We start from the raw sequence: 62867 nt of genomic DNA on the forward strand, positions 1-62867 counted from the left end.
GTGTGTGTTTATATATATATATATATATATATATATATATATATATATAGAGAGAGAGAGAGAGAGAGAGAGAGAGGTGTGTGTGTGTGTGTGTGTGTGTGTTTGGACATGTATGTGTGTGTGCCAGCCAAGTGCATCTCTGCAAATGCACATATTTGCTGAGGTCTGCAGTTGACATTGGGTGTCTTCCTCTATTGCTCTCTGCAATCGGATTTTTTTTTTTTTGGACAATGTCTCTTACAGAATCAGGACCTCACTGCTTTGACATACTAGCTGACTAGTGAGCCTTAGTGCCTTCTTGTCTCTCACCCCACCCCAACCTTGGGATTACAGGCACACACTGCCATGCCCAGCTTTTCACTGCAGATCCAAATGGACATCCCCATGCTTGAAAAACAAACACTTCACTGAATAAGGCATCTCCTTTGGCCCTGAATTTGAATTTTTATGAGTCCACAAGGTGTCATAGATGCACAGGGGGCTTGCTCTCTCTAGTGAGCTGCTTTGGAGAGGGATTGGCAAGGGCATTAACTGTTATTCCCATACTGAGCTGTGTTTGTTTCTGATACATACTGGAAACTCCCTTCTCCTCCCAGCTCTCACATACTCAGAGAACACCAACCTTAGAAGCCAGCAGGGCTTTCTAAACTACAAAGCAAACAGAAACCTCAAAATAAGTTGAGTCTACACAGTTAAGGAGATTTCCACAAGGTTGTCAGATGGAAGGCTTGGATGTCACTGCCAGGCTTTCACAGAAGTAGTTGCAGAAAGAGAAAATTTAACTATTCTTTTTAATTGTTTTAGGCATAGTTTATCTTATCTCTTTTGAAATAGGATGATATATTCTTTAGTTTGGAAGCAGATACTGATGTTTTTTTTTGTTTTTTGTTTTTTGTTTTTTTATAAAGCCAAGGATATGTTTTATAGAGTGAGGTATGATGTGGTGGGAGGAGGTACCTCAGCAGGCCAGTGATGAGGCATCCATCCTTGTTGTGATTATAAAAAGATAAAGAGGTATAGAACTTTGTTCTATGGGGATTTGGTGAGCTGTGTGGTAAGGGGATTTCTCAGGGGGCCCATGCTAAGGCATCCCTTCCCCCTGAGTGATCATCCCCTGGACAGTATAATAGAGTTGATTCTGGTCATGGGAAGGTGGTTAAGAGGGTAGTAGAGGTAGAGAAAGGCAGAGAGAAGGGGAGAGTAGAGAAATAGAGGCTGGTCAAGACTATGTGGGGCGGGGGCAGAAGAGTTGAAGAACACAAGAGAGAAATAAGCAGGAAACAGGAGAAAGAGAGTTAAGAGAGAGAGAAGAGGGGGCAAACAGCCCCTCTTATCGTGGGCCAGGCATACCAGGCTGTTACCAGGTAACTGTGGGAAGGAGCATACCAAGAGGATTGAGAGTGGGTCATGCTTTCTGGTTGTGGACCAAGAAAGCAGGCAAGACCAACAGTGGAAGTCTATAAGCTCCTAATGGGGGAGGGATTTCTTCAGAGAGAGAGAGAATGAGCATGCCTAGCGCCTCACATCAGGACAGCAGGCTGAGGATTTGGACTGGTACCCAAGAAAAGAAAAAACAAGGAAAACAAGAGTTCCACTTTCTAACTAAGGGTCAGTTAGCAACTACACTGATTGTGCCCTTTGTAATTGTGTTTAAGTATAACATGTGTTTCAAGTTACAACTTTTTGAGGGGTATTTTCCTGTCCAGGTGACTTGACAGGCTCATTTGGATGAACTCTTAAGGACAGGAACAATATAGTGTTTCTTTGCAATATTACACTCTTTGGAAACCTTTACAATGTCATATCTGCCCCAAGGGTTAATATTACCCAAGGTCTAATTGTTTTAAGCATAACTCATGTGACAGAGTAGATGACAATAATTTTAAAATCTATTAAAAAAATGAGTCTTCCCAGAAGGGAAGAAATAACCTTCCCTACTCTGTCTCATCAAAACTTTTCTATCTACATAGTTGCTATCTCCACACCTGCCACCTCCACACCTGCCAGCTCCACACCTGCCACCTCCACAACTGCCATTTCCACACCTGCCTTCTCCATACATGCCACCTCCACACCTGCTACCTCCACACCTGTCTCCTTCATACATGCCTCCTTCATACCTGCTTCCTCTATACCTGCCACTTCCACACCTACATCCTCCAGACTTGCCATTTCCACACCTGCCTTCTCCACACCTGCCATTTCCACACCTGCCTTCTCCACACCTGCCATTTCCACACCTGCCTTCTCCACACCTGCCATTTCCACACCTGCCTTCTCCACACCTGCCTTCTCCACACCTGCCTCCTCCACACTTGCCACCTCCACACCTGCCTCCTTCATACCTGCCACTTCCACACCTGCAACTTCCACACCTGCCTTCTCCATACCTGCTTCCTCCACACCTGCCTCTTCCACACCTGCTACCTCCACACCTGCCTCCTCCACACCTGCCACCTCCACACCTGCCTTCTCCATACCTGCTTCCTCCACACCTGCCTCCTTCATACCTGCCACTTCCACACCTGCATCCTCCAAACCTGCCTTCACCACACCTGCTACCTCCACACCTGCTCCCTCCAAACCTGCCTCCTTCATACCTGCCACTTCCACACCTGCATCCTCCAAACCTGCCTTCACCACACCTGCTTCCTCCACACCTGCCACTTCCACACCTGCATCCTCCAAACCTGCCTTCACCACACCTGCTTCCTCCACACCTGCCACCTCCACACCTGTCTTCTCCATACCTGCTTCTTCCACACCTGCCACTTCCACACGTCCCTTCCACATGCCTCCCTTTCCTAAGATAATTTCATCATATGTAAGGTTAATCATGCTGCTCCTTCCCTCCCTGCCCTGGGGTTTGAAGTTCTTATGGGGGAAAAACTGTGATACTTTCCCTTAGTTCTCATGGTATTTCAAATTCTAAACAGACAGGAGGTAATCACACCCTTCCTTAATATTAGAGATAGGAGGTCCAAAGCTGGTTATAGGAGAGTCCAATCTCAGTGCCCCTAAACCTGCTTGTGTTTGAGTAGCTCTCTAACTGTACATTCAGTAAGTAAAAACTTTACACAGGTTTCTATTCGTTCTGGGCCAGGTGGTGTGTGTAGGTGTGCTATGCAGTTCAGAGTAGAATTACAATTCATGCAGAATTTACCTCTTTCTTCCCATCATAAGTCCCAAACAGGTCATATTATCAGACAAAACATAGATAGTTTTTAACACAGAGGGAGAGCTTTTTGGCAGTTCAGACACAATGAAAGGTGCAATGTTACTGGAGTTCTCTCTGAGAACCAGGGCATCTTAAGGGAGAACTTATTTTGACTCAAGATTCTAAGAATCCAGTCCTTCTTGAAAGAAAAGCATGGTGGCAGGAACACAGGAGGCCGGGCAGGGAGGAAGACATTGGCTTCCTTGTTTATGCCCAGCTCACAGTTGCCTTTCTGTGTAGTCCTGGATCCCAGCTGTGACAGTAGAATAGGAACAAGAGGTAGAGCCTTCAAGATCAGCAAATGAGGGAAGCCAACTTCCAAATGAAGACCGACACTGGTGAGACAGGACCTTGGAATACTAGTGGGAGAGGCAGCTGTTCCATGAAGGCTATACAAAGAGCTTCATAGCTCATGACCAAGGAGTCCAGTTCTTTCCTGGCTCACTGCTCACTCCCTCTCCTGGGAGTGCTTCTGTACTCTTTATAAACTGTTCCATGTCTGTTTCTAACCATATGTCTCCAGTGCACCACATTGTCTTCAGAACAAGAGCCTTGAGCAAGTTCCCTCTGAACCCAGATCCTCGATGAGGCAATAAACTCTTTTCCCTCTCCTCCTTCTCCTTCTTCTCCTCCTCTTCCTCCTCCTCCCCCCTCCCTCTCTCTTTCCCCTTTGTATATGCCTGTTTCTCTGTATGTTTTTGTCTCTCTCTTTCTCTCTCTGTCTCTGTTTTTGTGTCTCTGTCTCTCTGTGTTTCTCTGTCTCTGTCTCTGTCTCTCTCTCTCTCTCTCTCTCTCTCTCTCTCTCTGTGTCTCTGTCTCTCTGTGTGTTTTTTTCTGTGTTTCTCTGTCTTTCTCTGTGTGTGTGTGTGTCTGTCTCTCTGTGTGTTTTTTTCTGTGTGTCTCTCTGTGTCTCCCTCTGTGTCTCTGTCTTTGTTTATCTCTCCCCTCCTCTCTCTCTGTGCCTCTGTATCTGTCACTGTCACTCTGTCTATCTCTGTATCTGTCTCTTTCTGTGTGTCTCCCTGTGTGTGTCTCTCTGTATGTATCCCTCTCTGTCTCTTTCTCTCTCTACCCCTTAAGCTCCCATTATTTTACTTTTCTATACTTTTAATTGAATCACTTCCCTTTCTATGGCTACATGACTGACATAACAGAGCACAAACCATCATCCTTCTCACGGATGAGAAGGAGGAAGGAGCACATTCAGCATTCAGCACACCACTAGGCTTTTTCTGTATCCCTGTTGAGTTGATTATATCAACCATGATTACAATACTGTGGGTTGTGCACTTAGGAGTCACCATTCACTTTCCATTGGATTTAAGGCCTACTCCATGAGATGGAGCCTTCACATGGCATTACTAAAGAGACACAGAACATGAATTGTTATGCCAAAGTCCTAGAGTGATACCACAGTCCCATTAGAGAATGTTTTCACGATTAACAAGAGTGGGAGAATAAGGTAAAGAAGAGGGTACAGCAAATTGTAAGGGGTTGAGAGCCTGTGAGTTCCCTCAATTGTGACAGTCAGAGTCTTTAGAAAAAATGGCATTCTAGATCTTCAGTGAGATCCTCACACTCATCTTTGAATTTTGGGGTCTCCAATTTGGAAGTGAATTTCTCACAAAGTAATGAACCCAGTTCTGTGTCAGGTGACACCACTGTTCCCAAGTCCAGGCCTGTTCCCAAGTCCAGTGACTCCTTCTGACATACCACTTTGTGCATGGAGTAAAGTACCTATGGGGTACCCTTGACCTCTTTTAGTCCACATCAGAGATGCTTCCTCTTGCAGTATAAATAAATCAACATAGAGACCTACAACTGGTCAATGTGCAGACAAGGAGAGAATTTGGAACTCTCAGTTTAACTGGGACATCTTCATCACACCTCTCTTCTCAGGGCTCAGGGAACTACAAGGAAGAGGAGTCAGAAAGATTGTGAGAACCAGAGGTGATGGAAGACAACAGGAAACAAATGTCTTTCAGATACAAGACTGACACACATATAAACTCACAGAGACGGTTGAGCATGCACAGGACCTCACAGGTGTAAGTCAGAGGGGATCCCAGTGCTGAGATGGGTCCTGAACACAGTCTCTATGCCTAACCAAGAAGGTATCTCCAACTGACAACTGCTTGCAAAGGAAACATCTGTTTTCTCCAAAGGAGTCAGTGGGTAATAAACCACAAGTATGGGTAGAAGCCATGCCCAGCATATGATGGCTAACACAAAAGGAGGTCAGTGGTATTTGTGTAGACATTTTCTGTCATGTTGCTTTGTTTTTTGTTTGGTTTCTTTTTCATGGTGTGTGGGGGTAGGCACATTTTCTTTTCTTATATTGTATTTATTTATTTTTTTATTCTATTTTGTTTCCAAGGAATCTGTGAGAACACAAGGAGACTAGCAAAGCACTTTTTCCCACAACAGGTATTTTCACCCCACATATACAGCCAATTACAAGCTGTGATGGGCTTGCCCTCCCCTTCCTGAGATGTTGCTCTCAGAGCTACACTAACACATTTGTTTCTCATGGACTCATTCATCTATTGAGTCCACGTCAGTTCTAACTTGAACATGCAGTCTCAAAGTCCATGCCCACCAAAAGCAAAGGCAAATCAAAGGCTCCTCCATTTTCCTGTGGTGCCTGAGTGAGCTCAAAGGCTGACTCAGAAGCTGCTGGGTCCAGATCTGAAGCCTGCTGCAGCAGACAAAATGCTGTGCTCAGGAGTGTGGCCTGGACTTGGGAACAGTGGTGTCACCTGACACAGAACTGGGTTCATTACTTTGTGAGAAATTCACTTCCAAATTGGAGACCCCAAAATTCAAAGATGAGTGTGAGGATCTCACTGAAGATCTAGAATGCCATTTTTTCTAAAGACTCTGACTGTCACAATTGAGGGAACTCACAGGCTCTCAACCCCTTACAATTGGCTGTACCCTCTTCTTTACCTTATTCTCCCACTCTTGTTAATCGTGAAAACATTCTCTAATGGGACTGTGGTATCACTCTTTAGTTGTTCAGTTCTCTTCTGGTGTTCATATTCTCATTTATGGCCCTGCCCTGCTCTAAAGGTATGTTGAGAGATTCTATAAATCTCTTTTTGAAACCCTTTTATCAAGAATTTTCATTGTGTATTAAAATAATAAACTTCTGCTTTTGCCTTTTTACTATGTTTTCTCAGTAGCTATTCTCTGACAGATGACAGGGAGACTGTGGAATAACACAGACAGCTGAAAATCACACAGCCACACTGACTTTGGAAGCCCTGTGGGAGGCTTTAACTGTGGAGGTCAGGAAGACAGCAGACACTGAAGAGTCACAATGACAGTTCTGAGACTTTAGTGAAGTTTTCAACCAAAACCACCACCCATGCCAGGAAGTCTTTCTAGATGTGACACATAGGTATGACAGTGGGAAATGCAGTGTCTTCAAGCACTCTGCAGAAGTACCTGGGTTGTAGACACATGACTTAGTTTGTAGATCCCTGGCCATTCACGCCTGAGGACCTGAGTTTAGATCCCCAAGTGAAGGCCATGTGCTGGAGTGTGCATATGCAACCTCAGTGCTAGTGTGGCAAGGCACGCAACAGAGGCAGAAAAATACTGGGAAACAAAAGAGGTGCCCTACCTCACACAGCATGGAGAGCAAGGACCTCCACCACAGTGTGGCACACATGAACATGCTCTCTCTCATACAAACATGTGTGCACACAGCATGCACATACACATAGAGAAAGCATCAGTAAGAAAGAAATTGAGAGACAGAACCGAGAAAGAGAAAAAGACTTTTAAAAAAATAAGAAAAATGCCACAGGAGTAAGTAGCTTAATTATCTTTGTACTTTAATTTTGTAGTTGGATATCTCACTTTCCTGTTTTGCTGACACAGAAAGCAATTAAGTTCCTAGAATGCCTTGGTTGCAGAAGAGCTCAGTTGCTTTCAGTTTTCATCAGAATCATATTCCAGGAAATGCCTTTCAGGAGTTGAGCTTTGTCAGGGTTGTCTCTCTGACTGCACAGCAACTCTGCTAAGCTGGAAGTGCATTCAGTTTGGAGGTTGAATCCTCACTGGCCAAAACCCAGACTCATGATTCAGGACAGTTTTATGTATGCACTCTTACAGTCTTTCTATACTTCAACTGCATGTAGACAGGCATACAAGCATGAACATGCACACACACACGTGCACACACATGCATGCACACACATGCATATACACACACAGGCACACACACACAAGCACATACATGCACACACAGTACAGTGCACTGATATGCACAGTCACACATGCACGTGCATATACATGTACACACATGCACATACATGATCTTTGGTTGTGTAATAGGCCATCATTCAGGTCTCTGAGTTTGGTTCCCAACACTGAAAAAAGGCTAAGGTGCCTTGTTTCCTCGGGATTTTCAAGTGCTGCAGTATGCCAACACAATCAGACACCTCCTCATGTTCACCTCATATCTTCAGTGCTACCTGCTTCAGCCTCACTCCTCTCCCATGCTCCCTGCTCTTCACCCTCACTCTTTCCCCATGGTCCCAGCTCTTTTTTTTTTTTTCTGGTTTTTTGAGACAAGGTTTCTGTGTATAGCCCTGACTGTCCGAGAACTCACTTTGTAGACCAGGCTGGCCTCGAACTCAGACATCCTTCTGCCTCTGCCTCCCAAGTGCTGGGATTAAAGGTGTGCACTACCACAGCCTGGCTTGGTCCCTGCTCTTTACCTTCACTCATTTCTTGAACAGCCTTCAATAGTCATGCTCAGTCTTCTCCCTCATAACCTCCAGACACTGAAAACTTAGGGGCTGAATTCTCTCTGTTAGAGACCCTGAAGTTGACCAGCTCTCCCTTGGTGATCACAGATGTCTCTTCATTCTTCTGTACAAATCACCTCCTTACCTGCTACTGATTCCTACAAGGAAAATGTACAGAGATGTGACCAAATGGAAAAAAAAAAAAAAAAAACAGAAAGGAACTTTCAAAGAACCCAGTAGAAAAGTCAGTTTGACTACCTCTCATGAGAAGCAGTTTCTGGTGTATTAAGATTTGGAATAAGTAAAAAATCAAAAATGTGACTTATTTACAACTGAAAAGACAACAATGACTTCCTTCTCACAGGCTGTGTGAGCATCAGAAGCTGCTAGAGAATGACTGAGGGAAGCCCCAGTCACTGGGCCTTCTACTCACTGCAGTGGTCAGCTGCCTTCTGCACAAATGCTGAGTTCTCATGAGGGACCAGAGTTACCCCTAGACAAGGCACTAAGTATAGTTTGTACAGCTTATACACTCTTGGGTTTATAACATTCACTGGATGGTGGCCATACAACCATGATTGCAGCACTAAAAAATAAAAACACGGCTCCCCCATCTCCCACCAGTAGTTATGACTCCTTAGCTAGAAGTGGAACTCTTTGTCCCCTTCCATCTGGCCTGGACTAACAGCAGTGATAGTATTTCTACCACTTCTGTGATAGAAATAACTTTTTTATTACAACTGCTAAACTGTTGATGGCATCCACAGAGGTTGTCACCTGAGTCCTCAAATCCTTTGTGAACTTTGTGAAAAGATAGGCAAATATCAAATCTCCAACTCAGTAAGATCCATGGCTCTGAGATTGAGTCTAAGATCACAAGTACTCACTGAAATGGAGTAAACGTTTGCCTTCCTCAAAAATTCAGTCCTTACACTCAACTCCACAGGATGTGGAGCATTTCATGAGATGTTTAAGTGGGAAGTGCAGAGGTCTTGTGGCTGGAATTGCTGTTCTTACAAAAGCTCCTAAGACAACTCATGGGCCTTCCCATTGTGTGAGGAGACACCATAATTCAGTGGTCGTTAACCTAAATGACAACTCCCCAGATACCAGCATGCTGGCACTCTGATTTTGAACTCCCAGGGTCTAAAGTTAAGAAACAATTTCCTGTTATTTTTACATTTATCCTGTTTGTTTGTGTTTTTTTTAATCATGGCACCAAAGGACACAAAAACATGCATGCCTATACTTATTCTGACTGTCAGAGCCTGCGTGTTCAGCTTTAAGCTTCAATGCACTCTTCTGTGGGGTCTATCATTAAACATAGGGTATCATCTCTGTTGGTCCAGGCCAGAAGGAAATCCAGAGTGGAGAGGAAACAGGGACACACAGTTTCACCCCTAGCTAAGGAGTCATAGTTACTGGGGAAAAGAGTCAGATTTTTATTCTTTAATGTTTCGGCCTCTGGTGGGATGACCACACTCTACAGAATTCTATACACCCTGGAATATATGAGCAGCACAAACTGTCCTTAATGGATTTGAGAGAAAAGATGTAAAGTTGGGTATATGGGGAAAGAGGCAATGTCAGAGGAAATAGGATGAAAATCAATTGTATGAAATTCTCAGAGAACTAATACAGTGAGAGAAAATAAATTATCTTCTCTCTAAAATCATCAAAATTGTCCACAAAAAAACACTTCCACATTAACATAAAATTTGAGGGGAAAAGACAGAGTTGGCAGGCTAAGCCACACTGTTATTTTAAAGTCATGAAGCATATGAATATTTTCAGAACCTTATAAGTTGGCACATATTTTGGCATGGTTAGAACTCCCAATGATCTTCTTAAGAAATAACTTCTCTATTAGAGGGACAGAGATGGTCAAAGGTTAAGAGCATTTGCTCTGGCAGAGGACATATGGGCTGTGTCCCCAGCACACACATGGAGGCTTACAACCATCTCTAATTCCAATTCCAGGACATCAGAAGCCCTCGCAATGCAGGAAAAGTCCCCATATACATAAAATAAAAAGCAAATCTAAATAATGTTTTAAAAAAGAAATCACTTGTGTGACTTCACTGAAGAAAAAATAGTGTTCTCATATTTTTAATGCTACTTATATTTTATCTCATATTTTAATGCTATAAAGATGGGGACCTTCATATGTGGAGATATATGATACGACCAACATTCTGAGAAGTATGAAGCATAAACACACATTTCAATACGGTATACCAATTGTGGTGATTTTATCCTTAGGCTAATGGATTTGAATGCTTGGTCCCCAGTTGATAGAACTGATTGGGAAGGATTAGGGGGTGTGTCCTTGATGGAGTTGGTATCACTGGGGTGGCTTTGAGGTTACAAAAGACTCACATTCACATATAGCTCTTTCTCTCTGCCTTGTGCTTCTGCATCAGAGGTAAGTAAGACCTCAGCTACTGCTCCTGGGCATGCCTGCTCATCTGTGTGCAGGTTCCCTGCCATCATGGTCATGGAATCACCCTCTGAAACAATGAGCATCAAATAAAGTCTGTCTTCTGTACATTGCCTTGGTCATGGTACCTTAGTACAGAACTAGAAAAGTTACTAAGACATGAATATTATCAAATACCTATTTCTGTATAGAAAGAAAGAAAAGTTCTCTGTGGACATGTTGAAGCTTTCAGCTCTGGGGTTGCCTCCTGAGGATGAGGGAAATGGAGTTACACTGAGCAGTCTTGCAGTGTCATAGGCTTCTATTTCTTCATTCCTAACCAGGTAAACACTGCCATTACCAGTATGATGGTTTGTATATGATAGGCCCAGAGAATGGTACTGTTAGGAGGTGTGGCCTTATTGAAGTAGGTGCCTCCCTGTGGGTGTGGACTTTAAGACCCTCATTCTAGCATTCTGGAAGTCAGTATTCTGCTAACAGCCTTCAGATGAAGATGTAGAACTATCAGCTCATCCTGTACCATGCTTGCCTAGATGCTGCCATGGTCCCACCTGGATGATAATGGACTAAACCTCTGAACATGTAAGTCAACCCCAAATATATGATGACTTTTATAGGACTTGTCTTGGTCATGGTGTCTGTTCACAGCAGTACGACCCTAAGACAGCCAGCAAGTATTTATTTGTGGTCCATGAGATACTGAAAGATGCCTGAGGGAGAATGTGATCCAAAAGCACCCACAGAAGTGATGTAGGGTCTAAATAATGTTTTAAAAATAATATCTAAATAATGTTTTAAAAAAGAAATCACTTGAGTGACTTCACTGAAGAAAAAAAAAGTGTTCTCATATTTTTAATGCTACTTATATTTTATCTCATATTTTAATGCTATAAAGATGGGGACCTTCATATGTGGAGATATATGATACGACCCTCATTCTAGCATTTCATGCTAGATGATTAAAAACCCTGATATGAAAGGGTTTTACAGTGTTCACTATGGACTTTGATTTTGTTTGGGCAGAACAAATATCAACTTAGAATTCAGCCTCTTGGTCAAATATCTCTAGACACTTCCACTTTCTGTCTGAGCTGGATTTTCATGGTCTTCCATTTCAGATACCTTCATATTTTCACATAGAAAGTCAGCAGAATACACTGAAGATAAAATGGAAAATCTAGAGTAACTATTCCAGAGAAAATGAATGTAGATTCAGACATTCAAGACCCTTAGCAGCTTACAAGTAAGGAAATAGGTCTGATGTGGCTGTATCTATGATAATGAAGGTGACTATGTGCACTCTGGGCATTAGTTGACATGGGTAGAATTAGATGCCATTGGAGTTTGGCTCGACCTCAGGAAGTGTTGAGCTGATAGTTTGGTACAATTATTATGAAGAAACTCAGTGTTGGAATTATTGCTGTATGTATATGTATTTAGGGCTGACCACTTATGACTGGATAATCTAACAGGGGACTCCTACTTGGAGAACACAGATTCTCCCTCTCAGCAGCATTGATTGCCTATAGACCTTCATCTAGGTGGAGTGCTTGGGAAATTCCCCTAATGTGGCAGCCTACCCTCTGAGGATTTCCTGCCATCGTGCTATGTACACTGCCATGGAAAAAAGCAGTCAGTAGTCCTACCCTGAGCTTTCTAACACCTTTCTGAGTTCTGGGAGGCAGGCTGGAGTTCCACAAACCAACCACAGACCATTGTGCAGTAGCAGCAGCCACATCAAAAGAAACAAAATCCCAGGCTGACCAAAATCCTGCACTACATAAGGAAGCAGCAGGCAGCAGGCTGCAAGGACTACAGCAGCACCCAGAACTCCTAGAAACCTGTGACAAGCATCTGCAGAGGGCTTAGGCTGGGACAGTTTTCCCTGCCTGGTCTTACTTTCTTTATATGTTCACATTCAGACAATCTGGACCCAAGTGATCCTTAAATCTGTCTTCTGACTGGAACAGCCTACACGGTGGCATGTGAATACACGTGCATGCACAAAAATGAACGAATACATAGTACTTTTTGCAGGGAAAAAAAAAGACTGACCAGGTACAGAGGAAACCTGAGAAAAAGTATTTAAATCTGAGAGAAAGGAGAGCCTCAGGCTTCTCCCACTAGCTAGAGCTCACTGGAGCTTCAGCACTTGTCCTACAGTTGCTGGCCCTGGGACAGGCTCCCACCTCAGTTTCTGCTGCTACTTCTGTTGTCAATAGACAAGAAGTCACTTAAAGATCCAGACCTCCTGCATTAGAGACAAGGATGCAATCACACTTCTCAGAGTGGCACTGGATCTTTGCTAACAGCCACGAGTCTCAAGAGTTCAAATCCACTCCCAATGAATTGTTGGATGCCTGTGGCAATCAGTTTTATTTCATTTGAAGTTGTTAAACCTGAATTAGTAAGCAAACACCTTTGTTAGACTACAAGTCTTGAGGTGGGGACACTATCATCCCCTGTAACATAACTCAGTTTAATATATACATATAGCTATGCTCTCCGTAATCACTGGCCAGGTAGGATATCCTCAGATGAGTTAAGTAGCACTTATGTCTTGAGGTGGCAACAGATGTTTAATTGGATTTAATGTCTATTGAATTCTAACAAAATAAAGTAAAATTCGCTTTCTATCTGCCTACCTCATTCTTAGAGAAGTCTGGGGAGACTCAGTTGGAGATATTCTCTGCTTACCATACCAGCAGGTCAGGTCAGGAATAGTGTGTGTGTGTGTGTGTGTGTGTGTGTGTGTGTGTGTGTGTGCCTGATTGACTGACTGACTATCTGACTTAGATGTGGAGAATATATGTTTAAGAGCTGGTGACATATGAGTGGATACACTGGGGTTCACAATGTGTCCACTTCCTGTGTTTTAAAGACTGTTAAGTTAGAAGTCAGGATAGATATTTCACAATTGCCTTCTCTGCATTTGGGAAAATACTCATCACCAGCACACCTCTTTCTTGTAGACTTGACCTCTATAGAAACTTCTGCATCCCTTGGTGGTTTTACTTTCTGAAAATTATCTAAAACCGACCCTGGAAATTCTACCTTCCTTCCATCTAAACACGTGGTTGGAGCTCCCATGTTCTGCTTTCTCAGCTCACATTCTTCTCCTTTCTCCCTTGAAGTGTCTCAATCATCGTAGATATTCATTCTTCTTCTTCATGTTATCCTCAGCAAAGCCACTGTTCTTCTGTTCCTCATTGGTGATTTACATTTGACTTGTCCCATTTTTCCTCTCATAACTATTATTGACATTTACAGTGGCTTCAATGTCCATGTATTGACCAACACAACACACTGTTTCAGCCCTTGTAGTTTCACTCTTCCAAAACCATTGTTAGGCACTAGACTAAAATCCCACATATCAACAAAGCCTGATGTTTAATTTTGCATTAGTGAGGACCACATCTCACATTATATTTGGTCAAAGTTTTGTTTTGTTTTGTTCTGTTTTTTCTTTTTCTGAATGTTCCTATGTTTGCAGCTCTTCTTCCCCATCAAGGGATCTACCTTTGACACGACATGTTTCTGGCCACCTCAACAAAGTCACTACCAAAATTAAAGGCTGTGCCTGTCCCTTTAACCCAAAGTCAAGCAGCCTCTGAATGGGGAGTGAGGATGATTCAAGGAAAGTCAGAAAGAAGACTCAGAAACAAAACTTAGAATTGTGAAGGCTGCAGGTGAATAGCACATCAGCCTTGAGTTTATTTTATTAGTCTTCTTATATTCCTCAGTACCATGGGAAACAAAGTCACAAGGAAGCAGAAACAATGGGTTATGTACACACAGGACATCTGTTCCTATCTAGAAACTTCCCTGTTCCTTACAACAAAATTCATATAATTTTCATCCCTTTGACTTGAAACTCAAGTGTATTTCCTCTTATTGTTCCATGAGTCAGCAGGCCTGGAAATCTGATAGCAGACCCTCACCTGCCTTGACTGTGCCTGGCAGGCAGAAGCAAACAAAATGGATCCCAATAAAACAGCACCAAGATCTCTCCTCTACACAGTTCATTCTTTTGAACCTCCTATCTTACAAGAGATGAAGAGAGAGGAATTAAGCTTCTCCAAGATTCCAGAAATCATAGGAATGTCTATACTTTAATTTTGAAGTAATAAATTTAAGTACTTTTAAAAACAGATCATATTGTTCTAAAATAATATTTTTTGGATATGACGGGGCTATGACAGTAGTTATGATTGTTGGCACAAGATACACATGATCAAGCCAGTCAACATCCAGTATGGAGAAGCATTGAGCTCTTGAGACCCCACTCCTAGCTGAGGAACTACTAGCAGTTGATATCTGGTCACTGGGAAAGGGAGAGTGTGTTTGATATGGGGGTGTGGGTCATAATAAATTGTCCATGGTCTGGTAGATGGTGTCTAATGCCAGGGACATGAGGCCAGCATTAATTTATTCAGCGTAAAAAGAAAGAGGAAGAGGTGCAAGATGAGAAGACATGAAGGTGGGAGGGGAACTTGAGGATGACTTAGAGTAGCTGGGGGTGTGTACACTCTACTTACATTATATACATAAGTGCACTAATAAGGGTCCTGTGTCTCTTTACTCATATGGCCCCTTATCAATGTTAACAGTATATTCCTTTAAATCTTCCCTGTAAGTATGTATATGTGTAACCTGGGGACATGTGATGGAAGTCCCAGGGGACCTTGAGTTTGAGAAAAGGAAATCACATCCCTTGGAATTAGATTTACAGGTAGTTGTTTCCTGCCCCTGGAACCGAGCTACCCTGGATGAGCATTCTGCATCCCTGACCCTGAGCTATCTCTGAACTGTGCACCTCCCATGTGCCCCATGGATTCTCTTATAAGCTATGCTATCATTTCTCTTTTAGTACAGTTTCCTTATTACTTTGCTAATAAATAAATGTGATATAAAAACTGCATGCATAAATTGTATTGCCTGCTTCTAGAAATAATATTGTGATATATTGGTTACATAAAATGCATTATTGCAATTATTTTTAAGATAGGAAAGCCACAAAGGAAAACAACTTCAGGCTACAAATGTTAGGCTTCCTGGTACTCAAGTCTCGGTCTTGGGTGGCTTCTCCTGGCTTCTCCCATTCCTAGAAGCTGAGATTTCATCGTGCAGTGGTGAGTTTTAACTTACTGTCACTATCTTAACTTTTAAATTCTCTTTTCTGGCACTCTTCATGAAACATGTAAGACTGAGAATGTCCTGGAATACACGCATACCTTCAGCTTTTGATTCCAACATATTCTCCCTAGATGAAGCCAGTAGATCAGGCTTTTTATTAATCTTCCAGAGGGCATTTCATTTGTGTTCTTGTATGTTTGCATGGGATAGTAGCATTTCTAATAATAATCGCACAGTTGTATGGTGTTTTGACTTTATTTTTAAGATATATTTTAGCTCAATTTAGATCATTATACAGATAGTTTGACTGACATTTGTTTCTTGACTATACAGTACTCCAAGATCAAATCATATTAAAATTTATTGCGAATCTAACACAGGGATGATTAAGTAGTTTCCAGGATTATCACCATTATGATATCAGTGACTTTTCCTCTTGCTGTGATGAAATACCCTCACAAAACCAACTTATTGAACAGTTTGTTGAGCTCCATGTATCATGATAATACATTTGGTCAAGGCTGGAGAATGCATTCTGAGAGAAATCAAGGCTGGCTTTGTATGGCATCCACAGTTGAAGCCACAAGTGGTAGGGAGACTCCTTTCATCTTTCTACTGTGTCCTCAGTCCACAGGAATAGTGCTGCCCACACTTAGGATGGGTTCCCTACCATATTAACCTGAGAGAATCCTGTACAACCTATCCTGGGCTACATGGTACTCATAGGAGTACAGAAAACCTTGTTTTTTTGCAGATTCTATATGCAGTTAAATTGGCCAGAGGTGATCGCATCTGATGACTAAATGCATAGCTTTCATAGGAATGCTTTCAAAATGTGGTCTCTAAAGGCAAGCATTGTCTGTGCAGACATGTAGGAGCGGTTCTGTCTTCTGTGTGGGGCACAGATGTGCTCTAATCAGCACTTTTTATGTTTAAACCTCTCTGCAGAGTGAAAATGGAAAACAGGCAGTGTCAAAGTAACACAAAGTATATATCACAGTCTATCATTTTTACTAAAAAAGGGACCTTATACCCTTTTCAATCATTGAAATGGGAGAAAAAAGAAATGAAGCAACTTCTCTTATAATAGTATCGAAAAAGGAACCACTGTTTTTTTTCATATCCTCGATGTTATGTTTCAGTTGCTGTATCTCTCCGCCCATTTCTTGAGCTTTCTTCTTAAATCCTTCCTCAAGCAAAGCCTTTTGCTCCTAAAACAGTGAACATGACAGAGAAGTAAGTATTGTCAAGTGCTAACATTGTAAGACCTACAGTTTCAAAACTTCATCAAGGAATCCTTAGTGTATTTCTAAAAGCTTTCCCTTACCATGAAGAAGATGAACCAAAGTTAGACCTACATGTTATAAGGAAGCAGGGTTGGAACTTCATTAATCTTGATTCACTATGATTGTTTCAGCTGTGATGCTAGCACAGCTGTGAAGATGTGAACATGCTCATGACCACAAAAATGTCACTGGCCTGATTGCAGAAAGCTCAATCCATGGAGACTGTATGACAACTATATCATGCAGACAGTGGCAACTCATTGGATGACGAAGAAGCTGATTACAATTTTACTTGCAGGAGGACAATGAGAACCACTCCAATGTCCTGTGCTTCTTCAAAGAGGCTGCCTTTCTTGGGGACAGTTACAGAACCTGCAGAAACTGCCAGTTCACTGTGCCTTTCAGACTGGATATTTCCTTCAGTTTAATATCATCATAGATCATCTTGGGGAGGTTGGGGTGGGGCCATCAGGGTTGTAGGGGCATTCAGGTGCCTGATGACCTGGACAACCCAGACAGACCAGCTTCTGGCATTACTACACTACCTGGTTGGGAAGTTTGTTTAGTGAATCCTAAATAGATCATTTTTAAATATCCCAAGTCTATAAGCCAAACCACTGTAGTCATTAAAACCATGAAAGAGCAACATAAAACCTGATGTCTCCAGAGTCTATATAACAAGCAAAATTCAAAGTCTACATGAAACATAATACATTTTGTTGAGAGACTCTAAGCAATAATATATTATGATCATAATCCTCCCATGCCCTGGCTGCCAACTTTCTTCCACTGCCTGAGATATGAGGACCACCAGGAGAATGAGGGGCCCCACCTTCAGTTTCTTTTCCACCATCATGTTATGGTCTTTGATGAGCTGCTCTCTCTCCTGCTCCAGCTTCCTTCTCAGTTGCTCTAGGTTTTCCTTGTTACTTTTCTCTTGAGCCTCCATATACTCCTGCTGCTCCTTCTGCTTCTGTCTTAGCAGCTCTTGCTCCTTCTCTGCTGCCTCCTTCTTGGCACGCTCCTCTGATCCAGGAAGATTCAGGAAAGTGATGGGTCAAGTAAAATGTCTACATTCCAGAACCCAGAGAGCAATTCAATAATCTATAAGGAAGCATAGGAAACCAGACTTCCCCCTTGGCCCACACCTGGAGAGCATATTTCTGAAGGTTCTGGAGAAGACCCTGCCCAAATGGCTGACACACACCCAGAACTGCCTGTGGCTTCCAAGTTTGACATTCACAGAAATACAGAAAGCTACTGATCTTGGCATAGATTTACTCTGGCTTCTATCAGAAAGCCAGGGTTAGGAGTCTGACCTCTCCTGAGAGCCAAGAGACATGTACCTGCAATGGCCTTCTGCCCAGCAGTGAGGGCTGTGTCTGCCTGCAGGATGGAACTCTCGATGATGGCCTGTGACTGAAGAAAGTTCTGGAAGACTTCCCTTGCCTGTAGGACCAAGAGGGAGCAAAGAACCCTGGTAAATCCTGAGAGATTGAGGACCCTTGAGACTCACCAGAGTCCTCACTGTGCCTCATTGTTAAATGCCACAGTGAAGCCTGCAGATGGCCCAAGCTCTTTAGTGGCCCTGAATACTTCCTGATCTGTGGCTGCCTCCAGTAACCTCTGCTAGAGACACCTGCATCCGCTCAAATGCAGCCTGTCTATATCATGTGCAGCTGTGCATGCTGCAACCTATGATGCCTTCAGATATTTTATTCCACTGCATGATAGCATATAAGCCACTTGCTCTTCTGCTCTTGCTTGGTGTATTCATAGGCAAATCACTTTAGCTGCCCAGGCCTTCTAGTAGAGATGTGTGACTGTGCACAGTAGTGTGGGGGGGGGCATTTCTTAGTGCATTTAAATAACTAAAGAAAGGTCTAGAAGAAGTACTTACAACTGTATCACTGGCAATAACAGAGTAATATTTTAGCTATGTTATTACACTCACTACTCCATAGGTAGTATGGAGACTTATAGAGTTATCACTCAGAATACTTTGTGAGAATATTTCTAAGAATTCATAGTTAAAGGAGCCATTTTGCGCCAAACATACTCCTGGTAAAGCACTTGCATTGCAAAGCAAAGCCCTGGCTTTGGTCACTAACACCCACATAGAGCTAAAGGTGTCAGGCTACATCCTCATGCTTTTTATTCCTCTTAAGCTGTGTTGTGTATTCATGTTTTATGACATGCCCTTCCCTGTGCGCTAAGCTTCTGTTTTCCCTGCTCCTCGTCTTCCTCATATTCACATATTCCCTGCTCATCTTCACCCCATTCCCAGCATGGGAATGTTCCCAGGTCCTCACCTTCACTTCATCTCTATACCCCCTGCTCCTAATCTTCATCCCATTCCTGTGCTATTTGTTTCTCACCTTCTCCACTTTCCTACGCTCCTTGCTTCTCACCTTCACCCCTTTCCTACACTCCTTGCTTCTCACCTTCACCCCTTTCCTATGCTCCTTGCTTCTCACCTTCACCCCTTTCCTATGCTACCTGCTCCTCACCTTCACCCCTTTCCTGGGAACCTGCCAGTAATCATGCTCAATCTTCTCCCTCATGTCCATGTAGAGCCTATGTCCCCCAGGAACAGAAAATGTTGAGATATTTTCCATAAAATCCTTCGAAAGTCGATCCAGTTCTTCCTGGCAGTATTCATCAGATGCCTCTTCATTCTTCAACAGGAAAAGCACTTTTGCCTCACCTATTAATTCCTACAAAGGAAGTGTACAGAGATCTGACATAATTGAAGGAAAAGAAGGAATAAAATTCCAAGAAACATCGTAAAAGGGCCAACCTATTCCTCATGAGAAAGCATTCCAGTGTAATAAGAACTCACGGGAATGTGAAGTGCTAAAACCTGAACGCAGATGCTGAAAAAGCTGTGGAAGACCACAATAAATGTTCTTGGTGTTCCAGATCTTCAAGACCTTCTGCAAAGAGATGGGGTACATCCAACCATCTCTGGCTCTTTGTAGGTGTCACATCCTGGAATTCTAGCTTCAAGGACACAATGATATAACAAGGGGCCATAGAAGAACACTGGGCTGTAGTGAGACTCCAGTGAGAAACAGTTTCTTAGGAACAGAAGAATATAGCAAGTTCAAGGATGCACTATAGATGCCCTGGGCAGGATCACAGTCCACAAACATTAACTGGGTAAAGGATTTAGGACACTATATACTCATTATTCCATCTGTTACACATTACTAGACTGAAAGCACCTGAAAATTTTGGAAGGAGACATGTAGTCGTTCATAACTGTGTTATTCATGATACTCTGAAACATGTATCTTTGAATAATAAATGCACCTATGGCCAATGAAGACTCATCAACACTACAGTCTTGAAGGGGTAGAGCCATGACAGTTAATGACATCAACAGATTACCACCAGCTTCTTCAGGAATTGCTGATTTTCATCCTTGAAGGAATGCTCCATGAAGACAGCCATGGCTTCCTTCTCACAGGCTTCATGCACATCCAGCAGCTCCTGGAGCGTGTCTGTGGGAAGCCTCAGTCGCTGGGCCATCTGCTCACTATAGTGGCTGGCTGCCTTCTGCACAGCTACTGAGTTCTCATGCTGGGCCAGAGTTGTCACAGCATCATCCACACAAGGCACTGCTCCACTGTTGATGGCATCTACATAGGTTGTCACTAGAATCCCCAGTCCTTTGTGAACCAGAAGTTTTAAGGGATAAATAATAGGTTATAAGTGAATGGGGTCCAAGATGTCAAAACAATATTTCCAAATCTCACAACACATGCACATTCAAACACACACATACATGCAGACACACACAGACATACATACACACACATACGCACACACACACACACACACACACCAACTCCTTCAGCAATCTATCAGATTCTTTTTTGTATTGTCACTTTATTTATTTGGTTTTAAGTTCAGAATGTTAAAAAAGTTAATATCCATCTTACCTAATAAATTCAACTATCTATGAAAAGATAATTTTGCATTTAATGCTTTGAAGGAAAACAAATGCATGAAATAACAAGTCTCTGAACAACTAAATCAAGCCGGGCGGTGGTGGCACATAACTTTAATGCCAGCACTTGGGAGGCAGAGGCAGGCGGATTTCTGAGTTCGAGGCCAGCCTGGTCTGCAAAGTCAGTTCCAGGACAGCCAGGGCTGTACAGAGAGGCCCTGTCTCAAAAAAACAAAACAAACAAACAAACAAAAAAGAAAAAGAAAAAGAAAAGAAAGAAAGAAATCAAAGAAGATCTCAGAAGATGGAACAACCTCCCATTCACATGGATTGGCAGGATCAATATAGTAAAATGGCTATCTTGCCAAAAGCAATCTACAGATTCAATGCAATCCCCATCAAAATGCCAACTCAATTCTTCAACTAATTAGAAAGGGTAATCTGCAAATTCATCTCTAATAATAAAAAACCTAGGATAGCAAAAACTCTTCTCAAGGATAAAAGAACCTCTGGAGGAATCACCATGCCTGACCTCAAGTTGTACTACAGAGCAATTGTGATAAAAACTGCATGGTAGTAGTACAACAACAAACAGGTAGATCTATGGAATAGAATCGAAGACCCAGAAATGAACTCACACACCTATGGTCACTTGATCTTTGACAAGAGAGCTAAAACCATCCAATGGAAAAAAAGACAGCATTTTCAACAAATGGTGCTGGCACAACTGGCGGTTATCATGTAGAAGAATGTGAATTGATTCATTCTTATCTCCTTGTACTAAGGTCAAATCTAAGTAGATCAAGGAACTCCACATAAAACTAGAGACACTGAAACTTATAGAGGAGAAAGTGGGGAAAAGTCACATAGATATGGGCACAGGGGAAATTTTTCTGAACAGAATAGCAATGGCTTGTGCTGTAAGATCGAGAATTGACAAATGGGAACTCATGAAATTTCAAAGCTTCAATAAGGCAAAAGACACTGTCAAGAAGACAAAAAGTTCACCAACAAATTGGGAAAGGATCTTTACCAATCCTGAATCAGATTGTGGACTAATATCCAATATATATATATAAAGAAATCAAGAAGATGGACTCCAGAAAATCATATAACCCTATTAAAAATGGGTTACAGAGCTAAACAAAGAATTCTCAAGTGAGGAATACCGAAGGGCTGAGAAGCACCTGAAAAGATGTTCAACATCCTTAATCATCAGGGAAATGCAGATCAAAACAACCCTGAGATTCCTCCTCACACCAGTAAGAATGGCTAAAATCAAAAATTCTGGTGACAGCAGATGTGGGCGAGGATGTGGAGAAAGAGGGACACCCCTCCATNGTTGGTGGGACTGCAAGCTGGTACAACCACTCTGGAAATCAGTCTGNCGGTTCCCCAGAAAACTGGACATAGTACTACTGGAAGATCCAGCAATTCGTCTCCTGGGCATATACCCGGCGCTGTGCCAACTTGTAATTAGGGCATATGCTCCACTATGTTCACAGCAGCCTTATTTATAATAACCAGAAGCTGGAAAGAACCCAGATGTCCCTAAACAGATGAATGAATACAGAATATGTGGTACATTTGCACAATGGAGTACTATCCACCTATTAAAAACAATGAATTCATGAAATTCTTAGGCAAATGGATGCATCTCCAGGATATCATCCTGAGTAAAGTAACCCAATCACAAAAGAACACACATGATATGCACTCACTGATAAGCAGATATTAGCCCAGNAACTTAGAATATCCAAGATACAATTTGCAAAACACATGAAACTCAAGAAGAAGGAAGACCAAAGTGTGGATACTTTCTTCCCCCTTTGAATGGGGAACAAAATACCCATGGAAGGGGTTACAGAGACAAAGTTCAGAGCTAAGATAGAAGGAAAGACCATCCAGAGACTGCCCCACCCGGGGATCCATCCCATATACAACTACCAAACCCAGATACTACTGCATATGCCAGAAAGATTTTGCAGACAGGACCCTGACATAGCTCTCTCTTGTGAGTCTATGCCAAGGCCTGACAAATAAAGAAGTGGATGCTCACAGTCATTTCTTGGATGGAACACAGGGCCCCTAATGAAGGAGCTAGAGAAAGTACCCAAAGAGCTAAAGGGGTCTGCAACCCTATAGGAGGAACAACGATATTAACTAACCAGTACCCCCTGAGTGGGAGGAGAGGCCTTTGGTATTGCGAAGATCATATGCACCAGTACAGGGGAATGCCAGGGCCAGGAAGCAGGAGTGGGTGGGTTGGGGAACAGGGCAGGGGGAGGGAGTGTATAGGGGGCTGTATGGATAGCTTTTGAAATATAAAGGAAGAAAATATATAATAAAAAAGAAATAAGAAGGAAAGGTGTATCACATTGTTTCTATGGCTAATTCTAAAAAGTATAGGTTTGTTTAAAAACTAGTATTTATATTAGAACTGTTTAAATATTCAAATTACATTTCACTTTTGTCATTCCAAAATGTAACATACAACACATCTGCTATAAAAGTAGGTGTCAGCTTTAGTGATTTAAACACAAATTCTATAATAGATTAAGTACCTTTTTACTGGTGATTTTGTTATCATTTGAGAATTTTATACAGGAATGGTGCATCTATAGATACCAATGATATGGTCTGCATTTTAAAGATTTCTAAACTACAGTTGTAAAATATATGCATTTTCGAGTTGGAATACATTCACACTACCATTGTATATATCATTAAAAACATACATGCTAATAAGTTCAACATATACTACTCTGTACAGAAGTGTGATTTAAAAATAAAAAACTCACCATTCCCAGTGACCTTAATTCCCTCTTTGAGGGTCTTAATCTTGGCATAAGTGAAGATATAAGAAACAAAAGCCTTTGTTCCTTCCCGAAACATAGGATCCAGTTGGTTTTCTGAGATAGTCTCAAGTTTTTGTAAGAGTTCTCTGTCATGCGTTGGCCGGTCAAAGACAAAACACTTCCGGTTAGGAAAGAAACGTCTGATGCATTCCCTGGCTGAATTGGATGCTTGCATTCTGGGATTGTTGCCTAGTGTTGGAGAAAACACAAAAGAACAGGAGTCATCTTAGCACAGAGAACAGATGAAGGAGGAGCTGGTCTATGTGAAATGTTTTGCACTTACAGACTCTTTAATATATCATGCAACATTTCTTTGCATGTCAAAGGTATAACAAGTTTGTCCTTGGTACAAGTCTGATGAAATATTTCAGGAGTTATTTGATTCAGTGGAGAAGCCTATGGCTGAAATCCACAGACCTGAACATGGTGTCAAGCATAGTGTAACTGTGGTGTCCTGTTCACTGAACAACAAGAGGCTAATGGTGATTTCTGGCCTAATCACTGCTTGTAGAACAAGAGTTGTGAGGGGGAAAAAACCCACAAATAAAGGGTAATCAAGTATTAAGAATAACAACATTGGCAAATCTAAGATCAATTCCATGATTATTAAAGGAGAACAACTTTAAGACTAAACAGAATTCATTTTTGTAAAAGTCAAATATACACTCATAGAAAGTAAAAGTGAGGAGGAGAGGAGGGACTGTGGACACATAGAGGATACATAAGTCTAGAGAGCTAATGAGTAACACAAATATAGAACTTCATGAAACTGTATATGTATGTGTTGTATATGTGTGTATTGTGTAAATATGCATATCTGCTTGTGTGGGGGTGCATGTGGAAAGAGTCATTCCCCACCTTATTGGCGAAGGGTCTCTCAGGTAAGTGGAACTCTCTAATACAGCCAGTCTGGCTACCCATCATGCTCCAGAGCTCTCCTGTGTCCTCATCCTGTGCACTGGATTGAAGGTAGACTATCATATCCACCCAGCACTGAAGTAATTCTGGAGATCTCACCTCCAGTCCTCACACTTGGCTGACAGTGCTTTAAGCATGGAGGCATCTCCCAGCCCATATATTTGGGATTATTTTTTCTGAATCAATTTTAGTTGTTAGCAGAAAGTTAGCAATGTGAGATGATAGATGTATCATTTGCTCTACTGAGCAACCATTGCCTTAGTATCTACATGTGTTCTATAGTATCCAGTTCAAAGCACAAGTTCAACACGGAAGTGTTTTCTGAAAATTGTATACAGTGCTGTTAACTTTTCATCAAAAAAATATGAGGATCTCTACAATTTTGAGGCTACCCTGTTCTACATAGTGTATTCCAAGTTAGCAAAGTCTATACTGTGAGATATTGCCTTCCAAAAATGAAAGAAAAAAAGAAAAAAAGAAGGAAGGAAGGAAGGAAGGAAGGAAGGAAGGAAGGAAGGAAGGAAGGAAGGAAGGAAAGCTAGTAGTTTGGCGGACACATCTTTAATCCTGATACATAGGAGGAAGAGGAAAGAGGTATGCTGTGAGCTCCAGGCCAGCCCATCTGGTCTACATAGAAATTAACAACAAGCTAGGGCTACACAGTGACATAGTGTTTAAAACTAAAGAATAGTTTAATTGTTGAATTGAAGATGATATGTAAATTGTAAGATTCTGCCTACTCCAAAAATGCTCCACAATGAATAATTGCTCTGATTTCACGGGCTGCTCTCTACCAACTACATGTCCAATGTTTAGAGAACGCAGACAGAAAATGAGAGCAACGAGCATTCCTGAATTGGTTTGACTCACAAGGCTCCATCAGCTTCATACTCAGGCTGACAATGCCCATGGAAATGGTTTACAGACCATGAATGTAACTGATTCTGATACTGTAGCATGAATTAAAATGGGTAGCTATGAAAGTCAGACTCAGGATAAACTATAATGCCTATGGAGAAGACATAGCCTGAGAAGACACATCTGTAGCAGCTGCTTTTGCAGACAACACAATCAAGGCAGCATCAAAAACCTATGTTCCCCCATAAGGAGAATGATATATATTTCTGTGAAATATTATTTAAGATGGGCTATTTACAATAAATTCATGAATAAGAATTAGGTAGCAAACAGTTTCTTAAAGGAAGGCAGACACAAAAACAGACAATACAAATGTCTGGACTTCAGCATGCATCCATTGACTCTACATGCTAAAGTATAAACTGGAAAGAACGTCATTTAGAATAATTTTGCTGTGCTATGGGCTCTATTCTTTCCAAATGAAATTAACAGCACTTCCCAAATGTTATCAACCAACTACCTATAAGCACTTCTGCAGACTTCCATCCCATTGTGAATAGGAAGGACTCCACTGAGCATGGGAGCCACTCTGCAGATGGCACCTCTCCCGAGCCCTCCGTCCCCAGCCTTCCCACCCCAGCCCTCCCTATACCTGGGATCAGCTTCAGGGCATTCTCCAAGTAGTCATCACTTGTGATGTCTTCCCCATTTAACTTCAGCTCTAGCATGAAATCCCGAACAATCCAGACAAAGTCTGGAAAGAAACTCACAAACTCTGTGGAATTCTTTATTCCATCAGGATTTGGGGAAGACTTTGCTCTGATCAGTTCAGTGAGTTCTGTGACATAACTGGCACTTGGCTAAGAAAAAAGGACGTCATGCACATGCTCTCTTGACTCTCTTATTAAATTAATCATTCTAAACACACGGCTTTGCCCCATCAAAAGACACACAGTGACAGAGCAGGACAGCAACTCCATATTCATTCCAGACACTCAAAGAAACATGATGGCTCAGATCCCAGAAGGATACTGTAGTTTCTCCAGGGAATCGTGGCTGATGGTGTTCATGCTGTTGTAGATAAAGGTGCTGCTCAGAAGCACACCAAGGGCAAAGATCCACAAGTCATTCTTAGGATCACCCTGGAAGATATGTGAAGGAATAGGGCTGAGCAGAGCACTCCTCAGAAGGGACTTGGGCTGGCCCTGTGGCCTTGTTACTCCAGGTACTCTGGGGGCCAGAGCAGGAGTAGCACAAGACCTTTACCTGGTTAAAGAAAGTATGTAAGGTCAGCCTGAGAAACTCAGTGGAATCTCTATCACTCTGTACAGAACAAAAACTTCAAGTGAAGCAAGGACCTCAACATATGATCAAGCACTCTGAATTTCATAAGCAAGAGGAGGGGAGAATAAACTGGAAGTCATTTGCACAGGAAGACTTTCTTAAATACTTCACAGATCACACAGACTCTAAGAACAACAATAAATAAATAGTGCTTTGTAAATAGGAAAAGGTCTTTAACAATTATAGGTCTGATAGATGGTTAGTATCCAGAATATATACACAACTTAAACAAAAAAAAAACAAAAAAACTTGATAGCATGCACTGCTACAGACCTTCTGGGTCACCCTCTAGGTCCCTTGTCTGAGTGGAACGAGTCTCTGGTGCAGGTGGGCAAGGAGTCAGCGGGAGTTGACAGACAGACTCAACACAAGGGACTGTGGATCGGAATGTAATTTGTCAAATCAAGCATCAAACTTTTTATACAAAAGAAAATAGGGAAGTTGGGTGATGCAGGCAAGGTAGAAAGAGGTTACTGGATTCTTACACAAAACAAAGGAAAACAAACATGGAAAAACTGGCAGGAACCAACTGGGGTAAAACTCAATGTTAACAACTGGGATCAAAAACAGCTCCACCTAAGGTCCACTTAATCTTAGAAGCCAGGGGGCAAGGGCTTCATGCCCTTGACATAGTTCCTACTCTAATCTATTGTATAGTCCATTCCCCCCCTAGGCCATTGTAAAAACTTGTTTGTGTATGGGTGTAACTCAGCTACCTATAGTTCTAAGTATCTACTCTGGTTCCTCATTAGGTCACAAACATCCTTCTTCCTAGATATTGGTAAATTTCTGTGTAGGGCAGTGACTTACCTATCCATGCCCAAGGTTGGATCAAAGACTGCCTAGAATCTAACTTACCTATATGTCAAAATAGCAATCCTTAGGAGCACTTGTGATAAAGCAATATTAAGGGAAAGGACACAGATCCATTTACCAACTAAAGCAAGGACATTGGAAAATTCTTTATACAGGATGCCAAGGTTCTAGAAGACTAAGTTTCCATGAACTTTTCACCTTGGCACAGCACCCAGGGTTTTGGGGCCTTTTGTGCTTATCACTACTGGAGTGGATTTAGCAATGCACTTCTTGGCATCCACAATAGTGTCTGCGTTGGGTGACTGTTCATTGGATGGATCCCTAGGTGGGGAAGTCTCTGGATGGCCTTTCTTTCAGTCTCTGCTCCACACATTTTCTCCTTATTTGCTCCTGTTCTTTTGTTGGTCTTTCTAAGCCTGATACAGCTGTCTCCTGAGAGTCAGTGCCAGAGGCTGAGAAATACAGAGGTAGAGATGCTCGTAGCCAACAATTGGACTGAGTATGGTGCCCACAATGGATAAGGTAGAGAAAGGACTGAAGGAGCTGAAGGGGTTAACAACTCCATAGGAAGGACTACATTATCAACTTATCAACCCCCCTAGAGCTCCCAGGGACTAAACCACCAACCAAAGAGACACATGGAGGAACCCATGGCTCTAGCCACATATGGAGCAGAGGATAGCTTTGTCAGTAATCAATGGAAGAAGAGGACCTCGGTCTGTAAAGGCTCAATGCCTCACTGTAGGGTAATGTGAGAGTTGGGAGGAAGGAGTGGATGGGTGGGTGGGGAGCACCTTCATAGAAGCAGTGGGGGGGGGAGAAATTTTGGGGGAGGAACTAGGAAAGTGGATAGCATTTGAAATGTATATAAAGAAAATATCTAATAAAAACTGAATATGAAGAAAATAAGCAAAAATAAATGTCCCAATTTAAAATTTGGATAGAACTAAACATAGGAGCATTCTCAAATGATGAGACACAAATGGCAAAGGAACACATAAAAGGTGAGCCACTCTGTTGTACACCTGGGACACAGTCGGCAGAGGTGAGCTGCTTGCTGTTCCCTGAGTTCCACTGTCAGGCTGAAGGCTCTGCATGCCTCCCTGCAGAGTCCTATCAGCAGCAGGAACATCCAACTAACTCCCAGCACAACCAGATGGCTAAAGGACAGCATAAGAACACAACCAGAAAGAGCCAGGGCAATATGGCACCACCAGGGCCCAGCTATCCCACCACAGCAAGCCCTGGATACCTTAACACAGCCAAAGCACAAAATGATGACTGTAAACCCAATCTTATAAAGATGACAGAGGCTTTTTTTTGTGGTGTCTATGTGTATTTATATGAAAATCAAAGACTAATTTCTCATTTTTACCACAATTAGAAGTCTCCAGTTTAAAGGAACATGAAAAGAAATCCACACCCCAAAATATGTAGAGCGTGGCTTGCTGTTTTTCAGTTTGTTTGGCCATTGCACAGCAGCCCTTGCGTTGGTCTGTTTTCCAGCCAAAGGTCCACTGAGGTTGTTTTGACTAGAATGAAGGAGGTTCTTCAGGGCCAGCCCACTACTTACAAGCATGGGACAGTTTTCAGTTAACACCTGTTCTGATGGAGGCACCCTCCCCTAGGGCCATGCAGTCTCTATCTTTTGAGTATGTGACAAAAGAATAAAGGCTGTGGGGAAACAGGCTTTACAGAAATCAATGCCCGTTTGCTCTCATGTTTCAGGGTCTTCTGGCTAAAATTGCAGTATCCTGTGAAGACAGCAGAGTGGTGAGCTGCATCAGGAAGGTACAGCAGGGCTCTGCACATTCTCCTGGCGATGACACTGAAGATGGCTAACCAGCAGGAAAGGCTGCTCTCCTTATCCCAGATCACACGGATGGAGTTATGGGGGTAAAAATCCATTTTTGTATTAAAATATTATAAGTTGAAATTTTTATCTCTTCCATTTGTCCACATAAGAAAAGCTGAGTAAGAAAAAAATTGCAATCCTGACATTTCTAAGTAATTTAGAAATATTTACAGCCAGTGCCATTCCAGCTCCAGGAATTCATCTGTTAGATTCCTTGGGCTCAAGCTGTTGCAGCATGTGTTATAAAAATTCGCCTCTCAACTCAAGGCTTTTCATACTCACTCCAGATTTCGGCTCCACTGAAGTGACATAAATATTAACAATATAAATACTTTAGGAAACAGAACATACAAGAGCACAGCTGCCAGTGTAAAGGGAACTCATGTGGCTTTGACTTTGGCCATGGGCTCTGTTTCCTGTTCATACTCTATTTCCACATAGGCCCGTTTTTTCCGCAAAGGTCCTTTCAAGGGTGCTTTGCCTTTGTGCTTAGCCTTATGAGCCTCTTCTTCATTGGAGGATTCATCATCCTGGTCTTCCTCACTGTCAGTATTCAGTTTATCCATATCCTCAAAGTCACTCAGGTCACTCTCCTCCACCTCCTCATCTTCTACAAACTCTCTTTTCCCCACATCCTCTTCTTCGTCTTCATCTTCATCATCTTCTTCTTCATCTTCAGAGTCACTTTCTGCTTCCTGTTTCTCTAGGGCCTTGTCGAAGGCATGGATGGGGAAGTTGTAGATGTCGCCATACGTATCTTGTTGAAGTCTCTCCAGCAATTCCTTCTCAATAGCATTGTCCAACTGGGCAGCTATTAATGCTTTTTCCTCTCTTCGTTTTTCCCTTCGTTCAACCTTCTTACTCAAAGGAACAAGCTTCCTCTGTCGTTTCAGTGTAAGTTTTCTGATTCGAATCAGGTACTGGGTTATCTTGGTAAACCTCTGCTTACATTTGTGTCTGATAAAGCGGGGCCAATAGATCAGATTTTCATCTATTTGTTCCAGTGCTTTTTCATAGCTTTTACTAAGCTGGACCCGTTCCCAGAGACGCCTGGGGAAAGCTGCCCGCTCTATAACCTTCATGTACAGGTAGCACTGCCCTTTCTCTTCTTTAATGGTAGCATACTGACTATTTGCCAGGGGACAGGACGACCGATTGCACAGACCAGTCAGACTGTATTCATTTCTGCAAAAGCCCTGAGTCTTGGTTCTTATTTTGAAAGAACAAAATTGCTTGTTTCCTAGTGTATTCCAGATTACGTCGTCCGACTGCATCGTGCCGGCGGCTCAGCTCGCTGCGTTAGCAAGGACCAGGGAAGCAGCCACGCTTCTTCCGCGGAGCCACTTCCCGACAGAGGCTTTTAAAGAGGAAATGAGTAAATCCCTTAAAGGAATATAGGGAAATAGAATCAAACAGGAAATGAGTAAAACTATTCAAGACATAGAAATGGGAATAGAAGCAACAAAGGAAACACAAAGGGACAGAATCCTGGAGATGGAAAACTTAGGGAAAAGAACAGCAAAAGCAAAGGCAAGCATCACCAATAGAGTACAAGAGAGGGAAGAGGAATCACAGGTATAGAAAATTTAATAGAAGAAATTGATACATCAAGAGGGCCAGATAGTTTTCATGCAGAGTTCTTCCAAACTTTCAAAGATGAGCTAATACCAACACTCCTCAAACTAATCCACAAAATGAAAACAGAAGGAACATTGCCAGACTCACTTTATAAGAACACCTTCACCCTGATACCTAAAACACACAAAGACCCAAGAAAGTAAGAATTCCAGACCATTTTCCCCTAGTATCATTAATGCAAAAAAAATAATCAATAAAACACTTGAAAACCTAAGCCAAGAACATGTCAAAAATGTCTTCTACCATGGTCAAGTAGGCTTCATCCCAGAGATGCAGGAATAGTTCAACATACAAAAAATCCATCAATGATATACATCATATAAACAAACTGAAAGAATAAAAATATTATCAGGTCATTGCATGCTAGAAACAGCCTTTTGCAAAACCCAACATCGCTTCATGATAAAAGTGTTGGAGATATCAGGGGTATAAGTACCATAACTAAACACAATAAAGACAATATACAGCAAGCCAATAGCCAACATCAAAATAAATTAAGACAAACTTAAAGCAATTCTACTAAAATAAGGAACAAGGCAAGGGTGTCCACTCTCCCATATCTATTCAATAGAGTGCCTGGAGTTCTATCTAGACCAATGAGATTACTAAAGGAAATCAAGGAGATACAAATTGCAAAAGAAGATGTCAAAACAACATTATCTATAGATTATATGATAATATATATAAGTGACCCTAAAAATTTCACAAGGAACATACAGAGCAGATAAGCACTTTCAGTGAAATGGATGGGAAGAGGGTTACCTACAATAAATCAGTAACCCTCCTATAAACAAATGATAGACTGAGAAAAGAAACAGGAAAACACTACCTTTCACAATAGTCTGACAGAATATAAAATATCTTGGTGTAACTCTAACCAAGCAAGTGAAAGGCCTGTATGACAACAGTGTCAAGGTTTTGAAGCAAGAAATTGAAGAAGGTATCAGAAGATAGAAAGACCTCCAATGTTCATGGATTCCATACGGTTAAGGAAGTGAAAATGGCCAGCTTACCAAAAGCAATCTACAGATTCAGTGCAGTTCCCATTAAAATTCTAACACAGTTTTTACTATACCTTTAAAAAACCATTCTCAAATTCATATGGAAAAACAAAAACCCAAGATAGTGAAAAGAGTTCTGTACAAAAACGAACTTGTGGAGGTATCACCATTCCTAATTTCAAGCTGTACTACAGGGCAATTGTAATAAATCGACATGGCACTGCCATAAAAACAGATTGATCAGTTGAATAGAATAAAAAACCCAAAAATAAATCCACATACCTACAGACACTTGGTTTTTGAAAAGGATTTCAAAATCATAAAATGGATAAAAAGAAAGCATCTTCAAGAAAAGGTGCATTTAGAAGAATGCAATTAGTGTACAAAACTCAAGTCCAAATTGATCAAAGACCTCAACATAAAACAAGACACACTAAATCTAATAGAAGGAGGGATTATCCTTAACAAATTGGTTCAGGAGACAACTTCCTAAACAGAACACCAATAGCTCATGCAGTAAGACAAACAATAAATGTGACCTCAGGAAACTCAAAAGCTTCTGTAAGGTAAAGGACACCATCAATAGGACAAAATGGCCCCCTACAGAATGAGAAAAGATCATCACCAGCCCTACATCTGACTGAAGGATAATATCCAAAATATATAAAGAGCTCAGGAAATTAAACAGAACAAACCAAATAACCTAATTTAAAAATGGGGTACAGACTTAAGTAGACAATTCCCAACAAAGGAATGTTTAATGGCTAATAAGCACTTAAAGAAATGTTCAATGTCCTTAGTCATCAAGAAATGTAAATCAATATGATTCTGAGATTCTATCTTATACCAGTCAGAATGGTTAAGATCAAAAACAAAATGGATAGTAAATGCTGGTGAGGACATGCTATAAGAGGAACACTCCTCCCTTGCTGGTGGGAGTATAAAGATGCACAACTATGTCACAACTCAATATGGTGGTTGCTCAGAAAACTGGGTATAGTTCTACATCAAGACTCAGCTAAAGCTCTCATGGGCATATACCCAAACGATGATCCAGTATACCACAAGGACCCTTGCTTGACTATGCTCATAGCAGATTTATTCAGAATAGTCAGAGACTGTAAACCACCTAGATATTCCTCAAACAAAGAATAGATAAAGAAACTGTGGTTGGTTTATACAATGGAATACTATTCAGCTATTAAAAAACAAGGCATTATGGAATTCAAGTCAAGTGGATGGAATTAGAAAACGTTGGAGTCCATGGAATCATCTGACAAACTACATGAACACTGCTCTCAGTCTGACAGGATAGTTTATTGAGCATATGGCCCCGGACTGATCCAGGGCCTTGGTCCAGATTCAGAAACTAAATCATGATCCCAAGTTGGGTCCTACAGGACTTTTTAAGTCTAAGACCTAGGAACATCTGTGTGCATGTTATTCCACTAATCAGGATTTAGGAATAGGGGGAATTTCTTTAGGATATATCATTGGAGCCTGGTGCAAAATGGAAGACTTCTTTTACCAGCAGGGCTTCCCCTTCTCTGACATTGTCTGGAGATCCCTATTCTCCACACCCTCTACCTGGGGCAGGTTGAGCAATCCTTAGCAGACCTACAAAATTCCTTTCTGTCCCATCAAAACCCACCCAGCAAATACCTGGGATTCCTGACTGCCTCTCCATGAAATGTGGTAATCAAAGAACTTTACACCTTAGCCAATAATTTTCATTGTCTCTGAAAACTCCTTCCCACTCTTCATGGCCCATATATACCGCCTGGTTCACCCTGAATAAAGTGTATGCTTTCCAGCCCATCCCCAACTTGAATAATGGTATGTGTATAAGCTAAAATTGTGTAAGAAGTATTTCATCGAAGACCATCAGAGAAGGCCTTCACCTAAAGAGCTCCAACATTAAGATCCTTGGAGAAGACCTTCTTTTCCCATGCCCTCACTCCCAGCCAGTCCAGGATCCTGCAGAACTCCACCCATTCTGAACTCCCCTTGATTTTTCCAGCCAGGTGTGCAAGTCTGTACACACTGAGGAGGATCAATCAGAGGACATGGAACCACAGCTGTTCCCATAGAACACCCCCACATTTAACAAAATTAAGGTTTAGCAAGAACAGCAACACACATCCTGATTTAAAATAAACTATCAGGAAAACGTTGTGGGGAATTGCAGGCTGGTCTTCAGTCTAGCTGAGGTCTGAACCCCGATGGTCATAATTCACCTACATGATAAGGTAGGCGTTCCCTCATGCTCCTGGAACTCTGGCCCCTGCCTAAGGTACCACCTCCGACAGCCCCCACAAGAGATGCACAGTCAGTAGTCACATAAGCCATGGCCCAAGCTTCTGACCTTCAGGCTAAACTTCTCCCCAGTTACCTATCAACAGTGAAGACCATAAAAAGGGGTGCTCAGCCCACACTTTGCTCTCTTATTCCTTTGTCCTCTCACCTCTCTCTTCTCTCACTTCTCTCTCCTCTTCCCTTTCTCTTTGTCTTCTTTCCTTTCTTCTCTCTCTTTCTGCCTCTCTCTGTCTCTCTGTCTCTGTCTCTCTCTTTCTCTCTCTTTTTTCCTCCTTTCTTTCTTCTCTCTTTCCCCTGCATTTCTATAATAAAGCTCTAAAACCATAGAGTCTCTGCTCTGCTCCTTCAAGTTCCACTGTGCACTCTGGTCAGTGTTGGGAAGTTCTTCCCTCTTCCCTCTCTCCCACAACTCTGGTGGCTTTAGCAAAGTAGCTCTGGGGGGGGGTGTCCCCAGGCAGGACTGCCCCTTGACCACCCGCTGACGAGTGGGATAGAGGAATGCCCACCCAGGGATGAGTGGATAGGGTAGATAGCAGCCCTCCCACGCCTGACTGACCAGAGAATAGGGAAACTCTGGTGGGGTGTGGGCATCTTTTTCCTTCTGTTCTTCACCAGGGCCCCAGGGTTCCCCCTTTTTTATTTTGTTCCCAACAAAAAGTAATCAGAACAGTATGGTTTATATGAAAAACTTTCTCAAAGTGCTATTAACACATAATACAAGAGGAACAAAAGGAGATGGCAATGGATACTCCCTGTCTTGGAATATCATGGTGAATCCCATTTGCTTGTACAATTAGCATGTATCAATGAGTATTTTTAAAGTATGATAATAACAAAAACAAGGATATACACTAATGGGGCAGAATAAGAGACCCCAATGTAAATCCATGAATTAACTGTCCACTGATCTTTGACAAGGTGTCAGGAACACACAATGCAGGAATACAGTGTCTTCAACAAAGAATACTAGGGAACGAGGGCATTCATACACAGACAGCAAAATTAGATCCTATGCACATAATAGCAAAAATAGAGATGAAAAGGCAAGATGTGAGACTTTGCCCAGCAACCCCAACAGTGTAGAGATTCAAACATAGTGAGAGCAGCACCCAACAGCACAGCCACAGCACTCAACACTCAAGACGTAGACTCATCATGAAGTAGGTGTGGATAGAGAAAATGTAACAAACATGTGTAATGGACTCTGACATGGACATAGGAAGGAAGGTAGGATAGAAGGAAGGAGGGAGAGAAGGAGGGAAGAAAGGTAGGAAGGAAGGAGGAAGGGAGGGAGGAGGAATGAAAGAAGGAAGTAAGGAAGAAAGAAAAAAGGAAGAAAAGAAAGAAAGAGAGAGAGAAAGAGAGAGAAAGAAAGGAAGACAGAGGAGAGGGAGGGAGGAAGGGATGGAGGGAGGGATCAAGGGAGGGAGGGAGAGAGAGAAGAAGGAAAGAAAGAGGACACATGGGAAGACATGAAGCAAAAAGAGACAGGTAGGTAGGAAGGAAGAAGGAAACAAAAAGGAAAGAAGGAAGATGCACAGGGATGAATGATAGACAGGAAGAAAATAAAGAAAGGAAGGACAGACAGGAAGGGAGGGAGGGAGGGAAGGAGGGAGAGAGGGAGGGAGGAAGCAAGGAAGGAAGGAAGGAAGGAAGGAAGGAAGGAATCCTGTGGTGGAAACGTGTGGATGAGCATAGAATGCATCTAGGAAAACAGAATGACCAGGTTCAGAAAGGCAAACGCCACAAGACCCAACTCACATACAAATCTTAAAATATTGAACAGAAATAACACAGGGCTGTTTACCAATGTCCTGAGAAGGGCAGAATTTCAGAAGCAACTAGAGAAAAATCTATTCAGTTACCTAATAAAGTTAACAGAAAGCATGAAACATTGGGAAGAAAAATTGGGTTTCTAGTTATTAATATTATAACAGCAATGTTAGCCATGACACCAAAAAGTATGAGAAACAAATTCAAAATTTGACAAGTGGGGCAGAACCTGACCAAAAAGCTTCTTGCCAGAAAACAAAATAACCAATCAACAATACAGAACAGAACGGGAGAGCAATGTCTGCAAACCCCATGTCCTCCAGGGGACATTCAAACATATACAGCCAGCATGCAACCCAACAGCAAAACAAATCCAATACACCTCATAAATATGAGGAAGACCTTGAACATATGTTTCTGAAATGAAAGCATACAGGTGGTTGATAATTTTTGAATGGACTGTGAATAGCATTGACCCTCAGGGAACTGGAGTCAAAATGAGAAGTACATCATCACCATCTTAGGGCTGCTGCCACTAAAAAGAAAATAGATAACAAGTTTTGAAGGGAGTTTAAAAACAGACCCTGTGCACTATTGGACAGAACACCAATTGGTATAAACACTCTGGGTTGTGTTAGAACATTTCCTAAAATAATAAAAGTAAAAGTCTTTATGATCCAGAGATCCCATTTCTACGCATAACTAATGGTTAATCTTCATTGTTGACAGGATGGAACTTTACATCAAATCTCTGGTCATTTCTATGAGGGGTTGTCTAGATGATGTAGCATGGGGAGACCCATCCTAAAGAAGAGTGGTCCTATGCCATTGACAGAGTCTCCAGCTAAAGAGAAAGGAGGAAGAGAACTGAACACAGCTGTCATTCCTCGGCTTCACAGTAGTAGAGGAGATATGACCAACTGCCTCCTGATGACTGCCTTGATGGACTCTTCAAGAATCTCTTAGTAAGCATCACCGGTCAACAAAAAAAAACAAAAAACAAAAAACAAAAAAAAAAAACAAAGCCTACAGCCAATGAGCTGAGGCAGGAAATAGGAGGTGGGGCATCTGGAAGTGAGAGAGTCAAATCTGGGCACTAGTCAAGGGATGTGCCTGGAAATCTAAGGAGGAGATATATGTTAACCAGCTACTTAGCTGAACTCAAGTTAGAATTAGGGCAGATACTTCCTGGGATGCTGAGGAGAGGGATGGAGACGAGGACAGGTAAGACCAGCCATGTAGTTGAATGCAGGTTAGAATAATAGAGACAATAAATTAAGAGCAAGTTGGAGAACAAGCTTTGGCTTGTAATCCAAGCATTTATTAATAAACAATTAGTCTCAGACTTGTTATTTCAGGGAATAAAGAAGCCAGGAGAAAACAACTTGGATTATTTTATATAGGCAATATGTCTGGGACACCACACTCATGTAGATTGTTTTGTTGTTGTTGTTGTTCATTGGGGTGGTGCTGGTGATTCTTTTACAGCTCTCAAGGACTAAACCACCAACGAAAGAGTACATATGGAGGGACCCGTGGCACCAGCCACATATGTAGCAGAGAATGGCATTATCTGAAATCAGTGGGAGGACCTTGGTACCTTGAAGGATCAATGATTCCCAGCTTGGAAGAATACCAAGGAGGTGAGGTGGGACCAGATGGGTGGGTGTGAAGCACCCTCATATAAGAATGAGGAGAGGGAATAGGATAAGGGAATTGCAGGGAGGAAACCGGGAAGGGGGATAACATTTGAAATGTAAATAAATAAGATAAACAATAAAAAATTTAGAATAAATAAATAAATAAATAAATAAATAAATAAATATGAAATTCCAGCATGCCCTCCCTAAGGACTGTTATAACTTTTACCATTTATTTAAAAAATGTAAATCTGAGAGTTGTTCAGATGTCTGAATGGAAAGAATACTTGCTGTTCTTCCAAAGGACTGGAGTTTGGTTCCCAACATCCATGTTAGGCAGCTTCTAACTTTCTATAACTCCAGCTGTGGCCTCTGGCCCCCATGGATCCTTGTACTCACATGCATAAACCACAGGTAGAAACATATGCTACACATAATAAAAATAACAAAAATACATTTTTCAAAAATACAACCCCATTATCCCCAACCCCAAAATGTACCCTTTCTATCTCAGAAGACAGGTCAGAAGCCATTCTTCACCCACACAGATGGACAGATGCCACCCACCTTCTCAGCAAAGCATCCTTACACCTCACTGCTCCTGGTAGAAGTGGCACTGTGCTGCCTGGATCACCTTTCAAAACAGAAGGCCTTGTTCCTCTAGCAATGAGTACTGACAGGTAACAATACTCACAAGCCAGCAGTTTCAATGACAGAGGCTTCCAGAAAAGACTTTCAGGAATAGAGAGGCAACAGGGATGGAGACCCAGCATCCTTGACCAAACATAGGCTAGCTCAGAAGTTCTAGCCACAGCTCTCCCTCTGGAGATTAACAGAAAGAGGCTGGCCCATGATAGCTCTTGCCTATTTCCCTACGGATTCTTTCTAATTCCTGGATTATATCACAATAAACCCACATGGGATTCTTGGTGATACTAGGAACTTGTTTGGATGGAAGAACCTTTATTCTGTTCACTAAAATCTAACTACTATTCCTTAAACCCAGCAATTTTAACTGTTGAATAAACTTCTATTAAACAGAATCAAATCATTCACAGAAAGAGCAAGAAATAAAAGCATGCTTTGCCTATTAAGATACATGTCACTTTATCTGAGAGTGAAGTCTAAATAGAGCACTCTTTATCTCTCTGGTTGCAGTTCAGTCAGAATTCACACATAGAACATAGTTAGATAACAAGGGCACCGAAGGGCCAGCCTGAGCCTCCTCCTACCTTTTCCACATCCCCCAGGCCCTCAGTGTCCAGGAGGACCAGGGTGTGCTCTGGTTTGGTGGGGTGTGGCACGCACCACATCCAGATGCCCTTGGTCTGAGATTGCACAGTGGAGCCCAGAGGGAATCCTGCAGGGAAGAGACGAGGAGGAAAGTCAGGATGTGAGTGTCCTGTACAGGCAGCCTTGTGTGCTAAAACCTCAGTGCCAAGCTGCCAGCATTATTGTGAGAGATTCTGAAGGTTTTAGGACTTGAAGCCCAGTGGAGGATGCAGGTAACTAGAGAAGGAGTTTTGAAGGTTATAACTCAGTCTCCAGTCTCTTCCTCAGTTTCTGCCTGCCTCTTCTATGAAGCCAGTCCCAAGATAAATGAACCAAGAAATATGGAGTAAAATCTAAGTCAAGATAAGTGCCTCCTCATTAAGGTTTCTTCTTGAGTGTTTTGGTCACAGCCTTGAAAAAGTACAAAGAGCGAGCTATGCCCATGAAAATTGGCTGTAGCAGCAGAATGGAAGGAGTGTTGTGAGTACCTTAGCACTTGAAATGGTGCCCCATCTCCCCTCAAGAAGGTCTTCCTATATACCTCATGGTTTCCAAGCTATAATCAACATTTAATCGGAGAATGAAGCCATACAAGGGCTCCAGATGGAAACAAAGAGGCACCCATAAGGCAGAAAACATGGATCTCTCTGGCAAATGCAGGGAGTTTTTGGAGAACCCACAGTTGTACACACCTGCAATTCCTATAGGCAGGACATACATGGGAAGGTTGCTGGTAGTTTGAGAGACAGTAGGACCCCATGGCTTGAGACAAGCCCACCAAAAAGACTTCTCAAAAAAGAAAGAAACAAAGAAAGAAAGAGAGAGAGAGAGTAAGAGAGAGAGAAAGAAAGAGAAAAGAAAATAGAAAACAAAAAACAACAAACACAAACAAAAATGAAGCATGCAAACAAACAACAACTGCACAACACCCAAAGGTACTTTTGCAAATAGTGGGGAAATGCATGGGCTCCAAGACAGAGATAAGAAAAAAAAAATAGAAAAAGGAAATAGTCACCATATTTCTGCATTCAAAATGATTAAATACAGAAGTGTGCATCTATAAAAGGATATAAAGTCCTTTTCAAAGTTTTTTCAAGGCTTATTTATTTCTAAATAAATGATTCTTAAGATTTACTTATTTCATTTTAATAATATAAGAATTCTGCCTGTCTGTATGTATTGCAACATGTGCATGCCTGTTCCCATGAAAGGGGAAAAAAATAGCACTGGATCCTCTCAGGCTGGAGTTACTAAAAAATTTAAGTCACCATGTAGGTGCCAATAGCCAAACTTTGCCTGCATGAGCAACCAGTGCTCTTAGCCACCGGACCACCTCTCCAGTTCTACCTATCAGTGACTTTTAAAGCCTTAAGTATTCAAAGACTTTCTATCCTGATGGAAATATCTTGTTGAGAAAGGAGAACCTGCTTTAGGAGACAGGGGACTGAGGCCCAGGATCCCATTGATCAGGGCATCAGAAAAGTCCTCATCTTGAGCACTCAGAAGGGAGATTTTCTTTACCAGAATGGAAGGGAAGAGCACAGGAGAGATTATTGGGGAGCAGTAATGAAGGGATTCAATTTAGCATGAGAGGGTGGCTTTGCTAAAAAGGAGTTCTGCTGTCTATTGTTATAATTGGGAATAAGAATTAAGAAAATGTGACAGACACAGTCAAACCTTTGGCTGGTAGGCAGCATGCCACTCACCGTGATTCTGTCCCGCCAGACAGTTCATCAAATAGGACTTCCCTGTACGGTACAATCCAACAATAGCCACGACTACCACTGGCTGAGAAATCTTCTCCAGAATCCCTATGGCTTCCTGGTTCACGGACAGATGTTCATTGTGGTTTTCCACAAGACAAATGGGAGCCATTTGTGGTTGGGTCATAGCAATCTGCCAACGTAAATGAATCTATGATAGGAGAAAGAGTTAAAAGTCATTCTCTGCCTCACTGACAGCCAATGGCTCAGCGTCTAGGACCAATCCCTAGGTGACCTTTGTAGGTTTCCTGTTGGCATTGTGTAGCTTCATCTGGCAGCATGTAACCTCGAATCTGCAGTCCAGATGGCCTCCTTCTCTTCATTATTCTTCAAAGTTCTAAAGAAACGTTTGTAACACATGGGCTGCTCTCATCTATAAAGTTTTAATTCAGTATAATAAAATCTAAACCATAGTGATCTTCATCAAGGTGAACCCAGGAAACAACCAGCAAAGTGGCAGACTAGTAGTCTCACAGGCCTTGGTATATCCATGCATAGATTTCTATATGGCTGAAAATATGTAGAAATTGTGAACAATACCAATTAATTACACTGAGATGTGCAGCTGAATAAAAGGTGGGAATTACATGTGTCCTTGTTTGACTTTTTACTGCCTACCTCCACCCAACCTGACACAGGTCCTGTCAGCAGGAAGCAACACAGAGCTTGATTGCAACAGGCTGACCTGGGGCTAACCTGATCTCAGTTTTACCTAACTTGTGTTTCAAGTAGGGATTGTTTCTTGAGCATGAAAACAAAACCTCAACATGAGCAAATAAATAGAGAAAACAGACTTTGTAAGAGTAAGAACTGTTGTGCACAAGAGCATTCTATAAAGAATGTAAAAAGGCAACTCCAGAATGGGTGAAGACGACCTGTAAATCACATGTGTAATAAAGTTCCTTTAGAATTCATCACAGACAACTCAGTTCTAAACTGAGAAAATTGCTGAGGGGATATATCTGCAGAAAAGGCCTGCAAGCATACAAGAGTACACAAGATAATATTCAATATTGTTAATCGTCTGGCACGAGAGAACTATAGAATTTAAGAAAAAATTATTTGAAAAAGATTCAGTGTCCAAACAGGGAAGTACCGTTGTGAATGGTTTAGTGTCTTTAGTTCTTAGGATAGAATGTCAATCAGGCTATATTAGGGAAACATTGAATGCAAAATAAAGAAACTTTTCTTTACATGATTTCTGCTTTGCCAGGCTGAAGAACCTGGTGTCAGAGTCTAGAGTCACATGATCATGTGTGATTTGGCTTCTTATAACTCACTGAGGCTGAGGCTTGCTTTGGGCTAACAAATATATTATTTGAAATTAATTGTTTAGTTTTGCTGATGTTTGCAGTTTAAGCACGAACTAGGTTATTTTAAGAGCTACATGGTATTGTTGCTCAATAATTCTTCAGACCCTGTGACAAACATTGAGGAAGTCCCAATCAGACCACAAAACCATCACTTCATACCCACAAGGACAGTTACGAGGCAATGCAAAAATGAATACATGTAATCTGGAATTTGAACAACTCATGTGTCTGTCTTCTACAGCTAAAAACACAGAATATTCCCTCAGGGAAAATGGTCATGGCTTCTGAGAAGATGAATAGTTACATATGATCTAACAGCTCTTCTTTGATTACAACACAAACAAACTAGCAAACAAGGACTTGGATGGACCTCTGAGCTGTATTGTTCATCGCAGCTGTGTTTACAATACCCACAATGTGGAAACAGCCCAGTCTCCCACCAACAGATCACCAATAGATGCATACATTAACACAGTCTGATAGCACACACAATAGAATATTATTCAGCCAGAGAAGGGAATAAAATTAACTACTTTACACTACCTTGTAGACCTTCATAGACTTAAAGCCAGCCACAGACCCCTGCAGGTCAGACAACACATAACCTGCCTGCCCTGCTCTGCCCCCAGTCCCAGATGAGACTCAGGACATTATGCCAAGGACAGAGAATGTGTCAGTCCCCAGAACTCACTTGATTTCACAAGACAGTCTCTCTGCAGCTTAATCCCTTTAATGAGATAAGAAGAGCAGCCCAAACAAAATGCACAGAGCCCATGGGATCTCTATAACCCCCCCCAAAAAAAAAACAAAAGAAAAGAAAAGAAAACAAAAACTAAATATCAAGAGACAACTTTGCTATCCACTTATTAAACTTAATAAAAAGTACGTCAGGAAGAAACTAAGTTTATGTCCAAATAGATGTTTGCCAAGCCCTTTTGCTGAATTTTCTTCACAAGGTTCCTCCAGAGAAAGACATTCCTCTGCCTCTGAACCAGGGAAGGTGTTGCTGCTGTGGTCCCAGCTGAGGCAGGACCAGGGCTCTTCCCATAGTTTGTCTAACAGAGGAGGGCAGCCAGGAGTGTCAGGCTGCCACTTTGTATCTGTCTTTTATCAGAGGATAAAAAATCTGACCTTCCTAGACCTAAAGCCAGCCACAGCCCCCTGCAGACCAGAGAGCAGACCACAGACCCCTTTCCTCAGTTGCCACTTTGACTTGGAAATCAGGCTGAGGTCCAGACTAAGTTGCTCCTTAAAGAAAGGAAAAGTAAATATACCTGGTCCCACAGCACAGGTCCAAGTGCAGTTCTCAGCTGCTGCTGCCTCCTCAGGCTCACTTCTGCTCTCCTCCCTCCTGGTCTCTTTGCTCCTCTTTTATGTGTGCTGAACACACACACACACACACACACACACACACACACACACACACACACACACACTCACAGAAACACTTACACTCACACAGGCAGCAGCAAAAACAAAACTAAAAGTAAAGTAAACCAAGGCATTGTTAACTTGGCCAAGACTGGAAGGGGAGGTCAGAGGATGCTTAGAATCAGAAAAGTCAGTGAGATACTCTGTTGCAGCCAAGGGACAGCAGGCCTCCACTGTGGACATTCTCTTTCTTTGGAACCCATCTCCAGTTTCCTCCAGCCTTATTGGCACAGATAAAGCACAGTAAACCCAGGCCCCCATCAGTGGAAATGACACAATCTGGAAGGATTGCAAGTGTGCTTTTCTCAGTGGAAATCCCTGGTGCTTCTTGAGTGAAGAGCTTTAATGTTTTAAACATGCATTTTCTTTTCTTTTTTTTTTTTTATATATTTCTTTGTTATAATTGGGTATTTATTTCAATTACATTTCCAATGCTATCTGAAAAGTCCCCACACGCTCCTCCACGCACTACCCTACCCACCCACTCCCACTTCTTGGCCCTGGCGTTCCCCTGTACTAAGGATTGCAAGATTGTACAACCACTCTGGAAATCAGTCTGGCGGTTCCTCAGAAAATTGGACATAGTACTACCGGAGGATCCAGCAATACCTCTCCTGGGCATATATCCAGAAGATGTCCCAACCGGTAANAAGGACACATGCTCCACTATGTTCATAGCAGCCNTATTTATAATAGCCAGAAGCTGGAAAGAACCCAGATGTCCCTCAACAGAGGAATGGATACAGAAAATGTGGTACATTTACACAATGGAGTACTACTCAGCTATTAAAAAGAATGAATTTATGAAATTCCTGGGCAAATGGATGGACCTGGAGGGCATCATCTTGAGTGAAGTAACACAATCACAAAAGAACTCACACAATATGTATTCACTGATAAGTGCATATTAGCCCAAAACTTAGGATATCCAAGATATAAGATACAATTTGCTAAACGCATGAAACTTTATAAACATGTGTTTTCTAAAACAGGAACCATCACTGTTGCCATTTCTTCTGGACTCTGCCCCACAGTTACCTGGCAACAGCCAGGTGGGCCTGACTCACTATAAAAGGGGTTGCTTGTCCACTCTGCCTTCTCTCTCTCTCTCAATCTCTCTCTTGCTCAGATAGTCCTCTCTTCCTTTCTGACCCTCTTTCTTCCCCAGTCCTCTCCCTGCTTCCTCCTTCCTCTCTCTGTTCCTCTTTCTCTGTCTCTACTGCCCCCTCAAATCCCCTCTCCATGTCTTAAATAAACTCCATTCTATACTATACAATTGTGTGAGTGGTACCTCAGGAGGGCAGGATGCCTCAGCAGGAGCCCTCAGAGACACCACCTTCCACCTCACCATACCCTGCCTCCACCACACATATCCCTGGCTTGTTTTTCTTTTTCAGAAAACACAACATTGAACTAAAAAATGTTTTTAAAGAAGTAATTAAAGAGTAGTAAGTAGGAGTTGTGTTCCACGTAGAAACTAAGAGAACTCACTTCAGAGATGGAAGCTTAAAAATGAAAGCTTTATTTTTCTGAGCACTTAGGGAGGTAGCCAGTTTGGGATCTGTACTTTGTCTCTGATGGGAGATTGAACACCATTTGTAAAGGATGAAACACAAAGAAGGGGGGAGCTGCATAGTGATCAATTGTGTCTTCACAGGAAGGATTAAACAAGGGAGTGACCCTTGGAGACTGGGCCATATCCAGGCACCTAGCTTCAGGGTCCTTAATTTATTCTCCTAGACATTTGGTGCAGAACTCAGAGTGATAAATGGACAAAGGAGTAGGTCAGCAGCATGGAGGTAAACTGGTACCTTAATTCTACTTCAGTGAACTCTCCCCCTATTCATCTGTTGGGTCTACATGGCCACCCATTTGCAGGTCCAGATAGAACACACACACAGAGTCCACACCAGGACTGGGAAGAAGTTCATGTCAGCAGGTTCTTGGATTCCACTAAGGCCAGGGGAGTCTCTGGTCTGGAGCAAAACAGGGATGTGTCCAGTTCTTGTCAGTTGAGTGGCACTGCTGAGACAGGATTGAGGGGAACAGCAGGAGCAGGACTGCCTCTAACACTTGCTTAAGCCTTTTGTTCACTTCAAGCACTCAACTGAATCTACAAAACATCAGAATAAACCTGCATGTTCCTTTTCCTGGGTTTCTCTTTTGTATTATATTGAGAAAGAGAGAAAGAGAGAGACATGTGTTTGTGTGTGTGCACATATGTGTGTGTGGGTATTTGTTTGTGCACATGTGTGTGTGTGTGCACATATGTATGTGTGGGTATTTGTGTGTGCACACTTCTGTGTGAACCTGCCTAAGTGTACCTCTGCAAATGCACATATTTGCTGATGTCTGCAGTTGAAATTGGGTGTCTTCATCTATTGCTCTCTGATTTTTTGGTTTTTTTTTTTTTTTTTTTTTGACAGTGTCTCTTGCAGAATCAGGACCTCACTGCTTTTCTATACTAGTTGAAGAATGAGCCTCAGGGCCTTGCTGTCTCTGACCCCACCCCAGCCTTGGGATTACAGACACACACTGCCCTGGCCAGCTTTTCATTCCAGATTCAAATTAACTTCCCCATGCTTGCATAACAAACAGTTCACTAAATAAGGCATCTCTTTAGGCCCTGAATTTGAATTTTTTTTTTTTTTTTTGGTTGAGAACTAGAATTTTTTATTCGTAAAATATTCTTAATGTATTGGGAAACAATTTATTCTTGATTCTGCCTTAAGGTTTGCTTTTTTTTCTTTTTTTCCTATGCTATATTTTATTAGATATTTTCTTCATTTACATTTCAAATGCTATCCCCAAAGTCCCCTATACCTTCCCTCCACCCTGCTCTGCTCCCCAACCCACCCACTCCTGCTTCCTGGCTCTGGTATTCCCCTGTACTGGGGCATATGATCTTCACAATATCCCAAGAGGTTTCCTCCCATTGATGGCTGACTACATATGCAACTAGAGACATAGTTCTGGGAGGTACTTTTTAGCTCATATTGTTGTTCCTTCTATAGGTTTGCAGACCCCTTTAGTTCCTTGGAGACTTTCTCAACCTCCTTCATCAGGGGCCCTGTGTTCCATCCAAGAGATGACTGTGAGCATCCACTTCTGTATTTGCCCCCTCACTGGCATAGACTCACAAGAGAGTTCTATAGCAGGGTTCTGTCACCAAAATCTTTCTGACATACAAAATGGTGTCTGGGTTTCATGGTTGTATATGGGATGGATCCCTGGGTGGGGCAGTCTCTGGATGGTCCTCCCTTCCTTCTCTGCTCTGAACTTTGTCTCTGTAACTCCTTCCATGGGTATTGTGTTCCCCATTCTAAGGAGAAACAAAGTATCCGCACTTTGGTCTTCCTTCTTCTTGAGTTTCATGTGTTTTACAAATTGTATCTTGGGTATTCTAAGTTTCTGGGCTAATATCCACTTATCAGTGAGTGCATATCATGTGAGTTCTTTTGTGATTGGGTTACCTCACTAAGGATGATATCCTCCAGATCCGTCCATTTGCCTAAGAATTTCATGAATTCATTGTTTTTAACAACTGAGTAGTACTCCACTGTGTAAGTGTACCACATTTTCTGTATCCATTCCTCTGTGGAGGGAAATTTCTGAGTCCATAAGGTGTCATAGATATATAGGCAGCTTGCGCTGTCTAGTGAGCTGCTTTGGAGAGGGCTTGGCAAGGGTGCCAACAGTTATTCTCATACTGAGCTATGTTTGTTTCTGATAAATACTAGAAATTCCCTTTTCCTCCCGGCTCTCTCATACTCAGAGAACCTTAACCATGGGATCCAACAAGGCTTTCAGAACTACAAAGCAAACAGAAACCTCAAAAGAAGTTGAGCCTACACAGTTAAGGAGATTTCTACAAGGTTGTCAGATGGAAGGCTTGGAGGTCCCTTCCAGACTTTCACAGAAATAGCTCATTGTTGCAGAAAGAGAATCTTTGACTTTTATTTTTTAATTGTTTTAGGCAGAGTTGATTTTATCCCTTCTGTAATAGGGTGATATATTCTTTGGTTTGAAAGCAGATACTGATGTGTTTTATAAAGCCAAGGACATGTTTTATAGAGTGAGGTATGATATGCTGGGAGGAGGTACCTCAGCAGGCCCATGCTGAGGCATCCCTCCATGTTGTGATTATAAAAAGATGAAGATAAGAAAACTCTGTTCTCTGGGGGTGTGGTGAGGTGAGGGGGAAGGGGATTTCTCAGGGGGCCCATGCTGAGACATCCCTTCCCCCAGAGTGACCAGCCACAGGACAGTATAGTAGAGTTGATTCTGGTCATGGGAAGGTGGTTAAGAGGGTAGTAGAGACAGAGAAAGGCAGAGAGAAGGGGATAGTAGAGAAGTAGAGGCTGGTCATGTCCACGTGGAGGGGTGGGGATGGAGAAGAGTCCAAGAGGGCAAGAGAGAAATAAGCAGGAAACAGGAGAAAGAGAGTAAGAGAGAGAGAAGAGGGGGGCAAACAGCCCCTAGTATCGTGGGCAGGCCTACCAGACTGTTGTCAGTTAACTGTGGGGAAGCATATACCAAGAGGATTGAGAGTGGGTCATGTTTTCTGTTTGTGGACCAAGACAGCAGGGAAGACCAACAGTGGAAGTCTATAAGCTCCAAATGGGAAAGGGATTTCTTCAGAGAGAGAGAATGAGCATGCCTAGTGCCTCACATCAGGACAGCAGGCTGAGGATTCGGACTGGTACCCAAGAAAAGAACAAACAAGGGATACAAGAGTTCCACTTTCTAACTAAGGATCATTTAGCAGCTACAGTAATAGTGCCCTGTATATCTGTGGGTCAGCATAACATGTGTTTCAAGTTACAACTTTTTGAGGGGTATTTTCCTGTCCAGGTGACTTGACAGGCTCATTTGGATGAACTCTTAAGGACAGGAACAATATAGCATGTCTTTACAATACTATCCTCTTTGGAAACCATTAGAATGTCATATCTGCCCCAAGGGTTAATGATATTGCCCAAAAGTCTAATTGTTTTAAGCAAAACTCATGTGACAGAGTAGATGACAATAATTTTAAAACAAATTTAAAAAATGAGTCTTTAAAATAGCCATGCTCTACCAGGAAGAAATAACCTTCCCTACTCTGCCTCATCAATAGTTTGTATCTACACAGTTGCTACCTCAACATGTGCCTCCTCCACATCTGCTTCCTCATACCTGCCACCTCCACACCTGACACTTCCACATCTGCCACTTCCACACCTGCCACCTCCACACCTGCTTCCTCCACACCTGCCTCCTTCACACGTCCCTTCCACATGCCTCTCTTTCCTAGATAATTTTATCATATGTAAGGTTAATCATGCTGCTTCTTCCCTCCCTGCCCTGGATTTGATGTTCTTATGGCAGAAACTGTGATACTTTCCCTCAGTTCTCATGGTGTATCAAATTCTAAACAGACACGTGGGAACAGGAGGTAATCACACCCTTCCTTAATATTAGAGATAGGAGGTCCAAAGCTGGTTATAGGAGAGTCCAGTCTCAATGCTCCCAAACCTGCTGATGTTTGAGTAAAGTAACTTCAAACCGTACACTCAGTAAGTAAAAACTTTACACAGGTTTCTATTCATTGTGTGCCAGGTGGTGTGTATACAAGTGCTGTGCAGTTCAGAGCAGAACACAAGGCCTGTAGAAGTTCCCTCTCTCTTCCCATCATAAGTCCCAAAGTGGCTCACATTATCAGGCTTGGCAAAACACAGAGTAATTTATACCACAGAGGGAGAGCTTTTTGGCAGTTCAGACACAATGAACAGTGTGATGTTACTGGAGTTCTCTCTGAGAACCATGGCATCTTTTTTTTTTTTTTTAAAGATTTATTTATTATATGTAAGTACACTGTAGCTGTCTTCAGACACTCCAGAAGAGGGCGCCAGATCTCGTTGCGGATGGTTGTGAGCCACCATGTGGTTGCTGGGATTTGAACTCTGGACCTTCGGAAGAGCAGTCGGGTGCTCTTACCCATTGAGCCATCTCACCAGCCCGAACCATAGCATCTTAAGGGAGGATGTATAATGACTCACAGTTCCAAGGATTCAGTCCTTCCTGAAAGAAAAGTATGGTGGCAGGAGCAGGGGAGGCTGGGTGGGGAGGAAGAGAGAGGTTTCCTTGCTTGTGCCCAGCTCACAGTTGCCTTTCTCTGTAGTCCTGGATCCCAGTTGTGACTGGAGAATAGGAACAAGAGGTAGAGCTGTCAATCAAGAGGTAGATCAGCAAATGAGGGAAGCCAACTTCAAAGGAAGACTGACACTGGTGAGACAGGACCTTGGAATACTAGTGGGAGAGGCAGCTGTTCCATGAAGGCATACAAAGAGCTTCATAGCTCATACCAAGGAGTCCACCTCTTTCCTTGCTCACTGCCTACTCCCTCTCCTGGGAGTGCTTCTGTACTCTTTATAAACTGTTCCATGTCTGTTTCTAACCATCTGTCTCCAGTGCACTGCATTGTCTTGGGAACAAGAGCCTAGAGCAAGTTCCCTCTGAACCCAGATCTGGGATGGGAAACTAACCTGCTTTTCCTCCTCCTCCTCCTCCTCCTCCTCCTCCTCATCATCATCATCATCATCCTCCTCCTCTAGCTCTTCTTCTTCCTCCTCCTCCTCCAGCTCTTCTTCTTACTCATCTTCCTCCTCCTCCTCCTCTTCCTCCTCCTCCTCCTCCTCCTCCTCTAGCTCTTCTTCTTCCTCTTCTTCCTCCTCCTCCAGCTCTTCTTCTTACTCATCTTCCTCCTCCTCCTCCTCCTCCTCCAGCTCTTCTTCTTACTCATCTTCCTCCTCCTTCTCCTCTTCTTCCTCCTTCTTCTTCTGTCCCTCTCTATTTCTCTCTCTCCCACACTTGTGTATGCCTCTCCCTCTCTATTTCTCTCTCTCTCCCCCACTTGTGTATGCCTGTGTCTCTCTGGTTGTCTCTGTCGTTCTGTGTTTCTCTCTGTCTCCCTGTCTTTCTATGTGTGTCTTTCTGCGTGTCTCTCTATGTCTCTCTCTTTCTGTGCCTATGTCTCTATCTCTCTGTCTCTCTGTGTGTCTCTGTCTCTGTCTATCTCTCCCTTCAACCCTCTCTGTGCTTCTGTCTCTATCATTGTCTCTCTGTGTCTTTGTCTCTCTGTGTGTGTCTCTCTGTGCGTTTCTCTCTCTCTGTCTCTGTGTGTGGCTCTCTGTCTCTCTGCCTCTATGTGGCTCTCTGTGTGTCTTTCTGTCTCTGTGTGTCTCTCTGTCTGTATCCCTCTCTGTATCTTTCTCTCTCTACCCACTAAGCCCCCAACATTTTACTTTTGTAGGCTTTTAACTGAGTCACTTCCCTTTCTATGAGTATGTGACTGACATAACTCAGCACGGACCATCATCCTTCTCACGGATGAGAAGGAGGAAGGAGCACATTCAGCATTCAGCACATCACTAGATTTTTCTGTATCCCTGTTGAGTTGATTATATCAACCATGATTACAATACTGGAGGTTGTGCACTTAGGAGTAACCATTCGCTTTTCATTGGATTTAAGGCCTACTCCATGAGATGGAGCCTTCACATGGCATTACTTAAGAGACACAGAATCTGAATTGTTATTCCAAAAGCCTAGAGGAAAATCAAATACTGATGCTCCAACAGAAAAACACAGCAATAAAGTGACTCCTTATGACATACTACTTGCCCATGGAGCAAAGTACCCGTGGGCTACCCTTGATCTTTTTGGTCTCCATCAGAGATGCTTCCTCTTGCAGTAGATACAAATCAACATAGAGACCGACAACTGGTCAATGTGCAGACAGGGAGAGAGTTTGGAACTCTCAGTCTTAACTGGGACATCTTCTTCATGCCTCTCTTCTCCAGGCTCAGGGAACTCCATGGAAGAGGAGGCAGAAAGATTGTGAGAACCAGAGGTGATGGAAGACACCAGGAAATGAATGTCCTTCAGGCAAAAGACTGACACACATAAACACACAGAGATGGTTGAAGCATGAACAGGACCTGCACAGGTGTAAATCAGAGGGGATCCCAGTGCTGAGATGGGTCCAGACACAGGCTCTATGCCTAACCAAGAAGGTATCTCCAACTGACAACTGCTTGCAAAGGAAACATCTGTTTTCTCCAAAGAAGTCAGTGGGTAATAAACCACATTGATGGGTAGAACCCATGCCCAGCATATGATGGCTAACACAAAAAGAGATCAATGGTATTTGTGTAGACATTTTATGTCAAGTTGCTTTCTTTTTTGTTGTTGTTGTTGTTGTTTTCATGGTGTGTGTGGGTAGAGTGCTTTCTTCCTTCCTTCCTTCCTTCCTTCCTTCCTTTCTTTCTTTCTTTCTTTCTTTCTTTCTTTCTTTCTTTCTTTCTTTCTTTCTTTCTTTCTTTCTTTCTTTCTTTCTTTCTTTCTTTCTCTCTTTCTCTCTTTCTCTCTTTCTCTCTTTCTTTTGTTTCTTTTTTTTATCTTTTTATTTCTTTGAGACAGGGTTCCTCTGTTTAGCCCTGGCTGTCATGGAACACACTGTGTAGACCAGGCTGGCCTTGAACTCAGAAATCCACCTGCCTCTGCCTTCCAAATGCTGGGTAAAGGCTTGTGTCACCATGCCCAGCTGCTTTTTTTTTTTCTTATCTTTTATTTATTTTTTTCGTTTTTAATTCTGTTTTGTTTCCAAAGATTCTGTGAGAATACAAGGAGACCAGAAAAGCACTTTTTCCCAACAGGCAATTTCACCCCCTCTATGCAGCCAATTACAAGCACAGTTAGCATCCCTGTGAATGGCTTTCCCTCCCTTTCCAGGGATGTTGCTCTCAGAGCTACACTAACAAATTTGTTTCCCACAAACTCTCTCACCAACTGAGTTCAAGTTGGTTCTAACTTGAACATGCAGTCTCAAAGTACATGCCCACCAAAAGCAAAGGCAAATCAAAGGCTCCTCCATTTTCCTGTGGTGCTTGAGCAAGCTCAAAGGCTTACATCGAAGCTGCTAGGTCCAGATCTGAAGCCTGCTGCAGCAGAAAAGATGCTGTGCTCAGGAGTGTGGCCCTGGGCTTGGGAACAGTGGTGTCACCTGATATAGAACTGGGTTCATTACTTTGTAGGAACCTCACTTCCAAATGGGAGACCCCAAAACTCAAAGACTAGTGTGGAGATCTCGCTGAAGATCTAGAATGCCATTTTTTTTCTAAAGACTCTGACTGTCACAAGTGAGGGAACCCACAGGCTCTCAACCCCTTACGATTGACTATATCCTTTCCTTTACCTTATTCTCCCACTCTTGGGGACCACGAAAACATTCTCTAATGGGACTATGGTTTCACTCTTTCATTGTTCAGGTCTCTTCTAGTATTTATATTCTCATTTATGCCTCTTCCCTGCTCTGAATGTATGTTGAGAGATTTTCAAAATCTCTTTTTTCAAACATTTATCAAGAATTTTCATTGGGTCATAAAATAATTATCTTCTCCTTTTCCCTTTTTACTATGTTTTCCCAGTAGGTATTCTCTAACAGATGACAGGGAGACTGTGGAAGATCACAGACAGCTGAAAATCACACAGCCACACTGATTTGGAAGCTCTGTGGGAGGCTTTCACTATGGAGGTCAGGGAGTCAGTAGACACTAAAGACTCACAATGATAGTTGTGAGACTTCAGTGAAGTTTTCAGCCAAAACCACCACCTATGCCAGGAAGCCTTTCTAGATGTGACACATAGGTATGACAGTGGGAAAATCCAGTGTCTACAAGCACTCTGCAGAAGTACCCAGGGTGTGGAAACATGGCTTACTTTGTAGATCCCTGGCCATTCAAGCCTGAGGACCTGAGTTTAGAGCCACATTTGAAGGCCACTTGCTGCAGTGTGCATATGCAAACTCAGTGCTACTGTGGCAAGGCACTTGACAGAGGAAGAAAAATACTGAGAAACACAAGAGGTGCCCTGCCTCACACAGCATGGGGAGCAAGGACCTCTACCACAGTGAGGCACACGTAAACATGCTTGCATTCATACAAACGTGTGTGCACACAGCATGCACACACACATAGAGACAGAGTCAGGAAGAAAGAAACTGAGAGACAGAACAGAGAAAGAGAGACTTTTTAAAAAATAAGAAAAATGCCACAGAAGTAAGTAGCTCAATTGTCTTTGTACTTTAATTTTGTAGTTAGGTACCTTGTTTAAAAAACGCATTCCTATTTTGCTGACACAGAAAGCAACTGAGTTCCCAGAAATGCCTCAGTTACAGAAGAGCTCAGTGCTTTCAGTTCCCATGAGAATCCTGTGCCAGGAAATGCCTTTTAGGGGCTGAGCTTTGTCAGGGTTGTCTCTCTGCATAGCAACTCTGCTAAGCTGGAAGTACATTCAGTTTGGAGGGTGAATCCTCATTGGTCAAACCCCCAGACTCACGATTTCATAACAGGTGAATGTATGCACTCTTTAATACTTTCTGTACTTCAACTGGATGTAGACAGGCCTGCTGTACACACAAGCATGGATATGCATACACACACACATGCACACACACATACACACGAACACACGATGCACACACAGTATAGTGCATAGATATGCATGAGCACATATGATATACACATACATGTACATGCAAGCGCATACATGACCTTGGGTGGTATAACAGGTCATCATTACAGGTCCCTGAGTTTGGTTCCCAATGCTCAAAACAGACTAAGGTGCCTTGGTTCCTTCGGATTTTCAAGTGCTGTAGTGTGCCAACACCATCAGACACCAGCTCATGCTCACTTCATAGCTTTCTTGCACCCTACTTGTTGAAAGCCTGCCTAAGGCTAACATGAACCCGAATTCACCTGGGAGGCAAGCTGAGCCTGAAAAGAGAGGGGAAACTAAGTGATCAAGAGAAAAATGGAGCCAAGACGAGGTTCCTGATCAAGGCTCAAATGTTTACTAAAAGTCTGAGCTTATTAAGGGGGAAACCCATCCACTTCCATGCCAAGTTTCTTGATGTTCTGATGCCAAGTTGTCAGACAGCCTTTTAGCAGTAAGTACCAAAATTCACAGGCTGCATGTAACTCCAGAAAATCTCTAGAACCAGATTGGCCTCATGGTAGGTGGTAGGCAGTGTCACATCAAAGGAAACTAGCTGAGTCTGAGGAGCTGCACCACAGGTGGCCCTGCCTCAGTGGCTTAAGGTCTGAACAAGCCTGCCTAGGTTGGAGTGGTTACACCTACTCCTCACGCTTACACCTCCATTGTGCTCCCCGTTCCTCACTCTTATTCCTCCCCCATGCTCCCAGCCCTTTACCTTCACTGCTTTCTTGAAGAGCCTCCAATAGTCATGCTCAGTCTTCTCCCTCATGATAGCCAGGCATTGAAACCATAGGGGCTGAATTCTCTCTGTTAGAGCCCCTGAAGCTGCCCAGCTCTCCCTTGGTGATCACAGATGTCTCTTCATTCTTCTGTACAAATCACCTCCTTATCTGCTACTGATTCCTACAAGGAAAATGTACAGAGATGTGACCAAATGGGAAAAAACAGAAAGGAACTTTCAAGGAACCCAGTAGACAAGTCAGTTTAACTACATCTCATGAGAAGCATATTCTGGTGTATTAAGACTTGGAATAAGTCAAAAATCAAAAATGTGACTTATTCACAGCTAAGAAGACAGTAATGACTTCCTTCTCACAGGCTGTGTGAGCATCCAAAGCTGCTGAAGCATGTCTGAGGGGAGCTTCAGTCACTTGCTTTCTGCTCACTGCACAAATGCTGAGTTCTTATGTGGGACCAGAGGTGTCCCAGACAAGGCACTAAATAGAGTTTGCAGTCCATACACCCTTGGGTGTATAACATTCACTGGATGGTGGTCATCCAACCAAGGACTGCAACACTGAAAAATCAAAACATGACTCCCAACCCCCACCCGTAGCTATGACTCCTTAGCTAGAAGTGGAATTCTGTGTACCCTTCCATCTGGCCTGGACTAACAACACTGATAGGATTTGTACCATTTGTGTGATAGAATTAACTTTTTCATTAAAACTACTCCACTGTTGATGGTATCCACCTAGGTTGTTACCTGAGTTCACAGACCTTTGTGAATTTTGTGAAAAGATACGAAAATATCAAAGCTCCAACTCAGTAAGATCCATGGCTCTGAGATTGAGTCTAAGATCACAAGCACTCACTGAAATGGAGTATACATTTGCCTTCCTCAAAAATTCAGTCCTTACACTCAACTCCACAGGATGTGGAGCCTATCAGGAGATGTTTAAGTGGCATGTGCAGAGGTCATGTGCCTAGAACTGGTGTTATTACAAAGTCTCCGCAGACAACTCACAGACCCTGCCATAGTGTGAGGAGACACCATAAGTCAGTGGTCATTAACCTAAATGACAACTCCTCAGACACCAACATGCTGGCACTCTGATTTTGAACTCCCAGGGTCCAAAGCTAAGAAACAATTTTCTGTTATTTTTAAGTTTACCTTCTTTGTTTCTGGGATTTTTAATTATGGCACCCAAAGACAAGAAAACATGAGTGTCTATACTTATTCTGACTGCATATTCTGCATGTTCAGGTTTACACTTCATTGCACTCTTCTGTGGGGTCTATCATTAAACATAGGGTATCACCTCTGTTGGTCCAGGCCAGAAGGAAATCCAGGGTGGAAAGGAAAAAGGGCTACACAGTTTCACCCCTAGCTAAGGAGTCATAGTTACTCGGGAAAAGAGTCGGATTTTTATTCTTTAATGTTGCAGCCTCTGGTGGGATGACCACTCACTAGAGAATGCTATACACCCTGGAATATATGGGTAGCACAATCTGTCCTTCACGGGTTTGAGAAACACAATGAGAAGTTGTGTGTGTGGGGAACGACAGAAGGTCAGTGGAGATGGGAATACAATAGATTGTATGAAATTCTCAGAGAGCTAATAAACTGATAGATAATAAACTATCAACATTCTAATATTATCAAAGTCGTCCACAAAAATATCCGTCCACAGTAAAATAAATTTGAAGGGAAAAGAGAGTTGAGAGGCTAAGCCAGACTATATTCATTTAAAATTATAAAGGATGTGAATATTTTCAGAACCTTGTAAGTTGGCACTTCCTTTGGCATGGTTAGAACTCCCAATGATCTTCTTAAGAAATAACTTCTTGTGTGGGGGACTTTTGGGATAGCATTGGAAATGTAAATGAAATAAATACCCAATTAAAAAAAAAACTCCAAAAAAAAAAAAAAAAAAAGGAAAGAAATAACTTCTCTATTAGAGGTACAGAGATGGTCAAAGGGTAAGAACACTTGCTCTGGCAGAGGACATGGACTCTGTCTCCAGCACACACATGGAAGCTTACAACCATCTCTAATTCCAATTCCAGGACATCTGAAGCCCTCTACTGGACTCCAAAGGCAATGCAGGTAAAGTCCCCATATACATAAAATGAAAAGCAAATTTAAATGTTTTAAAAAGAATCACTTATATGACTTCATTGAAGAAAAAAAGGTATTCTGATATTTTTGAGTTAATGCTATTTCATTAAAGATGGAGACCTTCATACATGTGGAGACACATGATGTCACCAACAGATCTGAGAAGTTGTAAGCATGAACACACATTTCAATATGGCATACCAATTGTGATGATTTAATCCTTAGGCTAATGGATTTGAATGCTTGCTCCCCAGTTGGTAGCACTGGTTGGTAAGGATTAGGGGTTGTGTCTTTGATGGAGTTGGTGTCTCTGGGATGGCTTTGAGTTTTCAAAAGACTCACATTCCCTTATAGCTCTTTGTCTCTGCCTCGTGCTTGTGTATTAGAGGTAAGATCTCAGCTTTTGCTCCACGGCATGCCTGCTCACCTGTGTGCATGTTCCCTGCCATTAAAGTCATGGAATCACCCTCTGAAACCATAACCCTTCAATAAATTATTTCTTTGTACATTGCCTTGGTCATGGTAACTTAGGACAGTATTAAAAAAATTAGCAAGGCATGAATATTATCAATTACCTATTCCTGTATAGAAAGAAACAAAATTACCGAATAATGTGCTACAATGAAATATTCAATTCACAGTACCACACCAGAATATGACTTAAAAGGAGACTCACCAATCCTTGACCTTGACTCCTGTTCCTAAGCCTTATACTAGTAAAGAGGTAAGAGCAAAAAACATTGAGTTACTGTAGAACGTTTGTATCCTAATTGTTTTCAGGTAACTATGCCATAGAATATTTTTTTAAAAATACTGAGTGGTCAAAGACAGAACACTTCCATCTGGGGAGTATAAATTTATACTCTGTGGACATGTTGAAGCTTTCAGCTCTGGCGTTGCCTCCTGGGGATGAGCGAAAGGGAGTTACACTGAGCAGTGGTGCAGTGTTTTAGGCCTCCTTTTCATCATTCCTACCCAGGTAAGCACTGCCTCTACCAGTGTGATTGTTTGTATGTGCCAGGCCCAGGGAGTGGTACTCCTAGGAGGTGTGGCCTTGTTGGAGTAGGTGTGTCTTTTTGGGTGTGGGTTTTGGAATGGATGTGGCTTGAAGACCCTCAATGAATGCTGTAATGCTCCCATTAGGACTTGATAATGGACTGTAACTCTGAACCTCTAAGCCAGCCTCAAATGTATGTTGTCCTTTATAAGATTTGTCTTGGTCATGGTGTCTGTTCACAGCACTAAAACCCTAAGACAGAAAGCAAGTATTGATGGTCAATGAGATACTGAAAGATCCCCAAGGGCGAAGGTGATCCAAAAGCACCCACAGAAGTGATGATTTCATGATATGAAAGGATTTTCCACAGTCTGCTATGCACTTTTGTTTTGTTTGGGCAGAACAAATATCAACTTAGTAGTTGGCCTCTTGACGACACTTCCAGTTTCTGTCTGAGCTGGATTTGCATGCTCTTCCATTGCAGTTACATTCATATTTTCACACAGAATGTCAGCAGAATACACTAAAGATAAAATAGGAAATCTGGAGTAACTATGAGAAATTGAATGCAGATTAACCCATTCAAGACCCTTAGAAGCATATAAGTAAGACATAGCTCTATCTATGATACCGAAAGTGACTTTGTACACACTGCGCATTGTTTGACATGGATAAAATTAGCTGCCATTGGAGTTTGGCTCCACCTTGGGAAGTATTCAGCTGATACTATGGTACAATTATTATGAAGAAACTCAGTGGTTGAAATATAATTGAAGTCATATGATATTTCTAATGACTTGAGAACTCATCCATTNTTGTTGCTAATAAATTACTGATTTATCCTGAAGACTAGACTACTGTATTCAAAACTTCAGTCCAAGGTGGAGGTCAATATAGTTGCTAAAGCCCAACAAGAAAGAGAGAAAATTATAACCTGGTTAGGTTAACCTTTGATCACTGAGGCATGCTGTCAAAAAAGTCACATAGTTTGGGACTTTGGCAAATTTCCCCTCAGATTTTTGTAAAGAATAACTAGGAGAATTTTCCATACTTATCAACAGAATGTCTTCCTCTGAAGGGATGTAAAGACATATCTCTGTGCATGTGCACATGAACATGTGATCTATTGAATCTATTTGGTATTATGGTGTGTGTATATGTATTTAGGGCTGACCACTAAGTTGAGATAATCTAAGAGGGGCCTTATACTTGGAGAACACTGATTCTCCCTCTCAGCAGCATTGAATGCCTATAGATCATCATCTAGGTGGAGGCCTTGTGAAACTCCCCTAATGTGGCAGCCTCCACTCTGAGGATTTCCTCTCATACACTATCAGGGACTAAAGCAGTCAGTTGTCCTGCCCTGAGCTTGCTAAAATCTTTCTGAGAGGTGGGAGGCAGCCTGAGCTCCTGAAACCAATCACAGAGCATCATTTGTAGAGTAGCAGCAGCTAAATCAAAACACATAAAAGCCCAGGCTGAGCAAAATCCTGCACTGCAGAAGGAGGCAGCAGGCAACAGGCTGCAAGGACCACAGCAGCAAATTGAAGTGCTAGAAACCTGTGACAAGCATCTGCAGAGGGATTAGGCTGGGACAGTCTTGCCTGCCTGGTCTTACTTTCTTTATATGTTCACATTCAGACAATTTGATCCCAACTGATCCTGAAATCTGCCTTCTGACTGGAACAGCATACATTGTGGCATATGTATGCACATGTATGCACACAAATGAACAATACATATAACTTTTTGCAGGAGAAAGAAAAGACTGAGCAGGCACAGCCTAAACCCGAGAGAAAGTTTCTCTGAGCCCCAGGCTTCTCCATTCAGCTAGAGCTCACTGGTTGCAGGCCAGGGGACAGGCTTCTGCCTCAGCCTCTGCTGCTATTCCTGTTGTCTACAGAAAAGAACTCACTTAAAGATCCAGACTTCCTGCATCAGAGACCAGGGATGACATCACACTTCTCAGATTGGCACTGGATCTCTGCTAACAGCCACAACTCCCAGAGTTCAAATCCACTTCAAAATGAGTGGTTGAATGCCTTTAGCAATCAGTTTGATTCCATTTAAAGATGTTAATCCTGTGTTACCAAACAAACACTTCTGTTAGACATTCTATGAGTCTTGAGGTGGGGGCATTATCATCCTGTGTAGCATAACTCAGTTCGATATATACATATATCCCATGATCTTGGTGATGACTGTCCAGGTAGGATATCCTCAACTTCAATAAGTAGCACTTTTGTCTTGAAGTGGCAACAAATGTTTAATTGAATTTAATGTCCACTTATTAGTAACAAAAAAAGCAAAATTTGCTTTGTGTAATCTGCCTTCCTCATTCAAGACGAGGCTGCTTGAACCCAGTTGGAGATACTCTTTGCTTACCACACCAGCAGGTTAGGAAGGATGTTTGTGTGTGGGTGTATGTGTGTGTGTGTGTGTGCCTGACTGAGATGTGAAGAGTATATGCTTAAGAGCTAGTGACATATCAGTGGATGCACTTGGGTTCACAATGTGTCCACCTCCTGTGTTTTAAAGACTGGTATGTTTGTAGTCAGGATAGATCTTCACAATTGTCTTCTCTGTGCCTTTGGGAAAATACTCATCACCAGCACACCTCTTTCTTGTAGTCTTGGGCACAATAGAAACTTCTTGGTCCTTTGATGGTTTTGCTTTCTAAAAATTATCTAAGACAGACCTTGAAAATTCTACCTTACTTCCATGTAAACACGTGGTAGGAGGCCCCAGTTCTCCTTTCTCAGTTCACACCTCTTCTCCTCTCTCCCTGGAAGTATCTCAGTCATTTTAGATGTCCATTCTCCTTCCTCACATTATTCTCAGTAAAGACACTGTTGTTCCATGAACATTGGTGGCTGACATTAAACTTGTTCCATTTTTCTTACCATAACTATTATTGCCATTTACCTGGACTTCAACGTCCATGAATTGACCGACCCAGCACACTATCATCTCAGCCTTTATAGTTTCACTCTTCCAAAACCATTTTTGGCACCAAACTGAAATCCCAAAGACTAACAAGGCCTGATGTTTACGTTTACGCATTAAATTGTCAGGACCACATCTGACATTATACTTTGTCAACCCTTTTTTCTTTTTCTGAATGTTCCTGCAACTCTCATTTCATATCAAGGGATTTAGTTCTGAAAAGACCTGATTCTGGCCACCTCAACAAAGTCATTACATAAATTAAAGAGTGTGCCTGTCCAGAAGCACAAAGTCAAGCAGCCTCTGAACGGGGACTGAGGGTCATTATAGGAAAGACAGAAAGAAGACTCAGAGACAAAAATTAGAAATGAGAAGGTTGCAGGTGAATACCACATCAGCCTCAAGTTTATTTTTCTTAGCTTTATTATATCTCTCAGTACCATGGGAAACAATGTCACAAGGTAGTAGAAATAATAGCTGATGTACACACAGGATATCTTTTCTTATCCACAGGATTTCCTGTTCCAACCACCAAGATGAATTGAATTTCCATCCCCTTGCATTGAGCCTCAAGTGTATTTCCTCTTATCGTTCCATGAGTCAGTAGGCCAGGAAATCTGCGAGTAGAGCCTGACCTGCCTTGACTGTGCCTGGCAGGCAGGCTTTCACTGAAGCAAACAAAATGGCTCCCAATAAAACAGCACCAAAATCTCTCCTTTACTCAGTCATTCTTTTGAACTTGACATCTTACAAGGCATTAAGAGAGAAGAAGTAGGCTTCTCCAAGATTCCAGAATCCATAAGAGTTTCTATGTTTTCATTTTGAAATAATTAACATAAGTATTTTCAAAATAACACCATGCTGTTGTAAAATAATATTTCCTGGATACTATGGGGTTATGACAGTAGATACGGTTGTTGACACAAGATACACACTATCAAGCTTGTCAACATCCAGTAAGGGGAGGCAGTGAGATCATGAGACCCCACCCCTAGCTGAGGAACTATTAGCAGTTGATATCTGGTGACTGGGAGAGGGAGAGTGTGTTTTCTATGGGGGTGTGGCCCATACTAAATTGTCCATGGTCTGGTAGATGGTGTCTAATACCCAAGGACATGAGGCCAGCATTAATTTATTCAAAGGAAGAAGAAAGAGGAAGAGTTGGAGGAGGGAAAGACATGAAATTGGGAGGGGAATTTGAGGATGACTTAGCGGAGTTGGGGGTGGGTACATTCTAAATATATTATATTCATGAGCACACTAATAAGGGTCCTTGGGACTCTTTACTCATATGGCACACTATCATTTTTATCAGTGTGTTTGTTTAAATCTTACTTGTACGTATGTATGTATATGTGTAGCCTGGGAATATGTGATAGAAGTACCAGTAACCACTGGGGGTCAGAAAATAATGTCAGATCCCTTGGAGTTAGATTTACAGGTAGTTGTTACCTGCCCCAGGAACGGAGCTACCCTGGTTGAACATTGTGCACTCTTCACCCAGAGCCATCTCTGAGCTGTCCATCTCCCATGTGCCCCATGAACTCTCTTATCCTCTATACTGTCATTTCTCTTTTGATACAGTTTCCTCATTACTTTGCAAATTAATAAATATGATATAAAATAGGTATGATATAAAAATGTCATGCATAAATCGTATCAACTGCCTGTGGAAGTAATATTTTGATATGTTGGTGACATAAAATGTATTATTTAAATTATTTTTTAAAAAGCAAAGCCTCAAAGGAAAACATCATTAACTCAAAGGAAAACATCATTAAGCGGCAAATGTTATGCTTCCTGGTACTTAAGTCTTGTTCTTGGGTGACGTCTAGTGGTTTATGCCATTTCTAGAAGCAGATGTTTCATCATGCAGTGGTGAGTTTTAACTTATTGTCACTATGACAAAGTGTGTTTTATCTTATAAGTATAGCTATAAAAAGTAAAATTCTT

General features: G+C 42.1%; 1 protein-coding gene and 1 pseudogene across 2 annotated transcripts; both read right to left on the reverse strand.

Moving 5' to 3' along the window:
- Window positions 1-15897: 15897 nt before the first annotated feature.
- On the reverse strand, window positions 15898-43507 carry LOC110294295 (guanylate-binding protein 6-like). The gene is given in 12 exon segments (XM_021162424.2): window positions 15898-16671; window positions 16674-16764; window positions 17672-17865; window positions 18186-18288; window positions 19350-19556; window positions 20233-20513; window positions 23596-23841; window positions 26081-26277; window positions 26461-26570; window positions 39044-39171; window positions 40790-40997; window positions 43434-43507. Coding segments are annotated over 11 exon segments (1821 nt in total). The 5' UTR covers window positions 40974-40997; window positions 43434-43507; the 3' UTR covers window positions 15898-16591.
- LOC110294296 lies at window positions 28919-30765 on the reverse strand (annotated as a pseudogene). Its single transcript, XR_002377931.2, has one exon. The product of XR_002377931.2 is annotated as a protein MAK16 homolog pseudogene (transcript).
- Window positions 43508-62867: the final 19360 nt, after the last annotated feature.

This window comes from Mus caroli, chromosome 5 (assembly GCF_900094665.2).
Source record: "Mus caroli chromosome 5, CAROLI_EIJ_v1.1, whole genome shotgun sequence".
NCBI lineage: Eukaryota > Metazoa > Chordata > Mammalia > Rodentia > Muridae > Mus > Mus caroli.